We start from the raw sequence: 72,089 nt of genomic DNA on the forward strand, positions 1-72,089 counted from the left end.
TAAAAACTTTAGATTATGTTATCCTAAGAGATTGGTACACTGATGGGGTGATTTACTAAGGTGAAAACTGTTGAGAATTTAAAGTGAGTTTCAAATTTAAGGACAAAGTAGTGAAATTGGGAACATTCGCCAGGTCAGCAATGCTTCAGATTTGCTAGTTTGGCTTTAAATTTTAATTTACTTTGAATTTGTTCACTGGAAGCTGGGATGAGTGGAGTCCTTAGAGGGGCGTTGACAGTGATGCAAGTCTCGTCACTAGCAATGCCCACAATAGTCATTGCTGCTTGCAAAGAGGCATATATAAAAAAAAAAAAAAATATTGCACTTGTGTTGTGCTGCCCTGGGGTAGTTCTCTGGTGTCCCCAGATGTGGGATACGCGGGAACAAAAGTGGAAAGGTGGGATAACACCCCAGTTAGGAGGAATTCTCACGTTAGTGAATAACCCTGTGAATGTTGAATTCAATCGTAACTGCAGTGTAGCTGTTTTTTTATTCAATATTCAGAAATTTGTTTTTGTATAGACTGAGACATAATTGTGACCACTTGTCAGGATCGGGACAGGGATCCAACACGCAGAGTACAAACAGTAGCCAGATACGTATACCGGACCTTAGAATGGCCGGACTAACGTAAGTAGTACAGTATAGAATGGTCAAAGACAAGCCGTGGTCGAGGGTAACAGAAGACAGGTAAGCGAGAGACAAGCCGAATCAAGGGTAACAGAGATAAGCAGAGTAAGGTAAACAAGCCGGGTCAAAACCAAAAGGGATAATAGAATACACAAGCACTGAGTGACTAGAACAAGCTAGAACCACGACAGGGCAATGAGCTAATGAAAGAAGCTCTGTTAAATACCCTGTTCAGAGCAGTAACCACGCCTCCGAGGCGTCCTGATTGGTCCTGCAGCAATTGAGTGACAGGTCGTTCCGGAGGAGTGTCCTGATGACAACTTCCTGCCTAGATGCTGTAAAAGGCAGTCACTCCCTCGCGGCCGGCCTTGCATGACCGGATAGACCTTGGGGAAGGGAGCCATCAGGCCGTCTGGATGGAGGAACAGCTAAGTCTCTACCTCTTTCGGAGGTAGAGACCACAGGTACCCTGACAGTACCCCCCCTCTCAGATACGCCCACCGGGCGGAATACACCAGGGCGAGAAGGGAATCGAGAGTGAAACGCCCTGCAGAGACGGGGAGCATGCACCTCCTCCTGAGGTACCCAACTTCTCTCCTCAGGACCATAACCCTTCCAATCGACCAGATATTGCAGTTTCCCCCGGGAGATTCGAGAATCAACGATGGAATTGACCTCATACTCCTCCTGACCCTCCACCTGAACTGAGCGGGGAGGGGCGATCGTGGAGGAGAACCTGTTACATATTAATGGTTTAAGCAAGGAAACATGAAATGAATTAGGAATGCGTAAGGCATTAGGCAACGCTAAACGATACGCAACTGGGTTAATTTGAGACAGTACCCTGTAAGGTCCAATATATCGAGGAGCAAACTTCATGGACGGCACTTTTAACCGAATGTTTCTAGTACTTAACCATACTCTATCGCCTGGAACAAACACCGGTGCTGCCCTTCTACGTTTGTCAGCGTGTTTTTTAACCAGCGTAGAATTGTGCAGAAGGATTTGTCGAGTTTGATCCCACAACTTTCTTAAATTGGCAACATGAACATCCACCGACGGTATCCCTTGAGAAGAAGACTCCGAAGGAAGGATGGAAGGATGAAAGCCATAATTCAAGAAAAAAGGGCTAGAATGCGTAGAATCGCAAATGAGATTGTTATGTGCAAACTCCGCCCAAGGAATCAAACCGACCCAATCGTCCTGGTGTTCTGAAACGAAACAACGTAAATATTGTTCAACTTTTTGGTTAGTGCGTTCAGCAGCTCCATTGGACTGAGGATGATAGGCAGAGGAGAAATTCAATTTGATGCCTAGTTGGGAGCAGAATGATCTCCAAAAACGGGAAACAAATTGGGAGCCTCTGTCAGAGACAATTTGGGAAGGTATCCCATGCAAACGGAAATTCTCCCTGGCGAATATCTCCGCTAATTCGGGCGAAGATGGGAGTTTAGGTAAGGGAATGAAGTGAGCCATTTTAGTAAATCTGTCTACCACAGTGAGGAGGACAGTCTGCTTTTTAGAGATAGGCAAATCAACAATGAAGTCCATTGCCAGGCAGGACCAAGGCTTCTCAGGAACCTCTAAAGGGTGCAGAAATCCGCATGGAAGCGAATGGGGTAGCTTGGTCTTGGTACAAACTTCACATGCCCCGATGAATTCTTTAATATCCTTGCGTAAGTCAGGCCACCAAAAATCTTTAGAGACCAGCGCATAAGTCTTGCGGATGCCAGGATGCCCAGCCACCTTGCTGTTATGGAGACAGCGTAGCACCTCCAGTTGGAGAGCGGCGGGAACGAAGTGTCGATCCCCAGGAGTCTGTTTGGGTGCCAAATGCTGAAACTTCATGATCTCAGAAAGCAATGGAGAGTGAATCCTGAGATTCGTGTTCGCGATGATATTCCCCTTAGGAACTATGGAGGACAGAAGTGGTTCAGTTATAGTGGATGGTTCATATTGACGAGACAAAGCATCGGCTTTAGAGTTCTTAGAACCAGGTCTAAACGTAAGTACATAATTAAAGTGAGTGAGGAACAAGGCCCAGCGAGCCTGCCTGGCGGACAAGCGCTTAGCCTCCCCAATATAAGACATGTTCTTATGATCCGTCAGAATAGTAACAGGGTGTAGTGTCCCCTCCAGTAAATGTCTCCACTCCTTTAAAGCCTTAATGACCGCTAACAGTTCCCTCTCCCCGATGTCATATCTGCTCTCAGGCCCAGAACATTTTTTAGAGAAGAAACCACAAGGGTGTAACGGTTTATCCACCCCTAACCTTTGAGACAGAACAGCCCCAACACCTGTCTCAGAAGCATCGACCTCGAGCAAGAAAGGCAGAGTCGTATCAGGATGAACTAAAATGGGAGCTGAGGCAAAAAGTTCCTTGACAGTCTTAAAAGCACCAAGAGCTTCCTCAGACCAGAACTTAGTATCAGCCCCTTGTTTGGTCATATTGGTAATAGGCGCAATGATAGAGGAGTAACCCTTAATGAAGCGCCTATAGTAGTTGGAAAAACAAATAAACCTTTGGATAGCCTTGAGTCCTTTGGGCAAAGGCCAGTCTAAAATAGATTGGAGTTTACCAGGATCCATTTTAAAACCTTCCCCAGAAATCACGTACCCAAGAAAGTCTACCTGAGACTGATCAAAACTGCACTTCTCCAATTTGCAGTATAGACCATGTTGCAGAAGTTTGTGTAACACCTTTCTGACCTGTCTATGGTGAGTCTCAATCTCCTTAGAGTGTATTAGTATGTCGTCCAGGTAAACAATAACACAATCATGCTGAAACTCCCTAAGTACCTCATTAATCAAATCTTGAAATACTGCAGGAGCATTGCATAGTCCAAATGGCATAACAGTGTATTCGTAATGGCCATACCGGGTATTGAAGTGGGATAGGATAGGCATTTCTGACAGTTATTTTATTCAAGCCTCGGTAATCGATACAAGGTCTCAGCGTGCCATCCTTCTTTTTAATGAAAAAGAACCCCGCCCCGGCCGGAGAAGAAGACCTCCTGATGAATCCCTTTTCTAAGTTCTCCTGAATATACTCCTCTAGAACCGAGTTTTCCTGAACAGACAAAGGATATACATGGCCCCTCGGAGGCATAGTCCCGGGTAGAAGCTTAATTTTACAGTCAAATGACCTGTGTGGCGGCAAAGAATCGGCATTCTTCTTGTCAAACACTGCCCTTAAGTCTAGGTAAAGGTCTGGTATTTGTCTTTCTGTGGACTGAGTAGGATTCTCCTGTATGTTAATATTAGCTAATGGAGAAACCTTGCACAAACACCGATCCTGGCAGCCCTAGCCCCACGAGAGTATCTCCCCTAACTCCCAATCGATAATAGGGTTATGTTCTCTCAACCATGGGTACCCCAGAACTATGGGAACGGAAGGAGACAAAATGAGCAGAAGAGATAAATTCTCCACGTGTAGGATACCAACATTTAAATCAATGGGTATGGTCTCACGAAAGATAACAGGGTCTAGTAGTGGTCTACCATCTATGGCCTCAACGGCCAAGGGTGTCTCCCTTAGCTGGGATGGGAAATTGTTTTTACTAGCAAAGGCTTGGTCGATAAAATTCTCAGCAGCACCGGAATCTATCAAAGCCATAGCCCTTACTACTTCCCTCCTGCAAGTTAAGGAAACTGGTAGCAGAAGCCTGTGATCTTTATAATTAGGAGTAGAGGACAAAATAGAAACACCCAAGGCCTGTCCTCTAGAGAGACTTAGGTGCGAGCGTTTCCCGGGCGGTTAGAACAGTTCGAGAGTAAATGACCCCTAGCTCCACAATACATACACAAACCCTCTCTTCTCCTGTACTGTCTTTCCTCCTCAGAGAGGTGGGTATACCCTATCTGCATAGGTTCAGGAAGCAAAGATACCGTGGAGTCAGGACTTGGAAAAGCGGGGGCTAACCTAAAAGAAGGTCTCCGGTTCCTCTCTCGAGTGTTCTGTCTTTCTCTTAAACGTTCATCTATACGAGAGATGAACGAAATTAAATCCTCTAAATTCTCAGGGAGTTCTCTGGTAGCAACCTCATCAAGAATTACTTCAGATAAGCCATTCAAAAATACATCCGTATACGCCTGCTCATTCCACTTGACCTCTGACGCCAGAGACCTGAACTCTAGTGCATAATCCACCAGTGTTCGGTTCTCCTGTTTCAGACGCAACAGTAATCTGGCTGCATTAACCTTTCTACCTGGAGGGTCAAATGTTCTTCTAAAAGCAGCTACAAAGGCGTTATAGTTATAAACTAATGGGTTATCGTTCTCCCATAATGGGTTGGCCCATCTCAGAGCCTTCTCAATAAGTAGGGTGATAATAAATCCTACCTTTGCCCTATCTGTAGGATAAGAGCGAGGTTGCAATTCAAAGTGGATACTAATTTGGTTTAAGAAACCACGACACTTCTCAGGAGCCCCACCATAGCGTACTGGGGGGGTAATGCAAGAAGAAGCACCCACTGTGGCTACCTCTAGACCTGAACCGACAGGAGAAACAGGGGTATTACGTATCTCCTCTGGTGGGTTATTGGCACGAGATAATAGAGCCTGTAGCGCAAGCGCCATCTGATCCATTCTGTGATCCATGGCTTCAAACCTAGGATCAGGAGAAGCCAGCTGACTGTTTGTACTTGCAGGATCCATTGGCCCTGTCGTAATGTCAGGATCGGGACAGGGATCCAACACGCAGAGTACAAACAGTAGCCAGATACGTATACCGGACCTTAGAATGGCCGGACTAACGTAAGTAGTACAGTATAGAATGGTCAAAGACAAGCCGTGGTCGAGGGTAACAGAAGACAGGTAAGCGAGAGACAAGCCGAATCAAGGGTAACAGAGATAAGCAGAGTAAGGTAAACAAGCCGGGTCAAAACCAAAAGGGATAATAGAATACACAAGCACTGAGTGACTAGAACAAGCTAGAACCACGACAGGGCAATGAGCTAATGAAAGAAGCTCTGTTAAATACCCTGTTCAGAGCAGTAACCACGCCTCCGAGGCGTCCTGATTGGTCCTGCAGCAATTGAGTGACAGGTCGTTCCGGAGGAGTGTCCTGATGACAACTTCCTGCCTAGATGCTGTAAAAGGCAGTCACTCCCTCGCGGCCGGCCTTGCATGACCGGATAGACCTTGGGGAAGGGAGCCATCAGGCCGTCTGGATGGAGGAACAGCTAAGTCTCTACCTCTTTCGGAGGTAGAGACCACAGGTACCCTGACACCACTACAGTGGAATTGGAGGACACTCCATAAAAACCTTCTGACTGATTTTGCAAATCAGTTTTCATGAGTTGTAAAGACATTTAAAGATTTTCAGGGTTATTCACTAAAGTGAGAATTGTTGGAAAGTCGAAGCGAATTTTCAATTTTAGACCAAAATAACCAAACTGGAAGCATAACTGGCTTGGGGAAAATCCTTCCAGTTCAGATATTTTGGTCTTAAAATGAAAATTCCCTTCAAAATAATTTTTAATTCCTCACAATTCTTAATTTAATAAATTTCCCTACCCAGTAATAGTCCAAGTGGAACGTTCCACGAGTGGCTGAAGAGGCTGAAACTGCTTTTTCACCCTTGTCCTGAATTAGGTCAGCTTGAGGCAGCCCTATCCTTTATGGTAAAATAATCTTCCTTCATTGCACTACCTCCAACAATGGACAGAGGGCACCAGGGAAGGGTTACGATCCCATGGATCCAAATGCAGGTTACCAGTCCCCCCTTCATTCTTCATACAGAGATCGTTAATGGTAGGTAAGGGGTTTAAAAAAAAAATATCCCTCTCTTACTCATTAGAGATTTTCTCCCTAAAAACAGCAAGGTAAGTTATTGGTAAATTATTTTTCACCAAAGAAGTTTTGCCTTGACATGGTAGGTAATTTTACACTAGAAATGGCCATTCTAGTGATACTAAAAAGCCTCCAGTTATTTAAATGTGCATAGGGAGTTGAGATAGTGCGCAATTAACTTGTTTTCTTTGATTTTTAATGTCCAGTCTATTGGCTGAAACCTTGACTAATGTATAACAAGTTGTTAGAAGAAATGTAACAGATGTATCGATTATCGAACTAGTCAAAAAACTGTTTCTAAAATACTCAGTACTGGCACAACGTTTATAAGATCTGCTTCATCCATAAAACATATATTAAGTTAAATACATGTGATTCAGAGAGTCTTTAAGGATTAGCTTTAAGTCCAGCAATGTATTTGTTATTGAAATAGTTAACTGACTGAAGCAATCATTATATTAATCTAAAATATTCACTAGTGCTTCTCTTTCTTGGGTAGGGTGACCAAGGAGTAGTCCCAAATTGCCGGCAAACCACCATGGGGATTGTAGTATGAAAACAGCTGTAATCTATCTGTTGGTCGACCAAGCTCTACGTTCCATGATGTGTGGTATTTAGATATCCTAAAATATTATTTATTTTTATTTATTATTATCACTAGCAATTTTTTGAGCATCAACATGTTATGCCACACTTCACAGTTGTACATTGAGGTCATGTAACAGCTAGTGACTGACAGATAAAATAGTATTAACAAATACAAGAAGGGAAGGGGGCACAGCTTAAACAAGCTTACGTTATATGTTGATAAGTTTATGTTGATAAGTTTATGTGAATGCAATCAATTTGTTTAATAGGTGTAAATATTGTCGTGGAATACTTCCAGAATGTTTTATCAATTAAATCTGTTTTCTGATTCAGAGAAATCCAGCGATTACCATTGCAGCGTGCAGAAGAGTCTGATCATGCTTCTCGCTGTCGGAGTTCTCGCAGGATCAGCTGTTGGAATTTACATTCTAGGTAACACCGTTCCTCATTACATAGAGCTGTATGGTAATTAAAGAATTTCTTAATGTAGTAGAGAAAAATTAGGATTCTATAACAGCCATGGATGGATCTGAGTGTTATGCATCAAACTTGTAACTAATAACATTGCAGGGGATAAATTATATGTTGCTCTGGTTTGTTCTTCTTAATTTGTGTTGTAATCTTTTACATTATTCAATAGGTCGGGGTTCTTCGAAAAAAAAAATCCATAACTGGGAAGTATAACAAGCAAGGTATCTTATATGATTGCTTTCCAATCAAAGAGGAAAACAGATGAAAAGACGTTAATTTGAGGCATAAAAATTAAAGGGGCACTCTATGTTATAACCATTAAATAGTTATGGTGCCATGATCTTTCAAGGCCATTTTGACATTTTGGCAAGTACCAGTCGTCTTTACCATCTGCACAGCTGTGTTGAAGGAGAAATTCATACTGCCTCATTAATATACCAATGCATACCAACTTTGGGCATTATTCATTGGTGTAGATTGTTAGCTGAACATTTAGACATGAATAATGTGCAAAGTTTCTGTGCATTGATGCTAAAACAGTGGTACTGTGCTGTATTACACTGTATCATAGTTGTGAAGACTGGAAGGACCGTAAGTGTACAAGAAAGCCAGGTAAATGTCCAACCATCTAAAAAGGGTCTATAGTACATCTTACCCTGGGATGGCACAAGAGGATACCTAGCACCATAACCGTCAGTTTGCTATAGTAGTTAGGGTGCTTAGCAAATCCCTTTATTAAACAATACATAATCTTTGAAAATTCAAGGATGGAAATTGAAATTTATAAAATTTCATACAATTCTGACTTTTCTACACGATGTTATGAAAATGTTTCATTTTATATCAAAATACAAAAGCTTATTGTGGCGGGCCGCTGTCACTGAGTACCAAGCCCAGTGCTTATTTGTGTGTTTTCCTCTGTGTATTGTACGTTTCCCCTTGTATTTCCTGTATTTTGCCCTGTTGACCATTCGGGAGCGCTCATGCGAACGGAACCCATTCATCTCCCGAACGCAGACCACCCCGGTACCCCATTAGATTGGTTTGAACAATCAATCAGAATGTTCGCACCTGCAACATAAGTGTGAAACTCCAAGGGATGTAATTAATGAGTGCTCCCGTGGGTGGCTGCCATTTCATACAGGCGAATGCCACCTTGCAGGGTCTCCACACCCGGACTCCACAAATGGGTCCCTGGGGCTGGTGGGGACACTGTTGGGGTACTGGTGGTTCGGATCACCCTATTTGCTCCTAACAGAGCTGTAATCACTACTCCCTTACCGGGAGCTGCAAGGCCAGGCTTGGAGCTGCCCAAGGGGCGTTCTCTCCATTGGTTTCAAAGTGGAAGTAGCCCTGGAGAGAGGCACGAGCCCCAGCAGAATCTCTGGAACTGTGAATCAGCTACACAGCCACAGAGGTCCCGCTGGCCGCCTGGAAGTACGAGCTGACCAATGGGAGAAGGAGCGCCCATTCAAACTGGGTTTTACGCCATTCCCCTGATTGGTTGGCACGAGTGAGTGCTGATTGGTCGCTACAAGGCGCAGGCAAACAATCAGAGAAGAAGCACCCTTTCAAACAGACTTTTGTGCCCTTTCTCCTTATTGGAAGGCGAAACCCCCTCCAGCCCAAGCACTGATTGGTGCAACCGAGTTTCGTATCCTTTCTTCTGACTGGGCAGCGAAACCCATCTCCTCCCTGAGCACTGAGTGGTGCAACCAAGTTTTGCACCCTTTTTTCTGACTGGGCTGCGAAACCCCTCTCCTCCCTGAGCGCTGATTGGTGCGAATTGACTTTGCGCCTTTCAGCTGATTGGTTGTTGCTTGGTTTAGGCGCGAAGTTTGAATTCACTGGACTAAACCAAGCAACTCTATGGAACTAATTTCAGGGATGTACAGAGTCTCGAGCCCCAGACTTTAGACGATGATTTCTCGGGTTCCGATCCGCTATTTACAGGGATCCTAGATGGGACCCGGGGCTATCCTGTGATATAGGTTTTATATGTGTAACCCCTTCCCTTCCCGGGGCACAGAGCCCCTAAGTGTTCCCCATATATGTAATGTGTTTTAATGTGTGTAACTGTATGTGCTGTTGGTATCTCCCATGGCAGGAGATAGTTATCTGTAAACCATCCCCCTCCAGCCTGGGAGTGTGTTGAACTGAATGGAGACCCTCTGCGGGGGTCTGTGCATAAAAGAAAGCTGTACCAAAAAAGCATTGTCAGTGTTTTAACTTCCAAAGCTGTGCTTTGTCTAGTTACTGGGGGGGAAATGGATGCCTGCTTGTTGTAAGGGTTCCTGAACAGCTGAAGGAAGGGAATTAGCGGAGGTAACCGGTTGGGTTACCAGATGGTGCGCTACACTAATATTATGCAACTTTAATGTGCTTTGATAATCACTGAAGCACAAATTATAGTTTTAAAATAAAATGCAATAAGAGAGTAGATTTTCCTAACAGAACTTGATTACATATAGTTCCAAAAAATTATTTTTAAATAAAATACATGTATGGTAGATGTCTCAGATCTATTTAAAAAAAAAATTAAAAAAGTCAAAAAATTTTGTTTAGAAAATGATAAATTGATCTTCCAGTAAATAATATTATTTAGGTTTTGGAAGCAGAAAAAATCTGATACCTTTCAAGAACCTACAGACTAAATTGTGATTCCTTATGTGAAAAACATTAATCTAACAATGGTTTCAGAAACTGCAGATAAACAACAATAGTTCTGTATGCTAAATGAGTAGTGAGGAGGTAAATTTTTTTTATCAAAATAGATGTTAGATCTGAAGAAACAGAATCCAGACCTAATTTACTATATCAATGATACCATCTCAACCATAATGACGTATATAAGTGTCTGGTCTATCAATATCAACTGTTTTTAGCTGATATTAAATCAATGCGATGAACTACCCATGGCCCTCAAAGGGACACTCGATTGGCCAAATCTTTTTTTTTTATCAAAATTTAGCAGATATACCAACAATGAAAACAGCCATGCATTTAATAAGGCATTGCTCATTCAAGCTTTATTTAAAAACAGCTTGCAAAATCTGCAAATCTCTTGTCTGAAGCCTTTACAAGATCTCTACTTCTTCCCCAGCCCAGACTGTCTATGGCTGTCCAATCACAGACTTCCAATTGCAACTCAATGAGAAGTCTTTGCAAGGCAGGTGCTCTGGACAATTGCTGCTTCTTGAGTTTAGCTCCACTGAGCTAACCAAAGCAGGACCGGATATCTGATTGACAGCCAGGAGGGAGTTTCAAGGTTACCGTATTTATCGGCGTATAACACGCACCGGCGTATAACACGCACCTCATTTTTAGAAAGAAATTCCAGGAAATTTCCCCCCTCCCATAGTATTCCCCCCCCCTCATCCCATAGTGTTCCCCCCTCATCCCATAGTGTCCCCCCCTTTCCATAGTATTCCCCCCTCCCATAGTATTCTCTCCCCCTCCCATAGTATTCTCCCCCCCTCCCCTCCCATAGTATTCTCCCCCCCTCCCCTCCCAAAGTATTCTCCCCCTCCCCTCCCATAGTATTCTCCCCCCCTCCCCTCCCATAGTATTCTCCCCCCCTCCCCTCCCATAGTATTCTCCCCCTCCCCTCCCATAGTATTCTCCCCCTCCCCTCCCATAGTATTCTCCCCCCCTCCCCTCCCATAGTATTCTCCCCCTCCCCTCCCATAGTATTCTCCCCCTCCCCTCCCATAGTATTCTCCCCCTCCCCTAGTATTCTCCCCCCTCCCCTCCCATAGTGTACTTCCCCCCCTCCCCTCCCCTCCCATAGTGTACTTCCCCCCCCTCCCATAGTGTACTTCCCCCCCCCTCCCCTCCCATAGTGTACTTCCCCCCCCCTCCCATCCCATAGTGTACTTCCCCCCCCCCTCCCATCCCATAGTGTACTTCCCCTCCCATAATTACTTACCTGTCCTGAAGCGTGGGCCGGCTTCACAGCGCGCACCGCGGTACAGGAACTTTAATTTCATGTTCCGGTTTCCGGCGGGACTGAAAGGAAGTGTGCACAATAGTGTGCACACTTCCTTTCAGTCCCGCCGGAAACCGGAACATGAAATTAAAGTTCCTGTACCGCGGTGCAAGCTGTGAAGCCGGCCCACGCTTCAGGACAGGTAAGTAATTATGGGATATCGGCGTATAACACGCACCCACGATTTTTCCCCTATTTTCAGGGGAAAAAAGTGCGTGTTATACGCCGATAAATACGGTATTTTATAAAAGTACAAATTTCCATTGAAATCTCAATGTTTATTGTAAATTGAAAAATGAAAGACAGACTCTTCAAACATAAAACACTTCAGCAAGCTAAAGTGCCTTAGGGGTCTGGAGTATTCCATTAAGGGGTTAAAGAACTTCAATGCATTTCTTTTTATAAAAGTCCTTTTTTCAAGAGAATTTGACTTTACTACAATATTTATCCAAGAAAGTGATCTCTAACAGATTCTATCAGCATTATGTCTCATGATAACTAATTATTTTCAACTCATGCATTTACTTTAACGACAAGAGTATTGCTGTAATGGACCCCAGCGGAATTACTTGATGTAATGCAGTCAAACTCAGCAAATGCAATTACAATAACGTGTTGCAAAGCTGAATTTACTGACATTAAAATAATAAAGCTATACAGTTAGCATATCAATTGTACAATTCTCAGCGTTCGGGAATTGTAGAGTAAAAAAATACATTTTAAAACATAACTTTTAGTAAAATAATTATAAATGTGATCAGAACGTGAAAGTTATTATAAGTTACATTTATGCAGGGTTATGTAAAGTATAATAATTAAAAGATAAAATATTCGGCAAGTACGCAAGTCTTGTTCTTAACCATTCGTTAAAGCATGGATGAGGGTGTGAAATTATAATTATTTGTACAGAATAAAGAAATAGGAGGAGAGGTTCTTTGTAGAATACAGATCACGAATCCTTGTCATTTAAACATCAGTTAAACTTTAAAAAATAACTTGGAATTTAATAAATAAATAAATGGATTTTTGCATAATTGTGTCTTTTGCAAAACAGTAAACTTCATATATATATATATATTGTGATAATGTCACTGCAGGAACTGCTACTCCAAGGCTTTTTCAGGATGTTTATTTTCAAAACCAACAGTTTTTAACATCCAGGGTAATCGTTCCCCTTAAGACATAAATAAACAAAAAGTAAACTAAAACCTACTCCATTCAGGAAAATAACTAAATAGAGGTATTTCCGTTCTAACAGTACTGGCCAACTAAACTTCTATCATATCCCCCCTGTCTCGCCTTTCCTCCAAGCTATACATGTTAAGATCCTTTAACCTTTCCTGGTAAGGTTTATCCTGCAATCCATGAACCAGTTTAGTAACCCATCTCTGAACTATCTCTAAAGTATCAATATCCTTCTGGAGATACGGTCTCCAGTACTGCGTACAATACTCCAAGTGAGGTCTCACCAGTGTTCTTTACAATGGCATGAGCACTTCCCTCTTTCTACTGCTAATGCCTCTCCCTATACAATAAGGGGTCATCATGATAATGTGTAAGTTTCACAATCACATGATCCATGTAAATTCATCCAACCTTGATTGGCATTGGTAGACTGCATCGCTGGGTTAAGCACACTCTAGGGTTTACAACCATTGATGGCAATCATGGTTAGACAGATTTGTATGAATAATACAGAAATTAAATTGTAACCATATCAATTTAGCAGCTAGGTGGTTGAGCTTTGAGTGCAAGGAGAGTCTGAGATTCTGTTAAATAGCCTAAAATATTTTGGCAAACATCACAGGACTCCATGCACTTCAAAGTGGGATGACAGTATTCAAAAACTTAACGCACCAGTGTCCAGCCCAAGTTGTATGTTTAGAGTGTGCGTTCTTCACGCATGTTTTAGCACAATTCAGTTTTGGATGCCTGGCTGAGAGCTCTAAAGAGCTATCTTATAACTGTTACCATTTTTGCAAGCTGCTCTCACCTCTCATTTGGGGGTTCATTGTACTCTCTGCATCGTCAACTATGCAAAAAATGCAAAGCTGTTATGGTGCTTAGACTGACATTGAACATATTTCACTCTCCTGGCACAGTGATTAGTAAGAGCAACAGAGTTTTACTTGTAATTTGTCTAAAGTAATTTTCTGATCCATATGGATGTCATTGTATGTGAAATTTTGTATTTAGATGAATACAAATAAGGTGGTTGACGATATAGAATATCTTTAAAATGTTCGATATTAACAAGTTCCTCACCGTATCTCTTACATTTCTATTCTGTTGCAAAAAATATTTGAAGAGAATAAATGCACTTTTAGTATAGCTGAGCAAAATAATACCTATGGTTTTCTGTCTGTCAGAAAATGATCTATTGATACACAGCTACCACGAAAATTACATTTAACCCCTTAAGGACACATGACATGTGTGACATGTCATAATTCCCTTTTATTCCCGAACTTTGGTCCTTAAGGGGTTAAGTATGGTGTTTTCATGGGACCTGGGGATATTGATGACTCGTAAAGAAAAAATCTAAGTCTATGCCAAAAGAGATTACTGATCAATAAAGTCTTTTAATGAAATAAGCCTAGCTCTTAAAGGTGCAGTAGGAGTAGACTGTATGACTCTATGACTATAGCAGATTTTTTTCAAAAGTGTTGCTGTTAATATGTGATGACTCTCTTGGCAAGTGGTGATCTACAGATAAAGAGAAATCAAGCACTTTATTCTAGAACAGAGATATCTTTGGTCTCAGGGGTACTGTTTGCTTGTTTCCATGGTTGTCACAATTACTTAATGACAAGTCGATATTCATTAATATTACTTACGGTGATGTAAGCAACCCCTTGTCATTGGTAATTAGACACTGCTGAAAATGTTAACATTTCCCATAAATATTAACAGGAGCTGTTAACCACCTGGTTTCCATGCAGGACGGCAAATTATACAAAGTTTATACAAACTCTACGGGAAAATTGTTCTATGATCGCAGGCAGATGAAGGGCTGAGCAAACCTTTTGTACTATTCTGGTTCCTGTGCTTTTTGGTGTATTTAGATGCAAAATGGTAAAACTGTAAGTGATGGACGGTTTTAGTGGAGTCAAACCTGAGTAACGTCTTAATGTTAAACACATTAGTAGACTATGTATCCATGCTGGCAAGTGAAGCAGAGATAGCAATCACTGACATAATCATGAAAATGAACCTACTGATTGACATAAGAAAGGTCATAACAGCCAAACTAAAAACATTTTCCAAATATTTCATTCCAAATTGACCCAAAATGTGAGATCTAACTAGTCTACCTAATCTAAAGAAGATCATCTACCGTAGGGAGTTTGGCCACTCTACATAAAGAATGGTGGGAAGGGAGTTCTGTGCTGTGTGCTCTTCTCCTGATGGTCACCCAGAGATTGTGCCACCCGGGCCACCAGTGACAACCTATGGTTGTGCCGGCCCTGGTTCCTACACCTGTATAACCTGGTAAAGTGATTCATCAGGCAAGGACTGGTATCCGTACAGAACCCTTGGTAGCAGTATGTTTGAGTGCTTGTAGAAGGGAAAAAAAGGGGGAAAATACAATGCAAAGTTAGAGTTGATTCAGGGCGAGAGAAAAAGAAGAATAGAAGCACTATTATTATTATTATTGTTGTTGTTATAAGTAACAACAGAGAACAAGGAGAAAAAAAACAGCAATAAATTAAAATAGATCCACTGCTCAATTTGTTAAAAAGAAAGATATTATATATTTATTAATGGAATCAAATAAAAATAAATAATAATAAATGCTACCTTAAAAATATGAATCATAATGCAGAAATATAAAACAAATACACAAAACCACAGCTGTTATAATATAATAACGGAATTTATTCAAATTGCTGCATACCTCCCAACTCTGACGTCAAGAGAATTGGGAGGTCTATGGGAGATGGGTAAAGGGGGTGGACAACCCCGGAATAGTGACGAGTCTGCCTTAATTACTGGCAGCTCAGACTGCCTATCTTTTAAGGCCAGTCTAATGAGTGCAGACCGTGCAGGAAGTACTGTTTCAGTGCTCTCTACATGGTCCTTGTACCCTGAACATGTGTGTGAACATGTTGAATTATTCACTTGTACTATACTTGTTGGGGACAGTTCCCTGATGTCCTCAAAATGGGATAACAGTGAATTAAGTTGGGATGGTGAGATAGGACCTGAAAATAGGGACTTTCCTGCCAAAATCAGAATTATCGGGAGTCCTGTTGCAGCGGAACATTGCTCAAAAAAGGGAGTGGGAATACTGGATGAGATACTGTCCGAAATAATTGGTATCAAAAAAATTCCCCAAAGAGTACTTAATTTTAACAAACAGATTATATTGCTGATTGTTTGTTATATGACTCTTTTCTCTTGTTTTGTGCATTTGTAGCAGGACACTTGTTAATGTTTATTTTGCGGTTTATTTATCAGTGTAAATATCTTGTTGACTTTTAGTATTGCATGTAGTTGTACCTTCTTGGGTATTTTTTTGTGAATTGAAAAGCACTGACAAGGTCAACAGAGTGTGTTCTGCAAGTACAGTATTTTGTTATTGTAAAGAAACATTGCTGGTTTCTATAGAATTGATCAAATTGGATTTTCAATCATATTTAAAACTAAAAATGACATGAAGAGCATTAAGGTCTACACACATGAGTAGATGTTTATATTGCAAAGAAAAGTCTTGGTAGAAAGGTGAAGGCAAAGGTTAGAAGATTGTGATTATATGGTGGGCACGATGTTTTAGAAATTGTTAGAAATTGAGCAAAAGAATTAAAGAAAAACATGTGACTAAATTATTAAATTAAATCTCCCTTTCATCTAATACGCAAAGGGGATAAGTACGTTTCACGGCAATCTATTTCAACACACACTGACCTTTTAAGTTACACATGAGTGCAACTTGAAAACCAATCAAATTTGTAATACAATTAGAGCAAGTCTTCTATTCATAACGCATGAATTTATAACTGAATCCTGAAAGAGCCAAGTTGGCATGATGTTATTGGCATCACCTGCTCGGGTCCATGCTGTCCTTTGTCATTTTGCCAGTAATTCTGGTGTCGAGAGCCAAATCTAGTCATTTTTTATGAATTGTTATACTAATGACAATCTTAATGCACTCGTGTCATGGCAAACAAATTACAACTGTTGATCATCTTTTAAATATCAAAGTATCTAATTGTTTCTTTACATGGTTCTATTTTTATAGTAGCGAAAGTAGCTTGGTATTTGTATCTTGATTTTGTTCTTAATTCATATTATCTGTTTGCTATCCTACCAACATGTTTGGCTTTTTAATAGCATTAATGGCTATTTATGATAACAGCTATTTTCTTGGGCCCTGACTAAGTCTTGTTCCTGTTCATGCTATTTATGCATTGAGGCAGATATTAATATTTTCACTCACTACGTGAGTCCAACTGAAAGAAGGGCATACATTTTTATCCCTTCTCTCTGATTGGTAGTTGGTAATGTGCAGCTGGAAGCGAGTAAGAAAAATATGTTCAAGGGAAATAATAGATGGTGGGCTTCTAGTGCTCGAGGTATTTTGGTGGAATGAAGAAGTCAGAAGAAAACCCAAACTGTAGTCTCTCTTAACATAAACATAAAACAGGGAGGAGCGATATGCAAGGAGAGAAGTGAACAATGGAAAAGTATATAGTGTAATATATTGAATATTGATTGACGATATTGGGAGAGAAACACTTACAGTGGCTATGAGAAGAGTTAAACTAAATATACTACACTATATTGGTGTCTACTCTGTTTATCTTTATACCTTCCGGATCATCACAAGTTGGATCAACAGAATACATTGAACATCGTTGGGCAGCGATTATACCGCCCAAGCACACAGAAGTAGAGCTAACTGATAGCTATAGACACTGTAAGTGCAACTCTTCTTATATCTTCAATCAATATCCCATCTACTACACTATATACCAGGGATAGGCAACCTTCGGCACTCCAGATGTTGTGGACTATATCCCACATAATGCCCTTATACCCATAATGCTGACAAAGCATCATGGAAGGTGTAGTCCAAAACATTTGAAGTGCCGAAGGTTGTCTATGCCTGCTATATACTTTTCCACTGTTCCCTTCTCTTGCTGCATGTTGCCAACATCAGAAGATTATTCAAGGTTCTACTCCCATTCTTTGTGTGGGCACAAGAAAACATTTGTGCATGGACTCCCTGAGCCTCTTAGCCAAGGTTGACATATCAAATGACTCTCCCTGTTCCTATACCCCACAAGCAGCACAATAATATTTGATTGATAGATCACCTATCATCTACATTTAAAAAAATATATATTACATTTTTTTATTTGCAGTTTAACAGGTGCACAAGGCATTAAAAATGGGTGCACGGTATCTCAAAACCTGACATGTTTGTATGAGTGTTAATAAACATATGCATACAGAGGTACACATTTAAATCAAGCTTATCACATAATCATGTACAATGACCCATTGCGTCCTGAGTAATCAACCATAACCCCCTTTTTATTTTTTTATTTTTTTATTTTTAATTCTTTATTTTTGTTGTGCATGTTATAACAGAAGAGCTTGCACAGCCACGACAGCATGGGCAAGTACAATATTGACATTAGAGAAATACATCATCATGGCATATGTAAAACAGCACAAATTTGTAGTTTAATAAGATCTATATTTTAACAGTGTATGTTCTCGTTTAGTTATATATATTTATGAACGTCGCTCTTCAGGTATTTACTCCTGAACTGCTTATCAGAGAAGATGGGGTGCCAGGTTAGTTAGAACAAGGGAAAATAAGTAACATGAAATAACAGGAGATTAGTTCTAAAGGTAATAGCGTTGTTACTCTGGCTTACAATACTAACATAACTTAGGTGGGCAGTTAGTCTAGCAAGGTGTTGCCTTAGTTAGGCGTTAGGAGATATTGCCCATTTATGTATATATATATGTTGATATCGCTTTTCAGGGTACACAACTGGCCGGGACAGAATACCTTACAACAACATATGATCTGCGCTAAAGATTACGGTTAGTCAGTTGTAGGCTGTCAGGCTTATAGAGTACAGGCTTTCCTGGTCGTTAGTGGCTTTAGCATGCATTAAGGTGCACATTTAAATTACATGTGATATAAATGAACATGTAAATGAACATAACACATTATAAGATGCTGCCCAGAGTCGTGTTAGTAGTGCATTTTAGGCAAAACTAGATTAACGGTATCTGCATGAGAGAGTCCCAGTGCGTTTGTGTAGGGCTTGTGTACCAATCTCCCGACCTGCCTGGATCTCGCGGTGGGGGGGGGGGGGGCTGGTGCCTTCATGGTGTTGTCAGTTCAGCCTATACCCCGCTTGTGCAGGGGTGTTATAGCTGGAGGAGGTGTCTGATTCTGAGCCGCTCTCGTCGTCAGTGTATGAGGCAGGTCAGTTGCTCGAGTTCTCAGGGGTGCTGTGGGAGTGCGGCAAGGTTCCGCTTTATGTCTCCGCGGTCTCTCGTGTGGGTTCTCCACATGGTTGGCGCTGGTCTTCCGGAGTGTGGTGAGACTGCAAAGTCCCTGTTTGGGGGTAGGACGACTCACCGCTGGTCTGCAGCATCGAGGTTTGTGTCGGGTCGTTAGCCTCCTCTTTCCCGCCATTTTAGCTTTGCCATCACCCCGGACGGGAGCCGCAGATCTCTGCCCAGCCCTTACTTGGGTTACTGCTGGTGGGGTCTCCACTTCTGTGCCCCCCATGTGGTATATTTTGGCCCAAAAGGCGGCGAACAGGCGATCCAACCTTTCTTCCAGAGGGGGTAGCGTGGCGCTATTCAGATGGTTACAAGTGGTGTCCGCCATGGTTGCAGGTGCTGTTCTGGCTGTGTAGATCAGTCACAGCTGTAGTTTTGCTGCTGTGTCTCAGGCTTTAGTTGCCGGGATATTCCTCACCGGCCGGGGGGGAGGGAGTATGCCAGGGAGACCTCCAGGTGAGTGGCTGCAGTCAGCGTAGGGATCGGCCGCCTCCCTCGCTTTGTCAGAGTAGGCCTGTGGTAGGCCTAAGGTTTATCCCCGGTTAGAAGCCGCTGATTTCAGTCGGGATGCTTGTCGCTTGGTTCTGCGGCTTAGGGCTCCCTTCTCTAGGTCGCATAACCTTCGATTTGGTGGGTTTTTGCCCCGATTTTGTCTGATTGTGAGCGATTTTTCACGGAGCTCTTCTCATGTGCGACCGCTCAGCATGGCCGCTTGGCTCCGCCCCCCCCCTTTTTATTTTTTTTAAACAGAGAAAAAATAGTATTAAACCTGAATGATGGCATAGTCTTCTATATTAATAAAAATAGGACTATAATGAGGTTCTGGGAGGCCCAGCCATCGGTATATTAGAGTTTCTCACTTGGAGGTAACCAGGGGAAAGGGGATGTGACATCTAGGAAAAACATTAATTTGCATAAATAGTGTGGGGTTGGTCGTCACATATTTCCAGGTCATAAAGGCCCGCATTGGTGTAACATGGTCAGATGCCAGTGTGTAAAATGGAGAGTAGGTAGTTGGTGCATGTTAGTTCACAAGTACTGTGAAGTGCAAGAGGTGTGTGTCAGTCGTTGGTGTTTGTCTGTCAGTGAAGGAAGTCCAAGAGTGCCATCTTGCGGCATGTGAGTTCTTCCATACGTTTGATGTCCTTTACTCTGTTTCTCTATTCTGCTCTGGGGATATCCAGTAGAGAGGGATGAGTGATTTGGTGGCTAGCAATAGGAAAAGGAGACAAGATCTATGCAAATTTGCAACGGAGGTTCCCGTATGAAATAGCAAGACGTCCGACGGGGTGCGCAAAACCTGGCATCCCCCAGCCTTTTCTATTATAGGGAGGATTTTGTCCCAGAATTGTTTGATTGGGGGGAAATGCCACCAGATATGTGTCATTGTCCCTATGTCTGCTCCACATCTCCATTACAAAGATGATTGTAGGAACCACACTCACACCCCAGCAGCCACCGGTGCTCTGGAACAGGACCAGCAATCCCATTACGTCAAGGCAAAAAAAAAGAAATCTCCAGGCACTCTAGTGTTAAAGTCACAGGCAGATTTTAATGGAACAGAAAGAGCAGCAACGTTTCGACCTCCACAGAGCTTGAAAAAGACCTCTGTGGAGGTTGAAACGTTGCTGCTCTTTCTGCTCCATTAAAATCTGCCTGCGGCTTTAATACTAGAGTGCCTGCAGATTTCTTTTTTTGCTCCACATCTCCAGCATGAATCTAGAATGTCTGAGTTCTATCTATGTCATTTATCAGGTGTACGGTACCACCTTGTGAGAATTCTAAGGCCGACTTCGAAATGTTTGGAGCTTAATGCCAAGGCGTGAGATATCCTGAATATTTTTTGCCATTGAGGTGTAGTAAGGGAGATATTAACTTCCCTTTCTCATGCTGCAGTGTATGGGGGTAGTGTGAGGGACAGTGGTTTATGGAGTAGTTTGTATTTGAAAGCATCAAATGAAAGCATCCTGGCAGGGCGCATTTGCATGGTGCACAGCATTTAAAAGTCAGTGTATGATCCATTTCTCCGAGGAGATGTAGTATGTAAATAGTGTAAAATTGAATGTGTCAATGAATATGGGTGTCCTACTGAGGTCCAGGTTGGGGAGAGCATCAGATGTGAGAACATCTGTCAGTAGTATGTTCTGTTTGTCAGGAAAGCTGACAAGTAGCCATCTGGCCAGGTCAGGTGGTATGTCCAGACTGTGCGTTAAAGAGAGTAGTGACGAGCAGTGTGGAGAGACCTCTGCTCTATCTTCTAGCTTCTGCCATATCTGCATTGTCGCGTGTATGGTGGGATGGTGATGGGGAAATGGCAAAGAGGCTGTCGTGGTGAGCCATGGGAGGTAAACTCGTTCCCAGCGATTTCCATGGCTTAATGAGACCTTGAGGGTCCAATCCTTTATTCTTGTTAGTGTGTTGGTTATATTGTCATTTTGTGAGTTAGGGTAACCGAGTCCTCCGTAGTGTCTGTTCCTTTCCAAACCAGCTTGTTTTAGATGGGTTTTTTTGCCCATCCAGACACATTTAAGGCACAGCGGAACAAGGTTTCTGGTATGTGGATCGGTAAGGCAGGGAGTAGGTATAGCACTCTGGGTAAAATGTTCATTTTAAGAACATTGAGTTGACCAGTCCAGGAGATTTGGTGATTGATTGGACATGAGGGGTGAAAGAGAGGTCGGCGTCAAAAGAGAACACCTAGGTAGTGCGCCTGAGAGGTAGAGCGGATGGTAGCGCCATTGACTTGGAGGGAAACAGACAAGGGAGTAGCAACATTTGAGGGAGGGAAGACCAGAAATTCTGTTTTGGACAGGTTCAGTTTAAGGCAATGAGCAGCCATCCATTTGGCAATAGCAGAGACGCAGTCAGATACATGAGTCAAGAGGGGTGGTGAGAAATCAGGGGAGGACAGATACATTTGCATGTCATCCGCATAGAAATTATACTGGAAGCCAAAGGAGCTGATGAGTTTACCAAGGGAGGCAGTGTAGATTTGAGATAAATAGGGGACCAAGGACAGACCCTTGGGGAAACCAACAGAGAGGGGTTGGGTAGAAGAGGCAAAACCAGAGGGAGAAACACTGAATTAGCACTGAGAGAGGTAGGAATAGCACCAGGAGTGAACGGTATCTCATAGGCCAAGAGGATGATGAGAGGAAGCTGTTGATGATCAACAGTGTCAAAAGCAGCAAAAAGGTTGAGGAAAATTAGGAAAGAGTAGTGGCCATAGGATTTTGCAGTGATAAGATCATTGTATACTTTGGTCACAGCTGTTTCAACAGAGTGACGAGCTCGGAATCCAGATTGAAGCGGGTCAAGCAGAGAGTTGGATTTGAGGAAGTCTGTCAATCTCGCATACACAACTCAAGATCTCTCAAGGATCTTGAAAACAAATGGCAGTAGCTAAATAGGGTGGTAGTTGGACGGGGAATTAGGGTCAAGATTTGGCTTTTTCCGAATTGGGGTTACAGTTGCATGTTTGAAAGGTAGAGGAAATGTGCCAGAGGAGAGGGAGAGATTGAAAACAAGAGAAGGGGATAAAGTGCGGATGAGATACAAGGGAATAGGATCGAGGAAACAGGTTGTGGGGTGGGAGGAACGGAGCAGAGGAGAAACCTCTTGGTAGTGGATGGAGAGAGATGAGATATCTCTTCCCTGATTGTAGAAATCTTCTCAGTGAAGTGAGTTGCAAAGTTTGTGGCGGTCAAGTTGGTAGGAGAAGGGCGAAGAAGAGCGTTAAAAGCATAAAACAGTAATTTGGGCTCACAGGAGAGTCTGGTTATGAGTGTATTGAAGTAGTTTTCTTTTGAAGAGGAAAGAGCCAGACTGCAGGAGAGCAGCATACATTTATAGTAGAGGAATGATAAATCTAAATAAAGGATGAAGGATCTTTATTCTCATGCTTACAACAAATTTTCTGAAATTCTCCACACTGCAATGTAAACCTCACTGCCTTTAATCTCAAACTCTTTAATTTTCAAACCATCCAAAACCAATCCTAACACCTTAGACCTAGTCTGCTCCTATTGTTTGTTCCCCCCCTTCTACCCTTTTACCCTTACATTGTAAGTTTGCACCCAGAGCTTTTACAAACTATGCTGTTGGCTTCTATTTGTTCAAATATGTTTTGTTATTATACCCCTTACTCAATGTATCTTTCACTCAGTCTACCCAGTGTGTAACTCACTAGTACTGTATAAATAATAGATATTCTGTCTGGGTCATATATGGATCACTACTTTGACTTATAATATACTATATATTATACCAGAACCAAAAGAGTTAAAAAAAACTGCTATATATATTAAACACAAAAAAGAGCAGAACAGCTTGACAATGTGTCCTACTTATGCGGTATTCAAAGAAGAGAGACAGTAGCTTTGAGCTGTTTTCACTACTCCTTCCTATTAAAAAGCTTTGTAACCTCTTCACTCAATGTTCTTTAGCAAATATAGGTTACCCTCCTTTATCACGCACATTGTTTAATGTTCTGCAGTAGGCTCAGCTGGGAAGTCAGCACATTCATTTACCATCCACTCAGCTAAAGTGTAAATCCGTACATTTCTGTATTTTACTTCCAAAGCAGCTTCGAACTGTGACCTTTTGTAAGTCCTTCTTTTTCCCTGCTCTACAGTTAATTTTCATATAACCTCACTACAAACAAAAGCAGGAATAAAGCAACAGTAAGGCGGAAAAAGGCAAGTCAATATCAGTGTGTGTGCCAGCTCATCCTGCTACATATATATTATATATAAACAAAGAAAATACAAACACACTTTCAGCCAACTTTTTACAGCCTACAATTTAAAAAAAAAAAACTTACTAAGTTAAAACAGGTTTGCTTAAAAGATATGGCCATACATTGCCCATGTCTTTAGCTATTTGCAATGTTAGAATACTGAGTTGGGCCACACTTTGCCCACAGAAAGAACATTCATGATGTGAAGTTCCACCACACTTCAAATGTGCTCTACTGGATTGAGATCTGGTGACTGGTTAGGAATCGGTTAGAAATAGATCCAGCCAATTCTTTGCTGCTGGAGTTCATGCAATTCAAGGTCAACATGTTGTGTATTCAGAGATGTTCTTCTGCATGTAATCTATGGCTGTTTCCCTACATGTTACTTTTCTGTCAACTTAAATCAGTCTGGTCATTATTCTCTGGTTATCAAGGACTTTTTTACCCACAGAAGTTCTGTCCCAGGTGATTTGAAGTATCTGAGATACTAAACACTGCTTATAAATGGCACTAGCAATTATTCTATTGGGGAAATCACATTTCTTCTCCATTCTAAAACTTGTTTTGAAAAGTGAACCTCTTAAGAATATCTGAATGCTTTCCTCCATTGAGTTGATTGGCATTTTGGATATTCATATGAACTAAAAGGTGTACAGATGGAGCAAATAAAGATCTCAATAACAATCCCATGCCTGTTTTCTTCTGATAATGGTTTCTCAACTTCATCTGGTGTTGCGTGGTTGAACAATTCATGCATTCATTTCAGGTTATAGCAGCGAAGTTAAAAATCACTATCAACTTGACTTGATGTTTGTTATCATGAGATTGTGAAGTTAACAATAAACACAATTTGCAGACTTTACAGTTACATCACAGTAGTGACGATGACAGGTGACATGTATGACATTTATATCAGTGTGTTCTTTTAAGCCTGTTCAAAGTGGACACTTTTGGCATAGTGTATTGGTTATATTATCAGTTTTGCTAAGCTATATTAGTGTAACATCACTCATCTGTGCTTTACTTTTCTTTACTTAATTAAAGACGTAGCGTAGTTTCTGTTAGGGTTGTGCATGGGGAAAATATTCGGTTCGGCATTCCGAAATTCGGGACTTCGGCAATTCGGAACTTCGGGACTTCGGCACCTCGGTTCGGAACTTCGGCACTTGGACACTTCGGAACTTCAGCACTTCGACACTTCAGAACTTCGGTACTTCAGCACTTCGGAACTTTGACATTTCGGAATTTCGGGACTTCAGATGTTCTCTTCCAGCCGCTTAGTAGATAACTCCTTAATTCCCACGGTATTAGGGAGCTATCTACCAAAAGGCTGAAAGACCTAAATTGGTCTTTCAGCCAAATTTACTAATACTAAGTAAAAATTACTTAGTATTAGTCAATTCTGCCCCTACTCGCTATACCACGAGTAGAGGCATGTCTATTAAACAGTGAGCAGCATGTGGCCCAAAAGTAAAATGGGGGGCTATTGTCCTTCTCCCTGGCCCCCACACATGAGCGGTGGGTAGGGACCCTAAATTACTTCAAGGGGGGGGAGCTATTGTCCTCCACCCCGGCCCCCACCTCTGAGCGGCGGGTAGGGGCCCTAAATCAGAAAAATGGGGGGGTACCTATTGTCCTCCTCCCTGGCCCCCACCCCTGAGCGGTGGGTGGAGGCCCTAAATTACTTCAAGGGGGGGAACCTATTGTCCTCCACCCCGGCCCCCACCCTGGCCCCCCGGCCCCCACCCCTGAGCGGCAGGTGGGGGTCTTCAAGTAAAATAATGAGGGGGGACCCCTCAGCGCCGGGTGGGGGCCCAAAAGTAAAATATGGGGAGACCTATTGTCCTTCTCCCCGGCCCCCACCTCTGAGCAGTGGGTGGGGACCCTAAATTACTTCAAGGGGGGATCTATTCTCCTCCCAAACCGGCCCCCACCCCCGAGCGGCAGGTGGGGACCCTAAAGTAAAATAATGAGGGGGGACCTATTGTTCTCCCCCCCGGCCCCCACCCCTGAGCAGCGGGTAGGAGCCCTAAATCAGAAAAATGGGGGGGTACCTATTGTCCTCCCCTCTGGCTCCCACCCCTAAGCGGTGGGTGGGGGCCCTAAATTACTTCAAGAGGGGACCTATTGTCCTCCCCCAGCCTCCACCCTGGCCCCCCGGCCCCCACCCCCGAGCGGCGGCTCGGGACCCTAAAGAAGAATAAGGGGGGGACATATTGTCCTCCCCACCAGTCCCCACCGGCCCCCACCCCTGAGCGGCAGGTGGGAGCCCTAAATTAGAATAAGGGGGGGGCTATTGTCCTCCACCCTGGCCCACACCCCTGAGCAGTGGGTGGGGGCCCTAAATAAGAATAAGAGGGGCCTATTGTCCTCCCCCGGCCCACACCCCTGAGCGGCGGGTGGGGGCCCAAAAGTAAAATGGGGGGATATATTGTCCTCCCTCCAGCCCCCACCCCTGAGCGGTGGGTGGGGGCCCTAAATTAGAATAAGGGGAGGACCTGCAATTAGCCATCCAATCAGAGTGCTCTGACAGGTAAATTAAGAGAGTGACAGGTAAGTATCTATATTTACCTGTCACAGCACTCTAATTGGTTAGCTTGAAATCCATCCAATCATAGTGCTCTGTGTCATTTTACACAGCGTAGAAAAGTTCTTTGGAATTTTCCCACGCTGTGTAATTTGACTCATAACTCTCTGATTGGTTACTTTCAATCAACCATTTAGAGTGTATACTTATACTTTATTTAAACTGCTATACAGTGTAACATTCTTCATTCTTCCACTGCGTATATTAGGACCTCTGCAATTCTGTGCTTCGGAACTTCAGCAACTTCGGCACTTTGGAACTTCGGCAATTCAGCAATTCGGACATTCGGAAGTATTTGAATGTCTGAATTTCCCGAAATTCGTCTAAATTAACATTCAGGACGAAATTAATTGCACATGTCTAGTTTCTGTATGCTTTTGTCTTTAGAAATGGCAAGGTGTATGTAGTGTTTGCATAGGCTCATTGTTAAGTCTTATAATTTTGGGGGTATCCATGAATTAGTTGAAAAAATAATTCTAAATCATGGGTGACAATAGTGTCTGTTTAAGGCTTGATGCCAAAACATTGTATATAATTTTGTTTTCCCGACCCTCAATACAACTCCTTCCTGACCCTGAATACTACTCTGTGTAGCCTTTGGAACTCTGGATCCCTTCCGTGGTGCTCCAGGTGTGGTACCAGACTCCGTTTTGTTCCACTATCTTTGGAATTGGATTGTTGAAAATGTTTTCTGTGATTTTTAAAACCTGTTAGTTGTTAAATTCCATAAGGGAAAATGTCTCCTTTAATGTGTCAATAAATCTTTTCCTTGAGGTACTGAGATATACAAGAATCTAAAAAGAAATAATGAGGTATATACGAATCTTAAAGAGAAATAATGTTTCTTAAACTTTTCCAATCCAAACAACAACTTGCTATTTAGTGAACAAAAAAAGTAATGTTTTTAGTCACGTTGTCCTATTTACGTGGTGCACTTTTGTAGCCACCAGGAATGCTAAAGACTGGAAAACATGAAAGGAATACAGAATATATAGTGAAGCTTGAAAAGCTGTTAGAGTTTGATTTCCAGGATGTGAGGACTACAACCTTGAAGAACAAAAGGATATCAGTTATGTCCTTTCTCACAATTCAAAGGATGAATGAATAAAACACATCACAGTTCTACTTATTGCTCAATAAAACATTTTACCATTAGATGTTGCTCCATGTTATGGACTTATGCATAACGTTATCTCTCCTGTGTATTCGCTTTCCATATTTATAGTTTCCAAGCTGACAGCTATGTATGGATATATGTTTTTACAAACAGAGCAAAGCATGCATCTCTATTCTTCCAATTCATGTAAGGCATCTTGTGGACCTGTGTGAATTGGTATGTATCACATAACTTTATGAGCTGGCGAGGAAGCACATACCTGGATACATTGAAACAACACATAAATATTCACGTGGGTGGGCCAGTCCAGGCCAGGAAAACACGTAGATAGTTGCCCAACACACAAAGATTGATTGCTGGGCTAGTATAGATCCTACACAATTCCAGTCTGCTGTCTCACTCCCGTAGTACTGTACAAAACAATATTAATAGATATCATATAGTGTATTTATTAATTGTAAAGCATAAGCATAGTCCACAGCACTGAATAATTGGGGAAAATATCTGACAGTACAATACAGATGTATCAGTATAAAAATAAAAAGAAGACCATGGGAGTGATCTTAAAATTTTGCATTCACAGCAATTTTATACAAAGTGATTTTCAATCTGACTTGCAAGCCTACAATCTACCTGTTGGGGAACTGAGAAAAAAAAAAGATGTTTGGGAAACAGTCCAGGATTTCCTCAAGACAGTCCTGAATACCTACGTGTTCTTCTGTACTTGAATTGACCTCTGGTGTACCTCCTTTGGTGACACCAGTGAAATATCCCCAATATGCACAGTGTAAACAAATGTTTAGAGACACTCACACTGTGCAAAGTGAGTGATGGAATGGGACCAAAATGGGGGGGGGGGAGAGAGGAGGGGGAAAGACATATGTTTTTATACAACTGAACATTTTGCAGATGTCTCTCTAAATTAAATATAATTCATAATAATTTTCGAACAATATTTAATAGTGAAGTGAGTAGGAATCTCAGTAGCAAAGGAATCAATCCCCTGCAACAATAGAATGTTTATCCTGTACCTTTAAATATTTTCAGTACAATATTTCATGAAGCCCGTCATTTATCAAGATTCCGTTCCTTTACAAGATGCTGAGGTGACGGCTCGATGCAATGACACAGACAACGATGTCACTGCCATGCCACCTAAAAAAGGTTTGGGAATTAGTTTTTTTTCTTGATTTCTGCCCCTGTGAATGTTCTAATATTGCCAGGACAAAAAAACCTTTACATCAGGTTGTCATTACATGAAGCCAATTCCTGTGTGAACTTGTATGTATGTAACTATGTATTCTTTTATGGATAAAAATCAATGCTGTCCTTCTTTGGCATAAGGAAATGGAACCATAGACCAACACGTTAAGATGTCGAGGTCAAAAAAGACTAAAGAGTCTTAACAAATAATGTTCTTCTAGCATCCAGTGAATAGTGTAGATGTTTGTAGCAAAGATGAATTACTGATCAATCCAGAAATGCTTGGTTTAGGAATCTTGCCATTATAAGATGCCAATAAAATTCTGCATGCCAATTCACAATGGGGGGATACAGCTCTACGCATAACATAAAAGAGAAGCATAAAAGAGAGGCATTTTAGCAAACTGAATTGTTGTAGCGATTTGGAGAGTTTGTTTATGGAAAATATATATATGCATTGCAAGGCAAAGATTGGCAAAAATAAAATGTTTCTAGAATTGGTGGTTGCACCAGAAATTAGAACAATCTCATCACTTTGGACTGTTATTTAATTACTGAAAAGCTAGCACTAATAATGGCTACAGTGGGCAAAAGTCACTGTAACAATTCACACTAAAAGCTACTGTTTATTTCATTACAATGTGATACCTCAATTATTATATAGCTGCATTAAAGTATATGAATGACCATATACTGAAATAGTACATGCATCATATGATTACACATGTATGGCACTGTTGGCTCCCCACATCAGCCCCAAAACAATCTGTAACATGTGAATGTGACGTGCACTCCAAAACATGAAAGAAAAACATGAAAAAGACATGAAATAGTATATAATAATAATAATAATAATAGTTAGCAGGTGCAAGATAAAATGGTAAAACGTGTCCCCCTGTTGGAAATGGCAGAGACGACCAAAATAATAATAGTAAATCAGTTATAAGTAACAGTAGTAGTAGTTAGAAGTAAACACATAGGTCCCATATATTTATAGTGCAACCACAGCAATGGTCATGAACAATGAGAATGTAGTATATTTTTGTTTTGATGGGACTTTCTTGGAGTTAAACAGCCTGAAAGGTAATGTATTGGTGCCCACACTAGATATTCTTCTATAATAAAATTACTTCAGTATCTTTCAGAATAAACACAGAAAACTTCTTGTTGGAAGTGCAGGTGGAAGACAGACAAGAATGGCTCCTGACTTGTCACGAGAGATGGAACTCAACCTGGGGGACTTTTATATGCAGACATCTGGGATACATCAGGTAGAATCAGCATCTTCGAGAATGAGCAGTTAACGAGATATGCAACAACTGTCCAATATTATCATGATAATTACTACTTATCTTAAGAATCCATGCTTATTAGGGGTTTATAAGAGATGTAGTGTTATAGTTAGCAGCAGCTTCGTTCATTGGAAAAGACCAATGGAAGTGCTACCTAAGCTTATAGCAGTTTCAGGTTTAAAAATATGGCAATAGAGTAAAGTTGCCACCCTGTTTCTTGGACATACAGTATGTTGATTGGCAAGGATATGGTATCCTTACTATAGATGCAACTGGCTGTTTCAGAAAAAAGCGTGTAGAAGTTCTCTCATCTCTCATCTCATTGTACACCTGCCCAGCAGATACAATATATAAAAGTATATGTACAAATAGGGAAAATACTTGCTTTTTCTGTTATGTATTAGACTTTGGAGATGGGATAATAACAGAGAAGAATTACCCATAAGCTTTACAAGGAAGCTTTAACTAAGTCCCGGACCGAGTCGGAGCTCTTAAAGTGGTCTGCACCAGATACTGGGTCAGACCACAATGCTCCTCCATGGGACCACCAGGGATTCTGAACTCATGTGCCTCCCTTGGACCACCATGGAAAGGTTAGCAGAAAGGAAGCTACACACATTCAAACACAGCACCCATATAGCACTCAGCCACACTCAGACTCCCCTACACACGTACACTCATCCACAAACAAAATTCAGCCACCACATACAAAACATGCAACCAGCACACACAGGCACACTCAGACTCCACAGCTCACAGCCTACTGTCCTACACACATACAAAATTCAGCCACACACACATTCACACACAATACTCATAGAACAGACCCCAAGGCTCTAGGAAGAGGACCTGGTATGCTTAAGCATAATATTGTTAATAAAAGATCATATAGCTAAAAATTGGCCAATTGTTGGTGTGATTATATTCTTGCTTTTCTGTTTCCAAGACTGTTGCACCATAAAGGTGTGAACATGACAGATGCCAAGTTAAATCAAAGCCAGGAGTTTGTACAAGTCCCACTAAGTCAGACCACTGGAACGGAGCACACGTGGCAAATCAGGTAGGTAAAGCACAGTCCTGTTATAACAGATTATGAGTTTTAATATAAACAATTCTAGGAAGAATACAGTAGAAGTAAACTCAGCCACACTATCCATCAGTGCAAATTATATTTTGTATACTGCTAACGTAGCTGAATAATTGAGATGACAATTTCTAAAGAGAAATTAATTTAATGTAAGCGTGAGAACTTCCAGCAAAACTCCTACACATATGATAGATAGATAATACTCTAAATGACTAGAAAATGAAAAATAAATAAATTCCTTGTTAAAACAAAATCTCACTTTTCTAAGCTGCAGTATGATATTGCTGATTATATACAAGTATACTCTAAATGATAGCTAGATACCTGTCTGTAGGCTGGAGATGTCTTTGAATAATTATTGTGTAGCTCAGCAAACCTATATTTTCTATTTCATTTTTTATTAAGAGGCCAGGAAACAGAGTTGTATTAACTTCTACTGGTCATAAAATACAGAAAGAAATTTAAAGAAAAGTGTTATCTAAGTTTAAGAGTCTACTATGAATGAATTGCATACTGTGTATAAAAGGGACATCATTTAAAAGCGAATTACTATAAATAGACTTGGTAAAAGTTGAAGACAGTCTACAAGTGGTGGCCAACATTTGAGATTAAGTAGAGCTATCCGATAGGTCTTCAAGGTTCTCATTTTCTCCACTGTCACATCAAAGCTCCTCATATCCCCAGTCTGAATCCTCCACATGTCACCCTACATTCCTAATCTCATGTCTGTTTCAGGTTAAAGATATCAGAACCATATGACATTATATCAATACTGCATGTAATGCGGTTCTATTTTATGAACATACATAAAAGTATTTGTTATGGGTGGTTTCTCTTTATTGTCATATCTGACATAATGGTGTCGTGCTGTCACTATAAACAGAATTCACTATGACTTAAATGACCATACACCCCTTGTTACAATTGTATTTCCTATTAAACAACATGACACGTATCTAGAACATTTGGTTGTTTCTTGTCGATGTGGAAAGATTCATCACATTTTACAGAAAGTGGATCTAGGCAAAGATCTGTTAAAATATTGTAAAATCCAACCTGCTTTCTGATAGGTTGCTGGTGCATTTAATTACCGTACATTGAATGTTCCCAGAGTTCAAATTAACTCTGTAATAAGAAAATGTATATAGAAAAGTAAACTAATAGCAAGCATGTATCTGTTCTAAATTTCACAGATAGACAGGATCCATAGATATCTTAACCTCTAATAATTTCTGGCTAATTATACATTTGAATTACTTCTGACTTTTGATATTCTTAGTGTGTTTCTAGACTGATTGATGTTGGTTTTACAATATGAAAAACCTTTAAAATGATTAGTTTTGTTTTTAATACTCACCAGCCATAACTGTTATCAACTGCAAGATACAGACCATTGTACATTTATGATACCTATTTAATAAATTACATTTATAGCTTATTTTTGCTACAATTATTGACTTAAAGGGATCTCAAGATCTAATTGTACTGTATATTTTGTAGTATTTTATTTATTTATTTTTTCAAAAGACGGTGAAAACTCTATAATATGTAGTGTTATATTTTTGTATTCTGTTGTTCAGGTATGGTTGCATCTCTGGTCATATTGTCGCCCTAAAGTGTTCAGGTAAGTGTCAGCATTCATTGTAGCCCATTTCTCGGACATTATATTGCTCTGCATAATTTGCATGGTCCCATGATTCTTATCATGTGTAAAAGAAGAAAAATAAAGAATAAAATAAATGCAAAATATGCAAAAACCATAGAAGGTGACAAAAGGGGGTAGTGACAAAACCTGAATTGCTGGTGTCTTTTAAGGAATGTTTTGGTTTTGGAATGTTTTGCTCTAAGAATTACTATATCAATTAGTGAGCTGCTGGTTATTCTCAAAGGACTTTAGTCAGTAAACAGTAAATTATGGTTAGATTATAGCCAGCTTGCAAACGTTGGGTTAAAACAGCTGACTTTAAACATTTTTAACAGCTCAGCTGAATTAGAGATTTTTTTTTTGCTACATGGCCACTTTAACATAACTGTTAGAAGTCAACTCACTTAAGGGAATAAACATCAATAAAATATATAGAAACCTCTGAATTATACATGGAAAATTACAAGGAAGTTACATTCAGCTTAAAAGTAATTATATTGTTTGAAAATAAGTATTTTATTCATATAGCCCTATCATTTGTGAGTTAAACATATTTTTTAGTAACTTATATTCAAATATTCCTATACTTGGGTTTATACAATTTAGTGTCAATTTAATCGTTTTAGAGTGCTGACTCATTAAAAATAGCTATACAATTAGATAAGATTTAATATATATATATATATAGATCAATTTCAAAAGGATAGCACTCTCAGGACTCTGACGTAAAATTTAACTTTTAATTAACTTTTTAATTAACTTTTAATTATATCAAAGTAAAAAAAATCGACGTTTCAGTCTGCTATTCACAGACTTTCATCAGGATTCATCAATCCTGATGAAAGTCTGTGAATAGCAGACTGAAACGTCGATTTTTTTTACTTTGATATAATTAAAAGTTAAATTTTACGTCAGAGTCCTGAGAGTGCTATCCTTTTGAAATTGATCCACATTTTGCTTTATAAGCACCGTGCAAGTACTTTTTCTACTATATGGAGTGCAAGATTTTTTTAATATTTTTTAATATTTTTAAATATATATATATATAAATAAATATATATATATATATATATATATATATATATATATATATATATATATATATATATATTGTATTTATTTATTCTTGCGGTATAAACATCAGTAAAGAAAGATATCCTCTAATGTTCTATGAAATGTTTGACTGTTATTTACTACGAGCTCATAAAGTTAATAAGTGAGCAACACGTTACATTTAAATTCATGCTGCTTGTTTGGGTATAGGATTTTCTCCCTATGAAAACATTATTTTTTATTTTTATTAAACAATTTGCAATTAAATTATATTTTTAAAAATATATGGCTTAATAACTATAAGGGAGTAGAGAAGGACTGGTAGTCTTTCTAGATGACTTAGGGAAGCTGTCTAAAGCCAAGGCAGAGACTTTAGTTTCTCCACCAGGTGAAGACCGTCACTGGAGCAGAGAGGTAGGTAAACTGGGCTTAATGAGTTCTCTGTAATGCAGGGGCGTTTTAGCCGCAAGGCAAACAAGGCATTTGCCTTGGGCGGCATTTGCCTTGGGCGGCATTTTCCAGGGGGCGGCAAAAAACGCCGCCCCCAAATGCCATGGGCAAATGCCTTGTTAGCCTTGCGGCTAACAAGGCTGCCGGTCGGGCGGCTGGCGAGGGAGCTCTTCCTCTGAGCGCTCTGCTCAGCTCCCTCGCGCGCCGCAGAGTGAGGCTGGGAGCCGGAATATGACGTCATCTTCTGGCTCCCAGCCTCACTCTGCAGCGCGCGAGGGAGCTGAGCAGAGAGCTCAGAGGAAGAGCTCCCTCGCCAGCGCACAGCAGCCTGCACGCCCGGCCGGCAGCCACTGGACCACCAGGGAGAAAGAGACCCCCCCAGCATTCCCAAAGGTAAGGAGGCTGGGGGGTAGGTTAAATTAAAAAAAATCTATATATATGTTAATGTGTGTGTTTGTCTGACTGTGTGTGTTTGTCTGACTGTGTGTGTGTGTGTGTGTGTCTGACTGTGTGTGTGTGTGTGTGTGTGTCTGACTGTGTGTGTGTGTGTGTGTGTGTGTCTGACTGTGTGTGTGTCTGACAGTGTGTGTGTGTGTGTGTCTGACTGTGTGTGTGTGTCTGACTGTGTGTGTGTCTGTTAATGTGTGTGTGTCTGTTAGTGTGTGTGTGTCTGACTGTGTGTGTGTCTGACTGTGTGTGTGTGTGTGTGTCTGTTAGTGAGTGTGTGTGTGTGTCTGCTAGTGAGTGTGTGTGTGTGTCTGCTAGTGAGTGTGTATGTGTCTGCTAGTGAGTGTGTATGTGTCTGACTGTGTGTGTCTGTTAGTGTGAGTGTGTTTGCCTGTGAGTGTGTGTGTCTGTTAGCTAGTGTATGCGTATCTGTCAGTGAATGTGTGTGTGTATTTAGAAGGCGGGACGGGGGGGAAGGGTTGGGTGGGGTGGCGCGGGGGGGGGGGAGAGGGGCGCCTGAGTTTTGTCCTGCCTAGGGCAGCACAAAACCAGGATACACCACTGCTGTAATGCAACATAAAACTTAACCTGTATATTGAAATCTATGGGGAAATTGCTACTCAGTAATAAAGTGTAAACTTATTCTTTAAAAGAATGTATCTATTTTTAATATTTGTAGATTTTTTTTCAAGGAGTAGCGTTATAATGTTTTTATGTGCACTCATAAAGCTTCAAATGTGCATGAACTGCTTCCCTTCTCCTCTGATGACTGGTTAATCAGTGAAATGTTAATAATATTTATTTATTTATTATTGCCATTTATATAACGCCAACAGATTCCGTAGCGCTTTACAATATTATGAGAGGGGGATTTAACTATAAATAGGACAATTACAAATAAACTTACAGGAACAATAGGTTGAAGAGGACCCTGCTCAAACGAGCGTACATTCTATAGGAGGTGGGGTGTAAAACACATTAGGACAGGAATTTACAATCAAATAAGGTGGGCTGCCCTTTAGGAGAGGGCAAGAGACAGGTATGTGAGGTAAGGGTTAGTCTTGGAGGCCATAAGCTTTCCTAAAGAGATGGGTTTTAAGGCACTTCTTAAAAGATGCAAGACTAGGGGAGAGTCTGATGGCGGTAGGCAGGCTATTCCATAGGAAGGGAGCCGCCCGTGAGAAGTCCTGCAAGCGCGAGTTGGCCGTACGAGTGCGGACAACGGACAGGAGGTGGTCACGGGCAGAACGGAGAGACCGAGAAGGGACATACCTATGGATCTGTGAGGAGATATAAGAGGGGCTAGAGTTGTTCAGTGCTTTATAGGTGTGAGTTAGTACCTTGAATTGACTCCTATAGCATACAGGAAGCCAATGTAAGGACTGGCAGAGGGGTGAGGTGTGAGAGAAACGACTAGAGAGGAAAATCAATCTAGCAGCAGCATTCATTACGGACTGTAAGGGTGCAGTACGGCTATTGGGGAGACCAATCAGGAGAGGGTTACAATAATCCATGCGGGAAATTACTAGAGCATGGACAAGCTCCTTGGTAGTATCTGGTGCAAGAAAGGGGCGGATGCGGGCTATGTTTTTAAGATGGAATCTACAGGATTTGGCAACATGCTGGATGTGAGGCTCAAAGGTGAGACCAGAGTCAAGTATGACGCCAAGACAGCGCGCTTGCAAGGATGGACTGATGTTGGTACCACAAACTTGGAGGGAGAGCGAAAGAGGAGGATCAGTATTAGGAGGAGGAAAGACAAGGAGCTCAGTTTTTGAGAGATTGAGTTTCAGAAAGCGGGAGGACATCCAGTCAGAGATGGAAGAAAGGCAAGCAGTGACACGTTGCAGGACGGCAGGGGAGAGGTCCGGGGAGGAGAGATATAGCTGGGTGTCATCAGCGTACAGGTGGTAGTGAAATCCAAAAGAGGTAATAAGTTTGCCAAGAGAGGCAGTATAAAGAGAAAATAGAAGGGGACCAAGGACGGAGCCTTGGGGAACTCCAACTGAGACAGGGCAAGGGGAGGAGGTATGATTAGAAAAGGAGACACTGAATGAGCGTTGGGAGAGATAAGAGGAAAACCATGAGAGGACAGAGTCACAGAGACCAAGCGATTGAAGAGTTTGAAGAAGGAGAGCATGATCAACGGTGTCAAAGGCCGCTGAGAGGTCAAGAAGAATTAGTATGGAGTAGTGGCCTTTGGATTTAGCTGCGATTAGGTCGTTAGTAACTTTGATAAGGGCAGTCTCTGTAGAGTGGAGAGGGCGGAAGCCAGATTGAAGAGGGTCAAGGAGAGAGTTGGAATTGAGGAAATGAGACACACGGGTAAAGACAAGTCTTTCCAGAAGCTTTGAGGAAAAAGGGAGCAGGGATATGGGACGGTAGTTAGAGGGGGTGGATGGGTCGAGGGATGGTTTTTTTAGTATAGGTACTACAGTGGCATGTTTAAGGTCAGCAGGGACGATGCCAGAGGAGAGCGAGCAGTTGAAGATGTGTGTTAGAGAAGGCACGAGACAAGTGGAGAGAGATCTAATAAGGTGAGATGGGACAGGATCGAGCGGGCAAGTGGTGGGGCGAGAGGAGCAAAGAAGAGCAGCCACCTCTTGGTCAGTAGCTGGGGAGAATGTCTGAAGGGTAGGAAAGGCATGATCTATGTGTGATTGAGAAACAGAAAGGCAAGGAGGGGAGAATTCTTTCCTTAGCTGTTCAATCTTGTCAGTGAAGTAACATGCGAAGTTATCAGCAGTAAGGTTAGTTTTGGGGGTGGCCACAGCAGGGCGAAGAAGAGAATTAAAGGTGTGAAAGAGACGCCTGGGGTTGCGGGAACATGAACTAATGAGAGCGGAAAAATAGGACTGTTTGGCAAGGGCAAGGGCTGCACTGTATGAACACAATATGAATCTATAATGGAGAAAGTCTGATTGTGTACGAGACTTCCTCCAGGAGCGTTCAGCACAACGGGAGCATCTTTGCAGGTAGCGCGTTGATTTAGTATGCCATGGTTGGGGGCGGGTCCTCCTCGAGGTGCTTGTTTGGAGTGGCGCTGCAGTGTTCAAGGCAGATGTAAGAGTAGAGTTATATATGGAGATGGCCTGTGAAGGACAGGAGAGGGAAGGGATGGACAGCAGTTGTGAATCAATGTCAGCTGACAACTGTTGGAGATCAAGAGAATTAAGGTCCCTCCTGAGTTGAGGGGGGTTAGGCTGAGGTTTTTGGGTGAGGGGGTATGTGAGAGCAAATGATAAGAGGTGGTGATCAGAGAGTGGATATGGAGTGTTGCAGATATTGGTTACTGTACATGCATAAGTGAAGATTAGGTCAAGGGTATTGCCAGCTACATGGGTGGGAGAATCTGCCCACTGCGATAGCCCGAGGGAGGAAGTCATTGAAAGTAGTTTGGTGGCTGCAGAGGTCAAAGGTGGGTTTATAGGAATATTGAAGTCCCCGAGAATTAGGGATGGAATGTTAGAAGAGAGGAAATAGGGTAGCCAGGCAGCAAAGTGGTCAAGGAAGAGAAGAGGGGAACCAGGGGGGCGGTAAATAACAGCAATGTTAGCAGAGAAGGGTTTGAAAAGGCGAATTGAGTGTATTTCAAATGATGGGAAAGAGAGAGAAGGGGGGGTGGGAAGAGGTTTAAAAGAGCAGTGAGGGGAGAGGAGAAACCCAACACCACCACCTTTACATTCAGAGTTTCTTGGGTTGTGGGTAAGTTGGAGACCACCGAAGGACAAAGATGCAGGGGTGGCAGTGTCAGAGGGGGAGAGCCAGGTTTCTGTTATGGCTAGTAAATCTATAGAACGAGAGATGAAGAAGTCATGGACAGCAGTGGATTTAGTTATATTGCAAACAGAGCGTGCGTTCCAGAGGGCAGTATTGAAGGAGGATTTAGAGGAACATGAGATGGGTATGAGATTAGTGTGGATCCTTGGGTTAGTATGTGCTGAGTTTGTTGTGAGGGGGCCGGGGTTAGGAGAGACATCACCAGCAGCTAGGAGCAGAAGGATAGAAAGGAAGTGAAGGTGGGAGTAGGATTTGAAAGTTTTGTGGGAGGGTATGTATGTAGAGGATTTGGGAGGAGTTGGTGGAGATAGGCTGGAAAGGTATGTGTAGAGTGCATGGGATGAATAGAGAGGGGAGGGGAGTAAGGTGGAAGTAATAATTATGGTGTTGCTAGGGACAGGTGAGTGAAAGGATAGGGATATTTTAGTGATCAGAGAAGTTAGTGTTAAAGTGAAAAATAGAAGGGAGAACATTAGAAAAAAATGTGTATTATATAGATATGTAGATCATATATACAAACACACAAATATCAATGAGTGATTAAACCAATGTAAGGATGCAGTGTGTTAAATAAATTCAGGTGAGGAGAGGTTTAGTGATTTGATTGGTGTGTTAAGGAAACCAGCTGATGTGCACTATCTATAAGTAAGTTGTCGACCATGGGGTGGGTGGGCAATCTTCCAGAGATGATACCTCTGCTCTGAAGATTCAGCAGGACTTGGTTGCTTGGGAGTGCTGGGTGTTAATGCTGTTTTAAGGGGCCCAGTCTGAAATATAAGGTCTGAGGTTAAAAAAAAAAAAAAAAAAAAGAAATAAAACACACTATTATGGGTGGGGAGACATGGGGCTATTGAGGTAATTAATTAGAGATGAGAAACTAAAAGGAGATAACATTTGGGATAAAAAGATAGGAAGGATCAGATAGGTGAAAGTCATAAACCATGAACATAAATTTACAAGATTATCAGTGAGTAGTAACACTAGGTAAACAAACAATTAACAAAAAGTCTTAAAGAATGAACATAAAATGACATGATCACAGCAGCTTTAAGCAAAACAAGAACAGAAGATCGGGATGGGAGATATAGGTATCAATTAAGTAGTGATAGTATAGGGAGGGAGATGGAATAGAACACAATTTTAAAATAAGAGTTTAAAGGAAACAGTAATACAGGTATTCTTGAGTAGATCTTCCAGAGATGATACCTCTGCTCTGAAGATTCAGCAGGACTTGGTTGCTTGGGAGTGCTGGGTGTTAATGCGGTTTTAAGGGGCCCAGTCTCTGCTCTGAAGATTCAGCAGGACTTGGTTGCTTGGGAGTGCTGGGTGTTAATGCTGTTTTAAGGGGCCCAGTCTCTGCTCTGAAGATTCAGCAGGACTTGGTTGCTTGGGAGTGCTGGGTGTTAATGCGGTTTTAAGGGGCCCAGTCTCTGCTCTGAAGATTCAGCAGGACTTATATATAATATATAATGTTGATTTGTATTACTGATCTCACCGATACAGATTCATGTTTTTCACTTTAAGATGATGCACTTGCACCAAGATAACCTCTCTTAAAACATTTATTTTACCGTAGAATGTGGATCTCGCTCTAAAGCTTCCCGAATTATTGGGGGAAGTGATGTTGCACTAGGTCGTTGGCCATGGCAGGTCAGTCTATATCTTAACAACAGACACGTCTGTGGTGGCTCTATCGTGGCTCATCAGTGGATCATAACTGCTGCACACTGTGTACACAAGTAGGTCTTGATGCATAATGACAACAAGAGTAGAATTCTATTTGGCAATGCAAGTCAAGTTCACATGATCTGATTGAGAGTAAATTGCATGCTTCCACTTAAATACACACTTTATTCAAACTCAATGTCTTGGTTCCAGTAAGAGCATTAGAAAAGTTATTGATTTACTGCAGTTGTCATTTAAGTTCCTCTCCTGGGTGTAAACAGATACATATGTGGCATTACACATTGTTTTTTAATGTATGGAGACTGGTCGGGATAACGGAAAAAGATTTGCTTTGACTTTAGCTATAGTAGGATTGTAAATTTGCAATTGCAGTTTGTAACGGATCACATGGCACCCCGACTGGGTACCTCCGTTGATGGATGCTCCTAGCGCTTCCTGAGGACTCCAAGCACTCCAGCCGACACCATAACCCCTGTAGACTCCTCCAAAGAGCAAGGCAGGAACAAGCTCTTACAAGAGCTTAGTAGTGATTTAGCAATGGAGTATGACAAGCATAGCAATCCCTTGTAGCAGATTCCCCCAATAAGAGACGACACTCTAAATTGAGGATGAAGTAGAACTCAGGTTTTTAATGACACACACTCTGCTTTTATGCAATTCTCCCGTGCAAGGGAGACGCCCACAGACAATTATCAATTACCCAATCCCACACTGGTTACATCCCGCACATTTCCTCCCCTTAGCCTGAGAGGTAACACAATTAGCCGTACAGTTTAAAACATACTTTTTACCCAACTTTCATAATTCTAAAACTATACATCCAATATTGATAAAAGTTATTAATCAGCATCTTTCAAATACAAACATACCCAAAAATCATTCAAATCCGTTCAGCCGTTTGGGAGATAGATATAAGTCACCTTTGACCGACCGCAAGCACATTTTCATGCCCAAAACAGTTCCAGAGAATCAGGCTGTGCGGCCGGTCTATTTCCCATGTTAAAGTCAGTTCAAACAGACAAACGACAGTTCATTCGAATTGTCGAACTGTCGAATGAACTGTCGAATGAACTGTCGAATGAACTGTCGAATGAACTGTCGAATGCATTAGTACCAGGGAAGGTAAAACTTCAGCGGTGTTCGTGCCGTTCTGTAGCTGATTTTAGTTCTATGAGTTTGACGGCACACACCGCTGACTGCATTCGAATGAATTAAAATGGCCGCCGCCACGTGTTCGGTTTTCTAATGGCGGCCACTTTGACTACTTCGGCACTTCGGCTGCATCCGAAGTGCCATGCCAAAACTGCAGGTCCTTTCCAAAAGTACTTAAAGGGCCAGAAACAGCACAATAAAAATCCATTATGCCCAAATACAGTTCTTAAAGGGCTATACACAGTCCAATACAGTCCAATACAAGTCCATAAGCCCCAAATCAGTTCCTTAAAGGGCAATACATCCCAGGGGCCATAGTCACATGGCAGGAAGCTGGCAAACTTCTTCAATGCCCAGTCTTCTTCTTCAATGCCCAGTGGCGAGGCTGGTTCCGCCACACAGTTGCTTCCCTTTTACAAACCCACATACACTTCATCCACTATACACATACCTCCTCCCTTACATTAAACCTGAATCCTTTACACAAAAACACATCCTTACTCAAACACACTGCATCCCTCACACATATTTCCTCCCTTTCACATTCACTGATGCACACTCAAAAAATTCCCTGCAAACACACAATACATCCCCTACACACATACACTCCTTTCCCGTGAACACAATGGGGTGGCCATCCCTGTGGGCCTTGAACTGTTCCTGTATATATTTATATATTATAACATTGAAATGAATCAGCATTAATCATTGTTATAAGGCCACTAGAAGTGTAGTGGTGGATCAGATGGATAATCCTGTGAGTGGATAGGAGGTGTAATTTCCATGATGTAATGGTTGTGGTGTAACTTTGGATAAACTCATCACAGCCACCAAAGTTAATCTTATGCATTATATTAGACTGCATGAAGCACAAATGCTGTCCTACGGCTATAGGACTGCAATACCCAGAAATCTGTGCCAGCTTTTGGTCTTTCCCTAGCATGCAAATAGGAGGATTGTCATGAAATGACATCTGCATGGAAAACAGTGTATAGCACTAACCTATTTGATGATTTATTTTGAAAAATCACTTCTTGGATCCACCTGGAAATAGTTGGAAAAAATTTAAAAATGTTTCTAAGTGTTTCTACATTTTCTTTGTGTTCTACAGCAATTATCAAATTCCCTATTTTAAGCTATAGGTCTCCACAGTTGTCCAGTTGGTCTATATATTCAGGCATGGTCAGCCACAGTTCCATGAGACAGAACACACCAGCTTCCACCGTAGAGAAGATCATCCACCACCAGAAGTATGAGGAACGGAGCCATGATTATGACATTGCAATGATGAAACTGGAAAAACCGTTAAATTATTCAGGTCAGATTTTTTTCAAGGTGAAGAAATAGAAAATGTTAAAATGTCAGGCTTTAAACTGATTAAATGAATTAGTAAATTCAAAATGGCTACCTTTACTGATCTATAAAGGTCGAAGTCACTGCTTAAAAATACATGAATCAATTGGGTATATCTTAGGAAAATGGTATATGGTTGTAGAATTTCTAGATTTCTATATGGACCTGTTTCAGAACCAGAATATGCAAAATATTCCTAAGGGTTCTGTTTTAACCAAGCTGGCTTCCTGAAATTTACTCTAATTTAATTTGAGATTTTGTTCAGCAAGGGGACAATGATGCTCTGATGGAACTTCTGGTACAGCACTAGTAACCCACTTAATTAGTTGTATAGTAAAAACGTTATGATGGGTTATCTGACTGTTCATACAGGGTGTCTATAAATTAATCACTTAATTATTACAAAAAAATCATTAATTATAGAAGCTGTAAAGGAGAAAGCACTGTGTATGCTTGATGTGGCTTTGGTAAACATTTTATAGGGCTATGGTAGCATACTTCATCATCACAAACATATAAATAAATAATTACAATGCTAGTGTAGCTCCTACAAAAGGGCTTATAATGAATCACATAAAGACATTCTGTTGTTTCATTTAGACAGTTCCCAATTATTTACCCTAACTGGGGTGTTGCCATTTAATGTTCATCATCTAGTCCGCCTTTAACTCAATCTAGATACACACCAAACTCACGTTTTAGCTTGTTCAGATACACAAAGGTAAGATGTGCTTCTAATCTATCTAGATTTAGTAGTTGATTGTGACCTTTGACCTCTGACCTTTGATTCATTAACTAAACAATATGTTTTATGCACAGACAGCGTGCGCCCGGTGTGTCTACCTCAGTATGACCAAGAATTTGCAGCCGGTACAGAGTGCTGGGTCTCAGGATGGGGCCACATTCACCCGGACAGCTGTAAGTAGACACCTTATAGAAGTCCCAAATCATTCCATTAGTATGACAGAAGTAATTTCTATATCAATATATATGTATATGCTTACCAAAAACTCAGATGATTTATTCACTAAAACCGAATTGAAGTGAATTAAAAGCCAAAACACAAAGTGTAAAAAAAATTCTAAAACTCCGTTATAGACATAGCTTGGCAAATTTAACTTACATTTTTCAATTTAGTTTTTAGTACAGCACAATAAAGAATTTTACCACATGACAGGAGGCTTCATATTTGCATATCTTTCTTTACTGAAAACTCTAGCAGCATAGAAACATAACAACCAATCAGAAAAAAGTTATGATGCCTATAAAAGGCCCTGTCTATGACATCACTTCCTCTTTCTTTGCTGCTCCAGCCTACAACAGGTCAGAGTATTTTTACCTCTCTGGTATATTTATATGATTTTTACTCTATTCTCATTTTATACTAAATATTTATCCATCTGCTGCACCTGGCTATCTGTACCTGTCTCCCTATACCACCACATTCAGTGTATCTCCTATCATTCACTATGTTATCTGGCTCTCTTATTATCTGTTTCTGGTCGGGCGGTCCGCGGGCGTCACGGCTGTCCTGCCGCGCTCACCGCGCGGACCTGCCCTGCTGACACTCAGGGGACTGTGTGGGGACGGGTGGAGGGTGGCCGGGGCGGTAATTGCCTCTTTTTCGCCACGTTTTTTCTCACTCACGACCGCAAGTGAGTATTCTCTGCCACACGCGGCCGTCTTGGATCTCACGGCTCGCTAGACCCACGACGGCCGCCTTCCCTGCTCGCACGGCGGATCGGGAATCACCTGATCACGCGCCCTGCATCTGTATTAACCCCTTCAAGGGTCCCCTTCTCTAGTCACATTCATTTATTCATACAATTATTTTTTATTCTCATGGATATATCTCTCATGGTGCCTTACACTGGATGATTACATGTTGAGCATGCACACAATCTATGTATTATTGTGAAGCCATACTAGATCACAGTTGTTATACAACACATATGCTGTACCTATAACAGGACCAACTATACCACTGTACCCTACAAAAAGGGCATATTGTGTTACTGTACCCTACAAAGGGCATATTATATTACATTATTGTACCCTACAGAGGGTCATATTATATTACTGTACCTGACGGTACAAATTTATGTGGGTGTCCTCTGGGTATTTTTTTCATGGCACACCACCTGGGGTGACCCCCCAGATATGCATGCAAGGTCACTGGCAGACCATTACCTTTTATGTGGGTGTCCTCTGGTTTACCACGGCACGCCACTCGGGGTGAACCCCGATCATATGCACGGAGGCCTACGCCTCAACTTTACCACTGATTAATACAGGCATATATGGATGTTTAAACACCGCCTGTCAGTTTTACATTAAAGCAACAGTACCATGCTGGATACGATTTGACGGCAGGATCACTAAGGAAACTGAATGTATTCTGGTGTACCCTTCACAGGGATGCATATATGTATATTTTCTGTGCCTAGTGTACATATTGAACGTGGGTGTCCTCTGGGTAATTTTTCATGGCACACCACCTGGAGTGAACCCAGCCGAATAGACGTGGGTCCTGCGACTGCAGACCTTATGGAGACAGGCCCCACGCGCCTCTATAATAGCCTGTATAATTAAAAACCGTGCATACAGCTCTGGCGTACATTTGTGGTGAACCCGGCTAACCAGACCAACACCACTACCAGTCAGTCGCGCCTGCACCGCGACTCTCAGTAGCCAGATTAATCTAATGGAGGTGACCCCTCTACACTTGGCACGAGTATTTATACTCTCAGACAAATACAGCAGGCAATTCAGACTGTTTTACCTGGGTGATCCCCAATTCTACCAGGAGTCTGGCACCCCCTACGTGCTGACCCTCAGGCACTACTCCCACTGACTACCACTATCTCCCAATAGGTCGGGAATGAGTCATGATGGACACTCTCACCCTTTCCAAGATTTCTAGGCAATGATAAACGCTGCAGTAGCGGCCTCAGTGGAGAAGGTTCTGTTATGAGCTCTGCCCCACACCGCTTAATGGAGACCTCAGGCCCACAAACCTTCGAGTCGAACGGCAAGGGAAGGGCTCCAGCCCCCCTGCCACTAAGGTCAAGGGCAAGGCGTCCATCAAACAGACCAATTAGGTGGAGCATCGGGTATCCAAACCCCGTCCGCCACAATCTTCCGACTAAGAAGACTATTGCCCACCACGTACTTTGGACATGGTGGATGAGCGACACGAAGACAGCTCGCCGTCTGAGGAAGTGGAATGACAAGACCTACCCCACACTTCCTCTAAGTACGTTAGGGTAACCTTACTCTGTGACGGCGGCTGAGGAAGAGATAGCAGTAGCGGCACTAAACCAGAGTAACCAAAGACGGAGCGTTCCTGGACGGACACTATGGGCTGCGCAATCCTCTGGGGATGGAAGTAAATGCACGCCTCAAGACCGAATACCCCAGACCACTGCTACCAGACAAGTGGCAGTTGCGCCCGGGCTCAACAACACTGTGGTAGTCTTCATTGCACGCTCGGGACGAAACCCCGCGATGGTGGGGAGAAAGGCCTGAGGTCGACACACTATAAAGTACTTGATTTACCAGGCCTAATTGCAAAGATGCTCTATTTTGTGGATCTGGTGCTCAACCAGGGTACACAACTCAACCCTAACACCATAAGAGAATGGCTCACTGCTCGATATGCCTCCTGGACAACGCCAATGACGCACTATGCGCTGAAAGACGCAAATCTGTACTGGTCCGCATCGACAACACTATTGGACTTAGGAACGACATGATTTCGGCCCAGAAGCACAAGGCCTACTATTTGACGTAGTGTTCATTGCAGAACGCAAGAAACACGTGAATTTATTCACCACACTAAATTAAACCCAAACCTTGCTAAAACAAGTCTTCCACACCCACATGGGGAAAGGTTGTTTTGGGAGGACTGGTCGGTAACGGAACCGAACCACCAGCCGCTTCTGGGCGACAGGTCCCAGATCGTATTCACAATCCTCATTTTTCTCCCATCTACTACACAACGGACCCCATCCGCTTCATCTACTAGTGAGTCAACCTACATAACTAACTGTTTCCAATTTTATGGCAACCTGTCTCTGTTTTACAGAATGGGGAGGCGATTACCAAAGCCATCTGGGTCCTTCAGACAGTACAAGGCTATGTCATGGAGTTTTATCACAGCCGTTCAGGTCACCCCTTCACCTCCATTACGCATGCTGACGGAACAGGAACACCTCGTGGACAAGGAAATCTGCACCATCTTCAAGAAGGGCGCAATTCAACATGCTCCAGAGGGGAAGGCCTCCTCAGCAGAATTTTTCCTGGTCAAGAAGAAGCCAGGAGACTACATCAATGGAACTCCTACTTGGTATACAACCGCTTCGAGATGGAGGACATTCATCTTCTACGAGACCTCCTAAGCGATAACGACTGGTTTGCAAGACTTGCTGCTCCTTTACGAATCCAGGCTACGGTTGCAGACAAATTTGTCGTTCACTTTCTGGACTCCATGTGTTTTTTGTAAGTACACAGACAAAGATCGCTTCTCCGTCTGAGTCGGGCCGGTTCCTCGTTTTCGACATCGGCTTGGAGAACTATGTTCCGCGCCGGTCTACGGCACAGATCGCCTCTATAAGGATAGCTGTCAGACACGCTTTAAGGTTGGATGCGATTCCTCTCAGGATACTCGCCGGATTATGGAATTCCTCTCCTCCTCTCCTCCTCCATACGATATTAAGCGATATAAGCGATATTCCCTGGCCCACTACACTACAGGGCCATGCAATGACTTGTGGCAAGATACGTCCGCACCGGTCACTCATACGACCACTGGATCCCACTGTCAGCAGAAGTGAGGACGGTATTTCACTGGTGATTACTTCACATACAAACTTGGGTTGGCAAATCGATCTTTGAACTCTTCCTCCGGATGCGAAACAGTGGATGAACCCCTACAAGCATGAAACAGCCGTTCTCCACAATAGCAAAGGTGCTTCGATACACATGCACCCACAAGATATCGCTCCTGCTCATGACACCCCTCAGGCAGGGCCAACCGTGGTTTCCCGGATCACCTGGGGATGTCTCACGAAGACCCTCTACTACTCCCTACCTTCCCTCTACTTCCGACGGGACCTCGAGGGGAAGCCCACTCCCTTGTCATGGAAGGACAACTGGCATTAGTGGCCTGGACGATTTCAGGGGCTCCTTGTCAATCCACGACCCATTGCATCAACTAGACCTCCTATGGGACTCGTAGGCTCCAGGCCGCCATATCGACGGCGCACGTTCCGGTACAGGGCAGACCAGTAGGTCAAAATACACTGGTTTGCCGACTACTACGGGGTGCCGAATTATCGAGACCACGGCACAATCCTTGTTTGTCACTGAAACAAATTTTCAGCCAAACTAGCCCTCTTATTATGCCTTGCCTCATTTAGACGGTTGGCGGACATTAGGGCTTGTGATACGGATGGTTTCTCTCACACCAGACGGGGTTACCTTTACCATGTCGAGACGAACTAAGCCCGATTCGTCTTCTGTGTCATACCCATACTTGGTGTCAGACACCACACTATGCGTGGTCAGAACGCTAATGGGGTATACCGATACCACTACCCCCCCTTTGTACTCATTCAACGGGTCACCTCCTGACTTCTTACGTGAACACTCATGGACCGGCGCCTACCGCAACACTGGCCAGATGGGTCTGCTGTCTATTGTCTTTAGCGGGCGTCGAACCTTGTTTCGGAGCCCACTCGGTCAGGGGAGCGACGGCCTCACAGGCCTTTTCGGCCGACGCTTCCCTAGCCGACATTATACGCTGCGCGGACTGAACGCGGGAGTGTACGTTTAGAACGTTCTATTTCGGCACACATCTCATGCTTTCTTCACATTGGTCAATTCAAAGCTTTAAAAATGCAAATATGAAGCCTCCTGTCATGTGGTAAAATTGAAGATTATATTAGCTTTAGTGTACTAATAATCTTAATTTTAGTAATGACAGGAGGCGAATATTTCCCACCCTATAGGATCCCTCCCATGTTTCTCGTGTTGAACAGAATATGTCCTTTATGTTCAGGAAGGTAAGTACATTATGGTTTGTATGTTTGCTACTTAGACCTGTATCTTGAGGGTCTTGTATATGTTGAATATTAGACACGAACCTTGAATTATGTTGTGTTGATAGATTCTTAAATATCATTGCTTTAGAATTAATATATATTAATATGTTTCACGTTCTAATGTTCGTCGGTATATCAGATGCTTAATGCTTATTGTATGCGGACAAGTTATCACGCCAGAGACCTTTCACCTTTTTTCTTTTTCTTGCAGCGTGAACGTCTTCTCATCGAGACAAAGATTCACCTTCCACACTTCTGCATCGCGGAACTACTGGAGTTGGATATTCTAATATGTTGTTGAACTGTTGACGTAATATGATCATGCTTCTTGTTATTATTTATTGTTTTGCTTCAAAGAAAGAGGAAGTGATGTCATAGACAGGGCCTTTTATGGGCATCATAACTTTTTTCTGATTGTTGTTATGTTTCTATGCTGCTGGAGTTTTCAGTAAAGAAAGATTTGCAAATATTCGCCTCCTGTCATTACTAAAATTAAGATTTACACTAAAGCTAATATAATCTTCAATTTACTGAATAACGTAGAAAGTATTTGCTGTAATAAACAGCTTTGTACAGCCTTTCTGACACATTTTCCTCCCAAATTATCTAGTAGTTTCAGTCAGCAATTAGGGATGGATCCGTCATTCAGCCATTAATTATGGGCCATCAATCACGGTCCAGTGTTGATAGATGAACAACTCTGCTGATTCATTATTGCAGGACTGCAAAAAATGTTTTATATGCTTCTACCACTTTAATAGTCATGGTATATAAGCAACAATACAGTTCATTAACTTATATAGTGGAATAAAACACACAAGAGGTAAAAATACTGCCATAACAAATGGGAGACAATGTCTTCAGAACCTTCAAAAAAAGATGTCTTCTAGAACAGCTATTCTCAAGGTGCACAGAAAAATGCATGTTGGCATGCTGTAGTTGTGTTAGGATAGTATCGCCTGACATGCAAACATATGTCATGACAAATTAGGAACTAAATAGATAAAGAGAAACAGGGATGATTATTATCGGACTATAGAGTTTTCTCCAAGCAACATAACTACTACTGTGCCATTGTGCTCTGCTAGGGTAATTAGTAAAATTGATGTTGATGTGACAACTTATCTGGGATTTTCTGGGTGCCAGTTTCCATCATTTGTGTCCCAGAAGCTCCTGCACAGCAAGGCTTGGTTCAGTGGAGCTAATGGGAGGATTCGACCAGCACCCAGAGAATCCCAAGTTAGCTCTCAAACACTTTTAGACAGTTTGATTGCTTACCCTAGGAGAGTACATAGCACTCCTGGCACCATAGCCACTGCTGAGTGTGGTGGTTATGGTGTCTGGAGTGTAACTCTAATGCAATACATTCAGATAGTTTAAAAGATAGGGTGAACAAAGGCAATAAGGAGGTAGATTATCATAGGGTTTCGACAATAAAAGTAACAAAATAATTGACAAAGTCAGGACATCAGTTTTCAGAATAGTCAGGAAATACCATGAATACAAAAATAATTATTCATTTAAAGTCTCCATAAAAGATCATTGTTAATATTTTATAAGTAAAGTTCTGTTGAGATGTTGCGTGTCCAAAATTAGGTGATTTGGGCAGCATAGTATGTAAGATGAAAGAGTTGGATTTGCCAGTGACCGGGTGACATTGTGTTCTTGTGAAGCTCCAAGTGTGCTCAGTGTTTTGTTTGCACTGTGTGTTTCGGGCATTTACTTTGATGTCCTCAAAAAGCAACATACAAGAGGAATGACTGAGGACAGAAAAGCCAAATTAGGACTGTTCTGTGTGAAAAGGTACACTTGAGAGGTACTATTCACTAATAAAGGGGCACCACAAGTGTTTATGCCCCTTGCTTGGGTTATGGCTCAATGAGCTCCCTGTTCTATCTATCTGTCTGTCTATCTATCTATCTGTAGGTCTATAGTGAAATAGAAATGTGACACATTCCATATATAAATCTAGAATGTTTCAATTTAAAATGTGTTTGGGTATGATTAAAAAAAATCTGATTCACTGTGTTGTATTGGTCCTGTTCAACAAACAATTTGATTGTCCTTTGAGGGATATTTCTATGTACCTTGATTGCTTTTCTGATGTTTACAAATGTCCTTGATTTGTTTCTATGCAAGTCAAAAATGAATATTGAAAAAAAAATTCTGATTGTTTTCTAAAGTTCTATATTTCCTTGTTTTCTAAAGTGCCAAAAGAAAAAGAAGAAAAAATATGTTTTAGTGCAATATATTACTTGTCTTTTTTATTCTGCGTAGCTCACATGCCTCGGAGTCTGAAAGAAGCAATGGTTCCCATTATTAGCACAAAGAAATGCAACAGCTCTTGCATCTACAATGGTGATATTACTCCAAGAATGCTTTGCGCAGGATACTTGGATGGCAAAGTTGACGCCTGCCAGGTGAGCAATTGAGCTATGTATTGTTAAACACAAAATGTTCTGATTACCTAAATGCCAAATTTCACTAAACTCCAATAAAAAAATTTGCAGCAAATTACAATTTTGAATTGAAAAATTCAGGCTTAAATTGTCAAGCTGTGACCACAGCTTAGTTGGATAATGCTTCCCGATGAGATACTTTAGCCTTCATTCCACAATTCAGATTTAATTTTTTTACAATTCAGCATTAAGATAATAAGCCTGTAGGCAGAGGCGTAACTAGAAACTGTGGGGAAAATTGCCCTGGGGCTCCCCCCATATGTCTACCCACCACCCAATAGGTCCCCCCACACACACACATATGCAGACAAACAGATACACATGCACCAACACACATAGACACACACACACACACACACATACAGGCACACATACATGTAGACACACACATACATACACACGGACACACAAACACATACATACAGACACACATACACACACATACAAACACACACACATACACACAGACCTATACATACAGACACACATACATACACACAGACATGTAGACACACACACACACATACAAACACACAGACCCATACATACAAACATACAAACACACACACATACATACATACAGATATGCATAAATACATACAGACACACACAGAGATACATACATACAGACACACATACACAGAGACACATACACACAGATACACATGCAGACACCCACACAGACACATACATACATAGAGAAACATACAAACAGACACACACACACATGCATACAGGTCCATATACACAGACACACATACATACAGACACATGCACACAGACACACATGCATACAGACAGAGACACATACATACAGACAGGCATACACACACATACATACATACAGACACATACACACAGACACACACATACATACAGACAGACAGAGACACATACAGAGACACATACATACAGACAGACACATACATACAGATACACACACAGACAGACACACATACACTAACACACACACATGCAAAATGTTTAAGTCACTCTCCTGTTTCCTACTTTTTAGGTGCAGGAGGGTGACTTCTCTGGGGTCCACTGACACAGGCTGATGGGAGTCAGAGTTCCCACTCCTTCCTCCTCCCGTGCAGCTCCCAGTGGTTGCTGGGAGGAAGTGACCAGGGCAGTAAATTCCTCCCAGCGTCTGACATCATCAGAGAGGGTCAGGTCACGCTGTTAAAGCGCAGAACTTACCGGGGCCACCCGATGGGCCCCTTCATTGCGGCCCGGTGGTAAAACCGCGTGGGCCGGGGCCACAACACATGGCGGCGGGCACACGGTCGTAGGGTTTCGCAAGGCATAGGGCCCCCTGGAGTGATGGGCCTGGTCGCAGCTGCGACCGCGGTAGTTCCATCACCGCCTGTAGGTCAATAATTATATTCAAAAATATTTTTCTGAAATATCGAGTCAATAACTATGTAATAAAAAATAGAGTGGCTGCAATTTAGCTTGTCTTTATTCTGTTCTTGTTTGAAGTTTTGAGGATGCGAATTCGCTGGCTAAAGAATGATTTTTTGGGGAATAGAACTTTGCTTTCCAAGGTTTTTCAGAGCTTCCTGTACCCCGGTTGGGTACCTCTGCCAAGGATCAGTTTCTATCTGGAGCCGGGGAAACTGCAGTGCTTTAAGCCAAATAGCCCTGATCTGAACATCCAAGTTGTCAAAAAAGCGCTCAGATCCATGCAGTGTAGTGGATTTGCCACTGGAGCAAAGTTCTGACTGGCTGCACACGTGGTCCATGCCTAAAATAGTTCCAGAGCGATTAGTGCTTTGGCCGGTCAACTTTCAGGGGATCCTGCAGGCGAAATACGGGGTGCTCCTCCTGACTCTCAGAGAGAGATTGTCCCTCACAGTCTCTGGCACCTTCCCTCCAAAAAGCGCTGTCCTGGCATGTCGGCGAGGGGGTCATAGCACCAGACCAAGATGACCGGGAACCGCGAAGTCACCTAGCCGAAAAGGTCCCATAACGGTCGTGGCTAAGTATCGCTGAGGACCATTCGCAAGTTAATTTGTACAAACGACCACCACGGAGCAAGCGTTAGAGTGAATTGAACAATGAACGCTTCAAGTTGTTTCCCTTGATTCAACTGAAAATGCAAGTTATATTGACTTCTACAGTCTCAAAATTATTCAACCCCCTGAATAGAATTCCTCACAGCTTAAATATGCAAAACAGATGTTGACTGAAGCACACCTGATCAAGGACTGCATTAGTTGCACCAGGTGTGCTTGAGCTGGAACACTTGACATACCTGAACTGGCTGGTTTGTTGGATGTTGCGTTTGCATGTTGTAAATACAGTAATATTACTGTAGAAATGTATACAGTCTGTGCCCACACAGCTCCACTGAATGCACGTTCAAAATACAACCTTATAGTTAATACATTAAATTACTATTTTGTTGTGCAGCACAATGGAGCTGGGGGTGAAAGGTCGTTCTGTATCACAGAACCACTCATTTCTACTACAGACACAGATATAGACACCATCCGCTTCCTTACTAGTTCTCAATTTCCTGAATTATAAAATGTTTTTTTGTTATTTAATATCATGTTAGAGGATTCGATAAGCTGTGCTCTATTGATTTCTATTGAAACAGCTTGTCTTATGGCAGCAAAAATAAGAATATCATCCTGTTTTCAGTACATGACACATTTCAAGAGCATTTAAAAAAATAAATAAATTTGTTTTTATGAAAGTTAGGCCTTTTGTAGAGATTATTGCAACATTATACAAAGATGTATTTTGATGCAACTGTTGCCATGACTTTTGTATATACTTTGGTACAAATCTTGCACTTTGTCGAACAATGACGGAAGTTGTTCCCCCCAGTCTCCTAAGTGAAGCAAAGACAGCAAAAGAGGACAGTTTAGAGATAAAAAAAAACTCACTGCATTTTTTTCATTGGACTATATCTAAAAAAAACTTGCAAAAGCTGCTCGCCTCCCCCACTATGCACAAACTTTCTGTGACTGTCCAATAACAGACTTCCCAATTGCAGCTCAATGAGAAGTGTTTTTAAGGCAGGTGCATTGCTGCCTCCTGAAGCTCCACTGAGTTAATCAAACCAGGAAGTAATAGGGCCTGTTGTCTGATTGACAGAAAGGGGGCGTAACCAGCTTAATTTAGAAAAGTGCCAATATCTATTGACATCTGCACTTTTTGTTAAATGAAAAAACGAGGACACACTCTTCACGCATAAAGCACTTCAGCTTGCTGAAATGCTTAAGTGATCTGCAATGTCCCTTTGAGATAAATACGTTGCAATCTGTCTTACAACTTCCCAATGTGTAATATATATCATGTTATTTTATTTCTATGGATTTTTTTTTTATTTAAGTCAATATCATTACTTGTCTCATTCTAATTACAGTTCCCCAGGAGTTGCTAATTAACTTTCATTGGTGATTTAATCAGCTCCTAAACACCAATTTCTGTATATTCAACGTAACCTTTGCTACTATTAAGTACCGGACATCCTTGACATATATTTATCGAGCTCCCTTGAGTTCCTTCAGTCTCTGTGCTCAATAAACAACTTCCAGCAAAACTATGTAATGGCCACTGAATTCACAAGGAGTAAAGCATTTCACTGTTTGCTGAAGGCAAACACACGAGTGAGTAAAAATATCGGCAAAAGAACCTTAGCAGAGTTAACTCTTTCAGAATATAAAATAAAAGATGCACAGAATAAACAGTGTAGGTATAAAAGCTTCCAAATCACATAATCTTAAAAAAATGCACTGTCTTATAAAAAATAAAGTCAATTGGACAAATATTAAAAGGTTGACTACTGAGATTTGTGTCAATGAACTTTAAAATCATAGACTACAGCAACTCTACTCTAATCACCGGATCAATAAACAAATTAAAAAAATCTAACCAGTTATGAAAAGTTATTTTAAAGGGACACTATAGTCACCTGAACAACTTTAGCTTAATGAAGCAGTTTTGGTGTATAGAACATGCCCCTGCAGCCTCACTGCTCAATCCTCTGCCATTTAGGAGTTAAATCCTTTGTTTATGAACCCTAGTCACACCTCCCTGCATGTGACTTGCACAGCCTTCCATAAACACTTCCTGTAAAGAGAGCTCTATTTAGGCTTTCCTTATTGCAAGTTCTGTTTAATTAAGATTTTCTTATCCCCTGCTATGTTAATAGCTTGCTAGACCCTGCAAGAGCCTCCTGTATGTGATTAAAGTTCAATTTAGAGATTGAGATACAATTATTTAAGGTAAATTACATCTGTTTGAAAGTGAAACCAGTTTTTTTTTTTCATGCAGGCTCTGTCAATCACAGCCAGGGGAGGTGTGGCTAGGGCTGCATAAACAGAAACAAAGTGATTTAACTCCTAAATGACAGTGAATTGAGCAGTGAAATTGCAGGGGAATGATCTATACACTAAAACTGCTTTATTTAGCTAAAGTAATTTAGGTGACTATAGTGTTCCTTTAAATATTGTTGTTTACAAAATGCATCCCTATGGATTTTAGTATGTACACTATATGTATGTTTTATTTATACAGGGGTTTAAAGTTGTTTTATTTTTCCTTTCATAAAATATTTAGATATTATTTATCTCACAGTTGATATGCCTATTTTAACATCACTATCTTTGAAAGATAGCTGGCTAATTCATGCTAACTTTACAAATAATGTTCCACCTAAAATGGAAAAAACTTTTAATTTTATAAGGACATGAGAAATGTTTTAATTTTATTTGAAATGCTCCCCATTCAGAGACACTGCCATCGGATTGTCTCATTCTAGGGTTCAGCTAAACTAGCACTTGTTAAAAACGACCAACTCCCAAAATAATCCACTTCACCTATTCCACTTATATCAAAATATCAAAATAATGTATCACTTCAATTGTTTTATGCTTCACCACGCCTAATATGATGGTGTGACGATTGTGATGCAAATACAAGTTAATCACCTCAACGCTAAGAAGTGTCAATCAAAGCTAAATACATTACAGAGCCTGGTTACATGATAATCTATTACAAATATTGTATTCAGTAGAATGACAGAAACAAAAGTTTAGCATCATCGTTGCTTCTAATCTTGTGTCTAGCTCCAGCAGCTCCGGTACATATCCCTAAATGTAAGATGATTTAGTTATTGCGAATGAGCATAAATAGATAACTGTATTTCATTTGCCAATTGTGGTTTCTAGTCTTTGTATGTACACTGTGCAGTGATAAAAAAACAAGTTGAATAGATCTTTTCCTCAGTTCTTTGACCTTCCCTAACCTTTTATCCTTGCAGGGAGACAGTGGTGGGCCCTTAGTATGTCAGACAGACTACACATGGCGCTTGGTTGGAGTAGTGAGTTGGGGAATGGGTTGTGCTGAGCCCAATCGTCCTGGTGTATACACCAAGATAGTATCCTTCTTGGATTGGATCCATAACATCATCGAGGTAAACAGGTTAATACTTCTACGGTCTCTTCTCTAATTGTCTTCTGCCGTCAAGTATTTTCTTTGATCTGCAAGACAACATTAATGGCAATAAATTATCTATTACAGGATGATTAAAGGAAGTGCTCCAGGGACTACAGAAACTCCAGAAACGGGCGCACCTATAACACCGAATTAGGGTCAAGCGTGTAGGTTAGAATATCTTTCAAGTGGTTCAAACATACTGAATGTTGCAGCAGAGATATCCACAAAAGCTTGGCTTGAAAAAGTTTGTATACCAAACCTGATTTGTACACATTACTTACCTGCAGCAGGTAGGAGGCAAAACTGTGACTTGCCAACTGTTGTTGATGCCAAGCTAATAAGAGGTGGCCTGTGGTAACAGGGTTTATAGGGAACAAAATATAGAAGACTCACTGGCATATCATGAGCCTTGCCAAGAATATGAGTAGTACAGTCAAGCTAATGCCATTGTACTATGCTATAATCAAACTCTAAATCCCACTTTAATATTATCTGTCTATATATCTATATCTATGACTTAATGACAGATTTCTTAGCAAAAATCACTGCCCTAAACACAGATGTTTAACCCCTTAAGGACACATGACATGTGTGACATGTCATGATTCCCTTTTATTCCAGAAGTTTGGTCCTTAACCCCTTAAGGACCAAACTTCTGGAATAAAAGGTAATCATGACATGTCACACATGTCATGTGTCCTTAAGGGGTTAAGGACACATGACGAAAATATTCCGTCATGATTCCCTTTTATTCCAGAAGTTGTGTCCTTAAGGGGTTAAGGGGTTAAACAAAGTATGAGGTATACTCCCAACGAATGACCTTATCTGATATATAGATATAACACATGAGCAAGGTACTCAAAGTCTCCATACAAAAATCTTAGCCTAGTGCTAAACTCCGATCAGAAAAATTAAGAAACGAAAGAGAGCCCTCACAAGTCTTGTGATTCAGGTGTTTTTCTGCCTTATTCAAGAAGTCTGGTGTGAATACAAAGCAAGGTTGACGTTTCAGTGCCAAATCGGACTTTTACCAAATCAGACATTTGCTAAAAATCAGATTTGTGGCTGAAATGTTGATCTTATTTTACATTGGCAACAAATAGCTTCAAATAAGCAGCACAACGCACGCACAACAAAATTTGTGAGTGCTCTCTTATATATATATATATACACACACACACACTACATGTGTATTTACTCCCCACACATTTAAAAAATAAAACAAATTAAGAATAAACACAACCTGTCCTAACCACCATGGCCCAAAGACTTACTTATAGGCATTAATTATACATCCACTTATATAACGTGCGTGGTGATTTATTTAACTATAATTAATTGAGCTAGTCATTCTTCTCTTGCGCAAGCAGATATTGCTCGTTCCGGATTATTGAAGTGATAGAATAAATAGTATTTATCATTTTACTTTCTGCGGGAAGTGACTTGTATTTTTCAGTATCAATATTTATTAACATTATGGCTTTGTAAGCATGTTTTGATCCCAAAAAGGGAGTTCATATATAAAAAACGGAGGAATATGTCTTGTTAGTTGTAAGACCTATAGGGGGGCCAGTGTGGCTCTGCATATTAAAATAAAATTTCTAACAAATACAGAACAAACTATTGCTTGTTATATTTACGAATTGTTTAAGTTACATTTTGAACTGGGTTTTAAAACGAAATTGTCACATTCCATGATTTTAATAATATGTTAATTTATCCCGTTTAAGTAACAACTATGCGTTTGTGGGGTTTGAAAAATAAAATGAAATGTGGGCATGCATATATTTATCTCTGTCCTGGACCAATTCAATATGTGATCTATATATGCCAGAACTAAACTGGATTGTAAGATTAATTATTACAGAAATATGTTTTAGTATAACAATGATTTGATCAAGTATTGAAAGGAAATAGATTTTTTTTTTTCATTTTAAGTGTATACGTTAAGTATATGTCAAATAAAAATTAGAAAACCTCATGCCTTCCTTTAGTATATGACAAGATCCTTCAGCCACACATATGCATCTTGGGTCGGACACTGTTTGAAACCAGTCCCTACGGTTTTCCCTGCTTCTGTGCGAAAAAGAGCATTTTTACATATACTTCATTTAAAAAAATATATATTTCCTTTCAATACTTGATCAAAGGATTATTATTTGAAATAATGTTTTTTTTTTAAGGTGACAGTTGTCATTTGATACAAGATATAGGTGATTCTCAGTGTTGTAACTTCCCCTTTAATAGCCTGATGACAATAGTCTCTTTTTCATGAACTACCGTATATTTAATTGCTTCTGTCGTATTTGAATAGAAGTTATCAATTTATTTTACATGCCTTTTGAATGAGGGAATATGGTTTATATTTTGGGGTGCACTCATAGATGAGATAATTGGACAATAAATACTTTTCAAACTTGCCACTGATTATGTACAACAACTAATCTAGAGTAATCCTTTGGCCTTATGTAGACTTAACAAAACATAACTCTACAGCAGGAAATTATTCCTGGCAAAAATATAAGGCCTTTTAACATTTAATAATTTACAGATTTAAAAGAGGTATCTAGAGATGCATTTAAAAACACATATCCAATCAAAAATAAAAAAAAATATGCCCACTTATAAAGTTTTTTTTAATCTATATTTCCATAAAATGAATCATGAGCTTTGATCTCTCACAACACTAGGAAACAGACCAAATATATGTAGCAGAAGCACACAGGCTTCCTTAGTGTAATATATTTTATTTAGAAGTCAGAAAAATATAAAAATCAACACAGAGCTACTAACAAACGTGGTATCAGCAAGTAGGCACTTAACGTATATCAAACAGTTTGCAGCTTCAACTACCAAAAAACACAGGATCCACTGACTGTTCTTCTGTGTGTGACTCTTAGTCTCGATAGGTATGAGGCTTCTACCTGTCAATAGGTGATCACTTTCATTCTCTATGGAAGTAGGTGCAGACCTACGAAACGCGTAGGAATTAAGTGATCATTGATGCCTTCCGTGCACCAAAGCTGAATTTTACCAACCAGTCTGAGTCTCACTCATGAAACAACTAACAGTAGATCTGGTGTTTTTTGGCCGTTAAAGCTGCAAACTAGTTATAATTTAAGCGCCTACTTGCTGGCACCATGTATGTATCTCTGTGGATTTTAACATTTTTCTGATTATTTAGTAAATATATTACACTATAAATGCCCATTTGTATAGTGTTACAGATATTTGGTCTACTTAACAGTGATTTGGAGCGTGGCAGACACTACACTCGAGAGACGATTTGGATTCATGGGCATTGATTATAAATTAGTAATTTAGTCTAATATATTTATTTTATTAAAGATTTTAGTACATATTTAGATAGACGTATGATCTTGCTATTTAGTGGATCTGACCACTATGACACAGAGAAAATTAATGGTTTTACAGAGAACATAGCACAGTGTCTTAGGTCTGCTTATATTGATGGTAGGGGAATGAGCACACCACACTTTGACACTAGGAAGTAGCCTGGAAAATCAGGAACTGCTCATTTTGTAACTAGCCCAGCACTGCCTAACTGGTTGCCATAACCTGATAACAGTAAGAAGTGGTTATTGTTTGGGGCACAAAAAGACTATTTAAAAATGTGCTTTAACCACTGGAAAGGTGAAAGGATATCCATATAGCAAATAGATTTTCTGATTGAGTAATTTTGTTTTGACCTGGAAAAATTTGCTTTCTAATTTGCTTTTTAATTGTGATTTACTGATAATTCCTGGAAATACTAAGTGAATTTGAAATGGTTGGTCAAACTGGAAGTATGACTGAGTTAGAGAATTTTTCCAATTCGCCTGCTAAGGCGTTAAACTTGAAATTGACTTTCACTTTAGAGAATAACCCCCTCTGTATGTATGAGAAAGTGTGGGTATGTTTGTGTGCACACTTACAGACAGGATAGACACACTCCCCCTTACATACAGACTCTCACATGCATACAGTCAGCCATTGTCTCTGTGAGAGCACATGCGTCTGCTTGGGTAATGTCAGTGTGACTGTATGTGTTAGTGTAAGGCCACGCAATTATATCTGTATGTGCAATGCGCATTTGTAAAGATTGGTAAGTGGGGAAAAAATGCAGAGAACAGGTGCAGTCAAGCCACTAACAAAAAGGATCACTCCCAAATCTCGACAATATATAAAAAAAAAAAATGTAGTACAGTTAAAAAACATATACAGAATAGGGCGCCACTTTCACAAATGTGTGAATATAATTACCACTCGGATGCTAGAGGATTTCTATCAAACTGTACTAAAAGGCCATAGAGGAGCATAATTGAAAAAGCATAATTAAACATTTTAAACACCGTGTACCTAAACATTGTGGAAATTGTAAAGACTTTAGCTTCCAAAAATTTGTTTGTATTGGCATTGATGTGATCACCCCCCACTGGAGAGGAGGTGACACACAAAAAGCACTGGCCATGAAAGAGACAGAATGGATCCATAGATTGAAAACTACAACGCCTATGGGTTTAAATGTAGATCTGGATATACTAGTTTTTATGGATTCATTCCACCTGTGATTTTTAATGGTACACATTTTTTACTATTTATATATCTTTTTGATTTAAATTTTTAATTTATTTATTTTTTAGTATTTATATATTTTTCAATTAGTAAATTTCTCTTGTGTGTTGGCCTAATCCTTTTATCCATTCTTTACTTTTAGATTATATAAGCATATTTATTCATTAATAGTAATTCCATTACTACACTCGTTTTAAGTTTTTTGACCCTTTTTTTAGAATGTGAGGTTATATATGGTCATTTTCCAGTTCTGTTTTTTTTTTTACTTTTTTACCTTTTCATTTTCTCTGCAATACCTTTCGATTTGTGCAATTTTGATAAATCAATTTTTAAGTATGCTTTTTCAATTGTGCCTCTTTATGCATTTTAGTACAGTTTGATAGAGATTTCAATATACTTGCATATGTCACTTTATCCATTTGATCCCCACAAACAATTCCTTACATGCAAATAGATCATTATATTTAGTATTTTATTATTAATATATTATATTTTAGATCCTTTTATTTACATTGGTTGTTTACACACAGAATCTAAGTTTGTGGGATCACACATTGCTTTATATGTGTAACAAATCGCTATTGCACTTTGTTCCATTTGATTTTAAATTATCTGCTCGGAACGTGTGTCTACTTGCGAATATTATCAATAAAGTTATTTGCGTTCCAGGCTGGATGCGTGCAGATGCGCGGAGGGATATTGATACGTGACAATGCTAGACATCATGTTCTTTCCCAGTCTGTGCATGCGTGCGCACCAGAAAGCCGCGCGAAACACTGCATTTAAACGCCGGAATACAAGAAGACACTCAGCTCTTGAAAAAGTCAGATTGGACGAAACGCATTGAGCTTATCAAGTGCCCCCGATAAGACTGAGAGATTGAAGCCGTTCCTACAGGATTACTACAGGACTGCATCCCGCTTTGATCAAGTTTCTCCTTAAACTAGAAGTTATAACTGACATTCTGGTATCCTGAGGTACTATCGGCAGATATTTACTCTACTCTAGGGACTGAGCCCTGTGATGGGCTAATCGCCCAAGAGCGCTCTCTCCGGTGCTACCCACGTGGAGATATCCACCGGAGAGAGAGACGCGAACCCCATGGAACTATGACTCCGCCTGGAAGTCTGTGCCAGCCAATAGGAGAATAGGAGAAGGGTTACCATTCTATCAAACTGTTTTTTTTTCGCCCTTTCTCCCGATTGGCTGGCGAAACACCTCCCCTCCCTGAGCACTGATTGGTGCAAATTGGTTCACGCTCTTTTTCTTGATTTGCCACCGTGTGGTTTAGGCAGGAAATTTGAATCACTGGCCGAAACCAAGTGATTCTGTGGAGCTATTTTACGGGTATGTACAAAGCCTCAAGCCCAGACTTTGTACAACGATTTCTCAGTCCCTGTACATCCGTTAGCTCTGCAATTTGCAGGGATCATAGCTGGGACCAGGAGGTATTTGGGGATGTATGGCATGTAGGGGTGCATTACTGTATGGTGTAAATTGGGGGGGGGGGGGGGGTTGTGTGTTTTGCTTCATTTGTCCGGGAGATACCATTATCTCCCAGACACAGCGACGCAGGGCAGGCTTATGTTTTATATTGCTGTAAATGGAGACCCCTGTGGGGGTCTGTGCATAAATACTGTGTATCTTGCCTGCAATAAACAGTTCTTCTTCACCCTTCACTAAGTCTCAACTAGTGTTTGGGTGATGCCACGATTGCCTTTCTGCAAGCGACTATAATCACTCTAAGGTTGGGCACAACCAGGAAGGGACGGCCACAGGTGGTAGTAACCCATCCTCAAGAGGAGGTATACCGCCACAAGCCCATTTGTGGCTGAAATGCTCATTTGCACATTAAGGAATACTTCTTATTGTGCCACTTTATTTGTGAGTGTATTTTAACAGTTTTTAATTTTAATATTATGATTAAATGCTTCACTATATTTTTTCTCATTTTTCTCTTTCCATGTTATCCTCTACCATCCGAGTGGCAATTATATTCACAAATTTGTGAAAGTAGTGCCCTATTCTGTATGTTTTTTTTAAACTATATCACACTTGTTTTAAACAATGTTTCTCTGCTTTTGTTTCTCTGTTCGTGCAGTTTCAGCACGCAGTTTTCAGTGTTTAAGGAACACTATAGCCACCCAGACCATTTCATCTAAATTAAGTGGTGTAGGTGCAGTGTCCCTGTCCTTTCAACCATGCAATGTAAAATACTGCAGTTTTTTTTTTTTTTGTTTTTTTTTTAAACACTGAATTGGACATTAGTAGAGAAAGCCATGCTCTCTCTGTGATGTCATGAGAGGTAGAGAGGTGAGCACCAACCTCTCTCAGGGATAGAAAACCTGAAATATAAAAAGCAAAGTGCTCACTGTATACCCCAAAAAAATATTCAGACACATATAAAAAAAGCTCACATTTCAAAGAGGCACAGGCACATTAGAATGTCTTTAAATCCAGAGAAGGGCTGAATAGGGATGCAATTTAAAAAGTTTAGAAGATTTGAAATTGTATTTGAATTTTAAATCTTATAATTTGAAGTTTACTTTCTAACAAACAAGATTGAGTTTTTAAATGTGGAGATATATATTAAAGAAGGGGCTTTACACACAAAGACATTTAGGAAATCTGTAGACTGTAATAGTTTTACCCCAGCTTCCAGACATCACATCAAAATTTGTCTGGGAAGCCAAGTCAGAAAAATCTAACAAAATTGTTCAGAAATTGAGGTTTGTAGAGCACAAATGGAAGAGACTCGGAACCAGTTCTACACCAAAGGATATAAGAAAGGATTACTGGAACGGGCCCGGAATAAAGCTTTAGAACTTCCAAGATCCAGCACCTTAGTACAGATAAAAAGTGTACATTGGAAGACAAATGATGATGTCCCAGCTTTCATTACTAGATGTACTACTCGAGCTAAACAGATTAAAGACATTATAAAGAAATACTGGGACATTTTTTAAAATGATCCGACTCTCAATAAAATTCTAGGTGGCCATCCTAATGTTATTTATTTAAAATCAAAGAATTTGAAATCCCGATTAGCTCCAAGATGAGACATAAAGCAGATCCAATCCCTAAAGGGGTCTCTGGAATTTATAGATGTATAGAATGTGTATTGTGCAGAATTGCCACAGCAACATAAAACAGAATATCTTTAAAAGTAATACTACGCATAAAGGATATAAAATCACATTTAAGACTAGTTGGAATGTCAGCGGTCGTTATTTACCTGCTTAAATATCCATGCTGTAAACAATATGCAAGACACTCCAAGAGACCCTTCAAAACTAGACTAAGAGAACATATCAGGAATATCCAGAAAGGTTTTATTTCTCACAATCTATCTAAACTCTTTAACACATCCCATAGATCTAACCCGGCAGGATTTTATTTACCATAATTGAGAAAATCAATGTTAATTGGAGAGAAGGTAATGTAGAGCTTGATAACATAGAAGTCAAATAGATTTTTAAATTGGAGACTTTTGAGCCATGTACATGATATTATAATGTAAATTTTTAATACATTTTCTCTATTTTGTTTTATTATGCATTTTAGTCTATTTTTTTTTACACATATGTACTTATTTTAATCTACTCTTTTATTAATTCTCTCCAATTTCTTTTTATTCTATGTCTATTTCTAATACATTGTGGTTCAATTCCACATCGAACACTACATTGGCAACAGATGTGTATTTATATATTAGAACGATCAATTTGTTTCCACCTTCCTGTCCTTTGTAAGCTATTGAACCTCATTTATCCTAGTTTATAACACAGAACAAACTAGCACTCAGAGTCATCGTCCCTACGCCAGGTTTCTAATCAGGGACTCAAACTAAATGCTGTGATATGTTTATTAAGTTTAGTTATATATTAAGATGTTGTCAGATATTTGTAAGTTGTATTTTCTGATCCAATGACCTGTTTTTAATATGAAAAGTCTTTTTTTTTTTTTCCAATCTTTTATGATGTCCATAGTCCGTTTTACCATATTTGAATATAGTATTTTATTTAAGTGATCTTTCATATTTAAATACCCAGTGAATTCTATATAGATTTTGATTGTATTCAGTTAATATTTATTTTGGATATGTCTGTCGAATCTGGTTATCTGTACACTGTAGTTTCTTTATGGTTTCAATTTGCACCCCTATAGCAATCAGTCCCTAAAGGTATTGCTTTACCCTTTATAGGGTTCTTTCTTCTAAATATTCGGATTACTCAATGTCCCAGATGATCATACCGAAGGGGCTCGTAAACCCTTTCAAGTGAATCCACAAATGTAACATAATAGCAGAAAAATAGAAACATATATGGCACTCAGTAAAAATAACATGAAAAAGTTATACTGACCAAGAGGGGACAGACGAATGCCCACTAAACTGGGCGTGTTTTGCACCCAAGCTCACACTATCTTAATAGTTTAACTAACCCATAAACTGTAGCGACCTTCCTAATTGATGCTTGATGCACCTTAAACCACAATGAGTACCCAAGACAATATTATTTGAAGCTCTTAAATTAACTTATAACAATGCCTTTTAGACCAATACAAATTTCTTTAAAAATATTATTGGCTCAGGTACATGTTGTGGTTTTATCCTGCATTACTTATGGGGCTTATGTTAAATTTCAAAGAAGAAAAAAAAAAAAAAAAAACACAAAAGAGTTATTGCACACTTCCAGAGTGAGCCTGCACACTGAAATAAAGAAATATAAAAACAATCATAGAGCTCCACCTAATGGTCAGAAGCCAACATCAGAGAGACTCTTTTTGTTTTGTTTTTTTAAATCAAAGCAGATCTAACTATATACACATTGGATAATCTGATCTACAATGAGATTATATATATATATATATATAGTTTCTTATAGACATCACTGCTATATGTAAGAAAAAAAGCTTAAAGGAACACTATAGCATCAGGAAAACAAACATGTATATTCCTAAAACCTGTAAATTCCTAAATTCCTGTTTAGGTCCCAGGCCCCCCTTGTCCCCATTAAAAAAGGTGATTTACTAACCTTTTTCGCAACGCCATGCAGGTCTCCTTGCAGCTCGCTCCGCCACCTTGGCTGAGATCTTCAAACTTGATGATCTCAGCCAATGTAATCACACATGCGTGGCGAAACATAGCACTGCACCAATGAGTATCAATGAATAGAATCAATGCATCGCTATAGGGTGCTTTGAGCGCTTCCATGCAGATCATGGCGACATTAAATGACGGTGCTGACCAAAATAGCACCTCTAGAGGCCGTCTGAGTGACTGCCACTAAAGGTGTTCCTAGTGAGCACCCAGTCTCTTTATTTTTTAAGTCATTCATTTTCTCTAGTTGTTTTTTATGCATTGTTTATAGTGTGCCCTCCTGGTTATTTATTATTTCCTAGGCAGTAATGTACACACTTTTTTCTGAAAAGGCAGTGTTCACATTAAAAAGCCTGCAGTGCTACATTAAACTGTAGTTGGTCTAGTGACTATAGCGTCCCTTTAACCCCTTAAGGACACATGACGTGTCTGACACGTCATGATTCCCTTTTATTCCAGAAGTTTGGTCCTTAAGGGGTTAAGTGCTTATCAAATAATGCAGTTCAGAAAAGTTCCTTCTTTGATAAATGCATTGTCTAATTAATTTACACTTTTACCTATATACAACACGATACCCTCATATAACCATTCTCTGCCCACCAGATGTCGAGAGCCTACAACTCCCAGAATACTTTGAATTCCATAATCAAGGACATTCATCAACTCCTGGGGGGGGGGGGGGGAGAGTTTGAGATGCCAGCCTTATGAATTGGCATATGAAATTAATGTCTGTACCTTTGGTATGTACCCATCACTGCTCCTCTACCCGTGTTAAAGCAAAAACAGATCTACAGTGATGGAGGGGAGAAAATAAACCTTCTGCCTAACACACTGTTAACATGGAGTAGAAGATAGATAGACATAGACTGCAGTCAGCCCTTTGGATCAGAATTCAAAGTCTAAAGTTACCAGCCTGGCCATAACAGAATGACAAAACCACTTGAATTTGTGTGGACAGTAAGTGTGTCTGGAAATGCATAAATTTACTTGCGTTGAGTGTTTTTTTTTTTTTTATTATTTGGAGACTAACTTGAGCTTACTAGGAAAAGTCTTCACTGCTAGCTTGGATTCTCATCTGATCATGATTCGAAGAGAGCACTGATGGTGCATATGGAAGGCTTCGTGCATTACAGCATTCAAGCAGCCAGAAGTTGTGAAGATTAAAAAAAAAAAACTACATTAAGGCAACTAAAGAAAACTAATTTACCATTTACATTTTTCATAATTAAATTTAAACCCGTTGGACAGATTTTTTTTTTTTAACACAACATGGAATATGGCTCCCTTAAACATGCTATGCTATGTACATAGTAAGAGTCCAAAAACAGAGCAAATGTAAATCCACAGTTAAACTAAAAAACAAGCTATAGTGATCTCTTCTATTCATTGTATCACTTTTAGGATCAGATTATACACTCGGTCCCTTTCAAAAATATGAGATCATGTGGCAAATCTACAATACAGATTAAAGCATGGTAACAGATGTTTTAGCTCTGCAAGCTACTACCAGAACATCTGGGACATAATGCTTGAAGAAACATTTGTAATGCAACGGTGGAAAACAGAGAGGTTGACACATGTAGAACGAAACAAAACCTTAGATTGTTCTGCCCACTGAATTTACAAATGTATATGTCCATGAGTTCTAAGCTTGAGGGAATAAAAAACAAAAACACCTATGCAGTACACGCCACATACTACTGTTGCAATAATAGATGCATGACAAAATTACCTTAAAGAAAAAAAAAAAAAAAGAAAAAAAAGATTAACTGTTTCTTTAACATGGAACTTGCTTTTTTTATTTTTATTATAATCCCACTAGGGCTGATCTAGGGGGCAAATTGTGGAGAAGGGGTGAATATTTTATCAGTAAGGATGTTGAATGTCACCCAATTCCTACCATATTTTAGAGAGAAAAATAAATCCATTTTGAATTACAAGTGGGCTGTCAAATTAACCTCATGTAATATACGCAGAACTGGCTGAGAAATCTTTGTCAATACGGCCACACAATATATACAGTTTACATTACAGATCGGTTTTAAAAAGATGGTGCTTGTTTAACCAAACATGCTCCTGTCATTGGATGGGGGGAGGGAAAAAAAAAAAAAAAAAAACAAAAAAAAAAACACAATTCTTAAGAACAAAATTTACTAGTGCCCAAGCAGAAATTGTATGTACATAATATTACAGATGATATCAAATAAGCCCCACATTATTTATTTAATCCTAGCCAAAGCTGCAGCCCTTCTTTCTGTATTTTGAAAGAGTGCTCGAATCAAACTCTTCACTTCATTGGTGGAAAACTCTACAGCAAGGGGTCCTTTTCCATCCGCCCACCTGCAAAAGAGAGGAGAAAAAATAAATAAAAATTAGAATGGCCTTCTAGACAAAAGGTACAGTTACAAAACTGCAAATATAAAGGGCACACTAGTAAAGTAGGCTTTATTAAGCATTATGCCACTTCTGAACTTTAGAAATTTAGAATTCAGAATGAAAGCTAAATTAATCCTCTGGAATTTCAATGAAATTCCAATGCAATCAACAGATATGAGACAAACTAAGGACTACTTTTCTGCCCGTATTTTATTCCCCCAAAAAATGGAAAAATTCTGCTAACGTTATGAAAATCAAAACTGGACAAGTGCCCTGACCACAAAATTATTCGATAAAATAAAACTTAACGTTTATTCAATGTAAATTAAAAAGTAAAGGTAAGTAATGTACAGAAAGAAAAAACAGTTAATGCATAATTTGGTATATTCCCATATATACAAATACACAAGACTCATGAGAAAGAAAGAAATTATAAACTAAGGTATTTATAGGCTAGAATAACTAAAGACAAAATATATAATATATTTTGGAGTATAAGTATTCGTATATGTGCAGGCACAGTGCTATAATCAAATTAAGTGCAGAATACAAAATTGTGAGGTAATGATCGTTTTGTATCTGCCTCAATGAGTTGACTCCGTGTGCACTAAATGTTGACTGTCAAGTGGATACAAAATGATACAATATTGCATACCCTTGCTACTAATAAATAGCTCTGTACAAATCTGAAGAGCAACAGTGTTGCAATTTATATAAATGACGCAGCTAGGGGAGCACTAAGTACTGTGTTCTGAGTAAGCCACTATTCACAAGCTTGAAAAAGACCTTTCCGGTTGAAACGTTGCGTTGCATTCTGCTACAATAAAACTGCCTGTGGCTTGAATTTGGAGTGCCTGTGAGTTTTTCTTCTCTGACTATTCACAAGTTCGTCTGAACTCCAATTCCAGCAAGTCAGATAGAAACCCTAAAGTGAATATGTGCCTTCTAAGGCCGACTATCTCAATCCTGATGTAAGGAGTGTTAACGGATTGCTGTGTAGTCTACTAATCTGGGCCTTCGAGGGAACCTGGACTTGGGATTCAAGAAAAAAAAAACTAACGCTAATCTGAGCAACTGCCAAAAGTGTGTGTACCTGGACTTGACCAAAGAGATGAAAAGGGAAATCCTTCCTTCATTGTGTAGGTAAATAGTGTCTATATTGGTAACAATACAAACTGAGTCTGGGATACACTTGAACCCCGACGCACGTTTCGCCAGTTGGGAGGGGGGGGGGGGGAGAGGAAGGGGAGGGGTGTGCGTGTATATATATATATATATATATATATATATATATATATATATATATATATATATATATACACACACATACATATATACATACACACACACACACAGAATTATGTATTATGTACTAATTTTTCTTTCTGTACATTACTTACCTTTACTTTTTAATTTACATTGAATACATTTTCAGTTTTATTTTAATCAAATAATTTGGTCACTGCCAGTTTTGTTCTTCATACCATTGACCTTATATCGAAATACTTTTCCTCCCACCTTGTACTAAGTAAACATTTTGAAAAGGTCAACTCACAAACCTCACGAACATGTTTTATATAGGCAAAAAAAAAACAAAAAAAAAAGATATTTTAAGCAATTTTTCAAATTTGGTTATTTTGGGTAAAATTCCCATTTCCCAGTGGATTCTCAAGAATCTGCAGTTTAGTGAATACATAGGTGGATGTCAAGCTGTGACACACCAGGTTTTAGAGGTAGAGGCTAAAGATGTCCCTAGAGAAATTTATAAAAAACTTTTTTTTCAGGTTACACATGAAAAGCATATAGTAAAAATTGTATTCATTCTACTATGTGTTTTATTGTAGTAGATCATGCATAGCAAATGGATAAGAAAGGGCCAATAGTGCAATTTAGGACAGCAAAAGAAGCACTATGGAAGTATGTCCAAAGCGTACTTTGTAAAAAAAAAAAAAGTAGATTACTTACCTATCAACAATCTCCTGGAGACTGGCCTGCAAGATAATAATAAGTTCTTTGAATTTCATCCATTTCTGCACATACAGCGGTACCTCCTCCTGATACTTCTTGTTTTTGCTTTCTTCAGGCAGAGGAGTGAATACAAGGGGACCTTCCTCGATCACTGTCCTACACAAAGTATATAATCGCTCCCCATCCTCAGTGGAGATATCCTAAGAAGACAGTAGATCAGGTTTTCAAGAAGTAAAATAAAAAAAAAAAAAAAAAAGCATCAAGAGATCCTTGGAGTAAAAATGCTTAAAGACGCACCTCTAATGCTGCAATTTTGCTGATCATCTCCATGATGGCAGTGTTTAGCAGGGTACCCATTGCATTGCAGTATATTGCCACAGGAAGCACATCCTGCCATACTTTGCCCAAGCAACCCAGCTGGTGTATAACCTTTATTTAATAAAAAAAAGTTTAGAGTGGCAACAGATCCTCTAGATAATGCAAACAATGAATAACACATTAATAAGAAACTCATCGTTTTAACTCAAACATATATTTGAAGATTGCTTACTGATGTAAATTTTTTGTACAATGTATGCATTTTTATTTCAGGATGGATAAAGTGTCACCTGAAACATGTAATCACAAGAACTGGCCACATTTTGAGAGATGAGGGCAAGTACTGTATAATCACATAGACAGCATATCATTGATATTAAAAGACTCAGATTGAAGCCCAAAAGTGTCAGTTCTCACTTGTCGTATTGCCTTGTGGGCTGCAATGTAATTCTCCTTATCTTCCATGTTACTGAAGTTTTTTGCGCTTGATAACCTTTCAAGAAGATCTGCTTTCTGAGATCGCATTTGGGCCAGAAAAGCCTCAGTGCCTGTTAAACAAATAACAGTTATTTTTAAGATAAAAAGACGCTAAACAATGTAAACTGGGAAACTGTTAAACCTGCATAGATCCGCAAAACGTTTACCAATTCATTTGTATGGTTTTAATTTCCATGTATTACATTAGAGAGCCTGTATTTTTCTATATTTGTCTTTTGTGCCACAAATATAAATAAGATTAAAAACAAAAAAATGTGTAACTTTTAACCCCTTCATGAGAGATGACCAGCCAGGACACGCATTATATAAAAAGGAATTTGCTTAACAGATGGTCATTAAAGTGCTGAACTGGACAAACGTAGCAGGAAACTATCTGTGATCTCCTCGTGATTAAATCATAGAAAATGATAAAATAATTACCGAGTTTTCTGAATCCAGGAACCAGGTCAACAAACGTTGCAGCACCATCACTGATAGGAGTTGGAAGATGGTATCTGAACTGGTGGCCCAGTGTCAATAGATGGTGTGCAATGAACATGCAGTTGTTGTGGTGGATGGCAGAGAGCTGTGGAAGCTTCTGTAGATTCTCTCTGTAGGATAACAGTTGACGTAGGCCTCGATTTAGTAAGCTTTCCAATCA

General features: G+C 40.3%; 2 protein-coding genes across 2 annotated transcripts in view; one reads left to right on the forward strand and one right to left on the reverse strand.

The window, feature by feature from the left end:
- Window positions 1–7,377: 7,377 nt before the first annotated feature.
- Window positions 7,378–57,158, forward strand: TMPRSS5 (transmembrane serine protease 5). Its single transcript, XM_063435764.1, has 11 exons — window positions 7,378–7,443; window positions 28,496–28,612; window positions 29,787–29,922; window positions 30,890–31,003; window positions 32,611–32,654; window positions 39,982–40,144; window positions 42,380–42,561; window positions 43,416–43,514; window positions 50,978–51,120; window positions 56,438–56,590; window positions 56,698–57,158. The coding sequence occupies exons 1-11, from the start codon at window positions 7,389–7,391 to the stop codon at window positions 56,704–56,706; spliced, it is 1,215 nt and encodes a 404-aa protein (XP_063291834.1). The 5' UTR covers window positions 7,378–7,388; the 3' UTR covers window positions 56,707–57,158.
- An 11,283-nt stretch (window positions 57,159–68,441) lies between these two features.
- Window positions 68,442–72,089, reverse strand: part of ZW10 (zw10 kinetochore protein) — a 24,631-nt gene continuing 20,983 nt past the window's right edge. Inside the window, exons 12-16 of the mRNA XM_063435939.1 lie at window positions 71,870–72,039; window positions 71,369–71,499; window positions 70,931–71,062; window positions 70,631–70,833; window positions 68,442–68,629 (exon numbers count right to left, since the gene is read on the reverse strand). Coding sequence (XP_063292009.1) covers window positions 68,509–68,629; window positions 70,631–70,833; window positions 70,931–71,062; window positions 71,369–71,499; window positions 71,870–72,039 — 757 coding nt within the window. The 3' untranslated portion in view covers window positions 68,442–68,508. The remainder of the gene's footprint in view (window positions 68,630–70,630; window positions 70,834–70,930; window positions 71,063–71,368; window positions 71,500–71,869; window positions 72,040–72,089) is intronic.

The sequence above is a fragment of the Pelobates fuscus genome, chromosome 11 (assembly GCF_036172605.1).
Source record: "Pelobates fuscus isolate aPelFus1 chromosome 11, aPelFus1.pri, whole genome shotgun sequence".
NCBI lineage: Eukaryota > Metazoa > Chordata > Amphibia > Anura > Pelobatidae > Pelobates > Pelobates fuscus.

Coding starts and splice junctions, on each gene's coding strand:
- TMPRSS5 (XM_063435764.1), top strand. CDS start 7,389: ATGCTTCTCGCTGTCGGAGTTCTCGCAGGATCAGCTGTTGGAATTTAC. Junction 7,444..28,495: donor TGTTGGAATTTACATTCTAG/GTAACACCGTTC, acceptor AAATATTTTCAG/TACAATATTTCATGAAGCCC. Junction 43,515..50,977: donor CCACATTCACCCGGACAGCT/GTAAGTAGACAC, acceptor TATTCTGCGTAG/CTCACATGCCTCGGAGTCTG.